This window comes from Lepisma saccharinum, unplaced genomic scaffold (genome assembly GCF_977018435.1).
Source record: "Lepisma saccharinum unplaced genomic scaffold, izLepSacc3.1 HAP1_SCAFFOLD_508, whole genome shotgun sequence".
In the NCBI taxonomy this organism is placed as follows: Eukaryota; Metazoa; Arthropoda; class Insecta; order Zygentoma; family Lepismatidae; genus Lepisma; species Lepisma saccharinum.
The window spans coordinates 96,702-168,790 of NW_028143193.1; the positions used below are offsets into that span (position 1 = coordinate 96,702).

General features: G+C 37.2%; 1 protein-coding gene across 1 annotated transcript; it reads left to right on the forward strand.

The window, feature by feature from the left end:
• The first annotated feature begins 12,674 nt into the window (after positions 1-12,674).
• Positions 12,675-45,633, forward strand: LOC145982974 (uncharacterized). The gene is made up of 3 exons (XM_083116254.1): positions 12,675-12,745; positions 33,830-34,264; positions 43,027-45,633. The coding sequence occupies exons 2-3, from the start codon at positions 33,858-33,860 to the stop codon at positions 44,387-44,389; spliced, it is 1,770 nt and encodes a 589-aa protein (XP_082972380.1). The 5' UTR covers positions 12,675-12,745; positions 33,830-33,857; the 3' UTR covers positions 44,390-45,633.
• Positions 45,634-72,089: the final 26,456 nt, after the last annotated feature.

Genomic DNA, 72,089 nt, shown 5'->3' on the forward strand with positions numbered 1-72,089 from the left:
CAGATTTATGTTCAAGTTTTTCGTGATAGTATTCAATATATACCCCGTTTGGTTGGATTCTTCTTGATATCTAAGAATAGTGCAATGTCATTGTAAACGTATGTAAACTTGTGCGAAACCAGTAATACGTCAGCATGATGAAAGAAAACCTTCGTAAGCACTGCTACACTAAATAAGGTGAAGTGAGCCAGAAGAGTAATAAAATTCCAGCAGCATATTTACAGTTTAAAGATCTTCTTCTTTATGCATGCGATTTTTGTTGGATGTTGCAGTACATGAAATTTCTGTCGCATGTTGTAGTGAGATACTTTGTGGCAATATTCGACAAAAATCGTATGTATCAATGGAACCTATTTGTTTCCATGTTCCTTCAGTTTGCCCAACAAAATGCCTTACTAAGACGTCCGACAACTATCGGACGGCGCCACCCCCATCCATCTGTTGACAAGTCCCCTTACTAGTCCCATACGGACAAGAAAAAATGACAATTCAATGTGCTCTATGGACCTTCATACTCTTATGCTTGGGTGGAAACTCTGACACAGGTCTGGGGCAAACCTGGGAAATTCATATTGAGGCCAACCTCCCCCCTCTCCGCAACATATCCATGCCACATTTTCGAACAGTTTTTTACATTTTGGCTCATTATTCAACTTGTATGGCACCCAGGAACATCAAACATGTTTCAATCTCTTTGGAAACGTCCATTCCTTGAAGAGGATACTAAGGTTTGCGCCATTTCCCCAAAATAGCGGGAGGAGAGGGAGAAAACTCCAGATTTTTATGTTTTTTTCATAGAAATTTGGCCGTCGCACCCCCAAACCCCCCTTCCTCGGTTCGGCGTTCTGAATTGTACAAGGCTGCATGCTATGATGTTTTAGCTGCAAATCAAAACTTATCCGAAGTAGATTGCTCCCATAGTGCACGAGTTATAACAATTTTCCTCCAAAAATGCAAATTACCGATTTTTCGTTAAAAAAAACAAAAAAAACAACACATTTTGGCTTATTATTCAACTTGTATGGCACCCAAGAACATGAAACATGTTTCAATCTCTTGAGAAATGTCCATTTTTTGAAAAGAATACTAAAGTTAGCGACTTCTCCACAAAAGAGCGGGAGAAGAGGGGGCAAACTCCAGATTTTTATGTTTTTTCCCTTGAAATTCGGGGGACGTGCCCTCTCCCCCAAGACCCCCTTCCTCGGTCCGGTCTTCTGAATTGTACACGGTTGCATGCGCTGATGTTTTAGCTGCAAAACAAAAGTTATTCGAAGTAGATTGCTCCTATAGTGCCCGAGTTATAACAATTTTCCTCCAAAGAGTGTTCGAATTTAAAATGCCCGGGCGAGAGAAATTTCTCTCTCTCTCTCTCCTCCTGCGGGGTGTAAGGGGTGACCTTCCACGTAGTACACCCAAATGTCAACCTCACTTCCACGTTAGTGCACCCTGGACTTAAGACTAACGAGGCTCTGGCGACTGGCCCCATGGCCAGTATAATTTTGTTTGTATTGTCCTGTTCTTTTGTCCTTATGTGTGCTGAGTGCCCCTTTACAGCCTCAGCTTTTAACAGAAGTCAGAACATTTTAAATTTTTTAGTTATGCAACGATAGAGTTGTTATTTGTAGAGGTAAGGGGCTGGCCCCCGTATACTGTGACGGGAGCAAAATAGCCTAAGTGCTGACGCTCCCAAAATTTTAAATTCAAATTCTAGTCAAATTCTCTCCTCCTGCCATCACTGGTTTCTGGCGCCGTGGTTGTGTTGGGCATAAAAGGGGCCTAAAAGTTACGAACGAGATTTCCTGTTCCCGTGCAGAGTTCTATAACGATATCTTTAAATAAATAAATAAATAATTAAAAAAAGTCAATGAAAACGATATTCCCTGACATTTCCCTGACTTTTTTGACACCTTAAATTCCCTGACTTTTCCCGGTTTTCCAGGTCTGTCGACACCCTGGAACCACTATGTGACCCCCAGCCCCCCCCTACCCCCTTGGTATAGGGTGTCTTGCTTCTTTGTGTCAGAGTGAGATCTGTAGGTAGTGTGGCCTCTGACCTTGGATTTTCGCAATCGGAAGCAGAAAAGAAATTTCATTTTCAATCCATCTGGTTTTAAGCTAATGTGAACTCGTCCCACTGTTTACGATGCAATTCGAATAATTGTCCGAGCTCCTACAGGGAATCTAATCCGGACACCCTTCATTATAAGTGGACATTTGTTGTTACTACTCTATAGGAAAGGATATTCCAGCAGAAATGGCAAATTCGCGATTATTCTGTGCTTTTCGGAGGGTTTCATACACCTACTGGATGGCGTAGTGGTAACGTCGTTAACTTGTAATAAAGGGGTCCCGAGTTCGATGCACAATTCGTATCCCAGCCCCGATTGGACTATCTGTGCGTGAAATGGACTTTAAACAAACCTTAATAAAAGATCAAAGAAAAACAACTTTCCAGTAACATCCTTGATAAAATAAAAAATCAATTGTTTACAGTTGATATGTAACGAGTATTTTTCACCATGGCGGCAGAGGGCATTAAGCGATCGAGTAACGATCTATCCACCCAAGGTTCCAGATTCGAGCCTCAACTTGGACATCAATTATTCATCCTTATCTTGGGGAGGGGGGAATACACAATAAGATTTCGTATCATTTTCAACCGTTGTTTTTAAAGTTGTTCAAAGGAAAATGTAATCGGGGGTTGTTTCAATGAGGGTTTGCAATTACCACTTCGGTTTTTCCTGTGTTCTTTACTGCTTTCATTTTAAAATATTCAAAATTTCGGGAGAGGTTGTTGCCTCAGACTCCCCTCTGCGAACGCCAGTGTACTGATGTCTCTTTCATGCATACAACATTTTTTGGCATTTAGTGCGACATCTTGTCGGATGAAATCTGGACCTTTTACGCATCCGATAATTGTCGCATTTTGGCGTACCAACTTTCGGTATTTTGTACAAATTCAATAAATGCCAGATACTTGAAAGTTTGCCTAGAAATATGTAATAGATACAAACGTACATCAAACAAATGTAATATTCAGAACATCACTTATATCAATGCTTCTCCATAAATCAGGCAAAATGTACTACCGACTCCGAATTTCCATGCCCTTTCACCAAGGGTGTTCGGGAAAAGAGGAAATAAATAAATTGGTATAATGCAGAAAAGGAGCATAATCTTAGGTGGCACGCTTCACCATTTGAAGGTTAACGGGATCGTTTTCACTTTCATTATGACCCCTTCGAAACGCCAAGAAGGAAAGCATGCTGTGCTAACAGATAATCAATCACCACAGAGGGGTTCAGATGTCCTTCTCAAGATCAAAACACTTTCCGCTTCAAGACTACAGTACTAGCTTTCAAGCGGAATGAGTTTTGACCTTGACAAGGACTGATATGCCTCTGACACACCTGAGATATATTTACATGTAAGAAATTCTGTTTCCGCGATTTCTCAAGAAGGGGAGAGCGGCTCAACACGATACATGTATAGATAGAATAAACATCAATCTACCCAATTTATATTTTTTTCCACAAATTTTCTTCAAAATCACGAATTTTGAACCTACAATCTTTATATCACAGAAAACTTATTCGATAAGCAGACCAATGTTCGCGCCGAGATTTCTCAAGAAGCGGTCAGCGACTCAACACGATACACACACCTATCGACAGAATAAACATCAGTCTACCCAATTCATATTTTCTGTCCACCAATTTGCTTCAATTATGAAGATGAAACATGTATTATGTAATATGTTCTTAAACTGATTAAATGAGAAACTGCTAAGTTTTAATTAAAGGACTATCATTATGCATGGAAGCCAATGATTGGATTAGTATGATGAAACAGACTGATATTGGTATTCATGATGAAAGTTGTGCAAATTACTCACAATTATAATAATAAAATATATTAAAAACTTACGTTTTGCGAGTATCTATACTGCTTCTGCTACGTTTCGGGACGCCACTGCTCCCTTCTTCAGGCTGTTCACTTTTAGGTTATACTCAATTCATAACCTCGTCGACCTTTTATTAGGTATAGGATATGGGATTGGTTAAGTGTGTGTGGTTAAACAGTACATACTTAACACACCCATAATAGGTGTGCGTCAATTTTACCATGCTGTTTTCCTGATTAAAACTGCCCCTTGTAACGTTAAAACTTTAAAACTAAATAGCCACGGCCCGCGTGTTCTGCAATTGCAATACTTCAAGTTTTCCTCGTAGAGCGTGAGGCCGAGCGCCTCCCCTCTCCTTCCCCTCCAGTCTTTCCCCCCTCTCCCCCTCCTTTCCAGTTCACGCAAAGTCAAGTGAGAATTCCTCTTCCATTTGAGCTTGGCGTGCTACTTCCGGGGTTACGTTAAAACCTATTTTTACGTATTCCTTCCCATCCCACTTTTTGAACATTTTCCCCCACATCTCGTCGATATTCCCATCGTCTCTGTTTAATTTATTCTCTCTTCCCTTACAAATATATGACCCTTCATATACATTCCTTCTTAAAGGTTTTTCTTCTTCCCTAAGCACTTTCCGTTTGGTGATAATGTGGCCTTCGTCAAGGATATGTTCGGAGAGCCCCGTTTTGGGAACCCCCTCTCTTATATCTTTGTCATGCTCTCCCCACCATACATTCATGCTTCTTCCTGTTTGACCCACATATTCCTTCCCGCATTGGCAAACTATTCCGTACACCCCCTTCATCCCTCCCTCAGGAATCAGGAAAACAGCATGGTAAAATTGACGCACACCTATTATGGGTGTTAAGTATGTACTGTTTAACCACACACACTTAACCAATCCCATATCCTATACCTAATAAAAGGTCGACGAGGTTATGAATTGAGTATAACCTAAAAGTGAACAGCCTGAAGAAGGGAGCAGTGGCGTCCCGAAACGTAGCAGAAGCAGTATAGATACTCGCAAAACGTAAGTTTTTAATATATTTTATTATTTTGATATTGGTATATCTGTGGGGTACATTTTCAAACTTAATGGTTTTTTGACACTATTTGAAAGAAACAAATTCCTTTGCCCGAGAGGCAGCCATCTCTTCCCTCATTATATTCTCCTGTGAAAGACAGGAGACTGTGTTCTATCTTTCACAGGAGAATATAATGAGGGAAGAGGTGGCTGCCTCTCTGGCAAGGAATTTTTTGCTTTCAAATAATGTCAAAAAAAGCAATAAACTTTGAAAATGTACCCCACAGATATACCAAAATCAGTCTGTTTCATCATACTAGTCCAATCATTGGCTTCCATGCGTAATGATAGATAGTCTCTTAATTAAAACTTAGCACTTTCTCATTTCATGAGTTTAAGAACATATTACATAATACATGTTTCATCTTCATAATTGAAGCAAATTGGTGGACAGAAAATATGAATTGGGTATATTGATGTTTATTCTGTCGATACATGTGTGTATCGTGTTGAGTCGACGTGCGGTTCCTGAGAAATCGCGGCGCGAACAATGGCCTGCTTATCGAAGAAGTATTCTGTGATCTGAAGATTGTGGGTTCAAAAACGTGATTTTGAAGAAAAGTGGTGGACAAAAAATATGAATTGGGTAGATTGATGTTTGTTCTGTCGATATATGTGGGCATCGTGTTAAGTCGCTCTCCGCTTCTTGAGAAATCGCGACGCGAACATTGGCCTGCTTATCGAAGAAGTATTCTGTGATCTGAAGTTTGTGGGTTCAAAAAACGTGATTTTGAAGAAATTTGGTGGACAAAAAATATGAATTGGGTAGATTGGTATTTTTTCTGTCGGTATATGTGGGTATCGTGTTGAGTCGCTTTTTGCTTCTTGAGAAATCATGGCGCGAACATAAGTCTGCTTTTCGAAAAAGTTTTCTGTGATCTGAAGATTGTGGGTTCAAAATACGTGATTCTGAAGCAAATTGGTGGACAAAAAATATGAATTGGGTAAATTGATGTGTATTCTGTCGATATATGTGGGTATCGTGTTGAGTCGCTCTCCGCTTCTTGAGAAATCGCGATTCGAACATTGGCCTGCTTATCGAAGAAGTATTCTGTGATCTGAAGTTTGTGGGTTCAAAAAACGTGATTTTGAAGAAAATTGGTGGACAAAAAATATGAATTGGGTAGATTGCTGTTATTTCTGTCGGTATATGTGGGTATCGTGTTGAGTCGTTTTTCGCTTCTTGAGAAATCGTGGCGCGAACATTAGTCTGCTTTTCAAAAAAGTTTTCTGTGATCTGAAGATTGTGGGTTCAAAATACGTGATTTTGAAGATAATCGGTGAACAAATAATATCAATTGGTTAGATTGATGTGTGTATCGTGTTGAGGCGCTCTCCACTTCTTGAGAAATCGCGGCAAGAGAATTTGGTAAATTTCTCGTATCGGACAAACAGCTTAAATTTCCTAATTTTCTTTATTTCGATATTCGTACTTACGTATTCTGCATTGACGAACATTGCTGAAGGTGACATTTCGCTTATTTAATCGAAAATAGCTATATTTGCGACATATCGAGTAATTTTTCTTGCTTCCCTCTTCTTGCTTCTTCCCTTCCGTAACACGGGAAATGGCCGTCACAGTTTCACCACCGTAGTCAATATGCAATGTTTCCACCCCACGTAGCGTAGAAAGTGCAAGATCGGCACAATTGCTCATTATTTACCGGTGAGGAGGAAAGTCGGAAACGTGTTCGGGAATGTAGTTTTGATCCATTTTAATGCGAATGCATGTTGTTTTCTACTAAAATCTATTTCCGACGAGCTATTGCTGCTGCCGCCATTTGCTTTCTGCAGGAGAGCACAATACACTCTATTGATGCTGCTAGAAGCCGATGTTGTCCGAATGTCGGAAACGTGTTCCGGAATGAAGTTTTGATCCATTTTAATGCGAATGCATGTTGTTTTCTACGAAAATCTATTTCCGAGGAGCTATTGCAGCTGCCGCTATTTGCTTTCTGCACGGGAGCACAATACACGCTATTGCTACTGCTAGAAGCCAATCTTGTCCATATATGCTAAATTGAACGAAAGAAGTGCTAATGGAACCTAACCAAACAGGCCTAACCTAACCTAGTAGGCATACCTCGTCCCCGTGATGGTCCGTGGGTGCTACCCGTGGATGGTTTGTGGGAAATAAGGATCAACAGTAAGTACTCGTTAATGTAAGAAATATACATTATTTTGTATATGCTAAATTGAACGAAAGAAGTGTTAATGGAACCTAACCTAGCAGGCCTAACCTAACCTAGTAGGCATACCTCGTCCCCGTGATGGTCCGTGGGGCTATCGTGAACTTTTGGCCCAAAAATTATGCCTACTAGGTTAGGTTAGGTTCCATTAGCACTTCTTTCGTTCAATTTATCATATACAAAATAATGTATATTTCTTACATTAACGAGTAATTACTGTTGATCCTTATTTCCCAGAAACCATCCACGGGTAGCACCAAAAACCATTGACGTTAGCCCAAAAATTCACGATAGCCCCACGGACCATCACGGGGACGAGGTATGCCTACGAGGTTATGTTAGGCCTGTTAGGTTAGGTTCAATTAGCACTTCTTTCGTTCAATTTAGCATATACGGACAAGATTGGCTTCTAGCAGTAGCAATAGCGTGTATTGTGCTCCCGTGCAGAAAGCAAATAGCGGCAGCTGCAATAGCTCCTTGGAAATAGATTTTCGTAGAAAACAACATGCATTCGCATTAAAATGGATCAAAACTTCATTCCCGAACACGTTTCCGACATTCGGACAACATCGGCTTCTAGCAGCAGCAATAGAGTGTATTGTGCTCTCCTGCAGAAAGCAAATGGCAGCAGCAGCAATAGCTCGTCGGAAATAGATTTTAGTAGAAAACAACATGCATTCGCATTAAAATGGATCAAAACTACATTCCCGAACACGTTTCCGACTTTCCTCCTCACCGGTAAATAATGAGCAATTTTCAACACGTTGATCACGTTCAAATTTAAACGTGTGACCAGTTACATAAACGCATATTTGGAAACACTGGCCCGGATTACGTCATCACGCACAGGCTACATCCACCTGGAAGTAAATGGATGCAAGAGCTCAGGGGGTGTTATTCCGGCTTCCCGCGCTACGGCGGCACGTGAAGGTCTTCTGCTAGAGTGACGTCAAAAAGGGGATCCCTCAGCTGCGGGCCGCTTAATAACATGTAAAATCATACAAGTTTATCGCCTCATAGAGGCGATTGTAACTCTTGGGAAGCAATGTTTATAACATGCAGTTCTTCTTCACTGCTTTCCCGTACCTTCTCAAGTTAACTGAGGATGGCAAACGAACAAATTCATGCTGAATTCAGCAAAAAGGGAATCCATGTCTTTGGTTCTTTAACACTATTTGTCTACACTTCCACACGCAGCAATAAAGCTGGTTGGTTGGTTGATTTGGTGTTTTAAGTCCACTTTATGGACAGTAAGGCTAATCGGGACTGGACCTACAGGTTAAAGTGGAATCCGAACCACCATGTGCCTTCACCGGGTATCGACTCCTTGATTACGAGACACAGCAATGAAGTTAAATTATTATTAGATGAGAGTCTCATCTTGAGACGAGCACAATAGATAGAACACCCGAAAAATCGTAAAGTGAAACAATTTGAAATGCCTGTGTGTGCTGGAGGGGGCTGGGAGTAGAGTCTCGTGCGCATATTTTCATGCAAATAATTTACTAACTTAATTAATTACAGCATGGACATAACTGCAACAGGATCGAGAGAGTAAGATTGAACGGAAAGGGTTAAGTAAGTCCCTCTACATGTATATAACGGGTCTCCATGACAGCATAACGCTTTAGGAAGCCAGAGGCCCCAGTTTGAACCATAGTAAGGCAAAAAGCAATGCTTGTCTCATTCTCCACTCATTAGTTCATCATTCATTTTCATAGTAGCGATCAACCCAGTAGAAATTCGTATTTAAATGAACGACACATACATACATATTGATTTATTATTATTTCGTTTTTCTGCTACTTCTGGCTAATCGTGAAGATGAGGATGAATGGTGATAAGATGAGGCGAATGAAGGGACAATCATAAACATGCAAGGACAACACAATACGAGCCCCACCAAGGATTACAATGGCCACGAGTCCAGACGCCAGAACCTCGCTAGTCACTAGTATGCAAAATGCAGTCCAGGGTGTACTACGTGGAAATTAATACAATTGGGCACTCAGGATATATATATATATATATATATATATATATATATATATATAAGCCTATGTTTAGGCTTTTTTGTAGTCTTTGGGTCCTGTCGAGTTACATCCACGGGAAGCTCCAAAAATTTCGGTGTTGTGTGTGTGTGAGTAAAACTATTATTATTATGAAGTTACAGTTACGCAATAATAAACTTCTAAGCCGTATGAATGCAAATATTGCCATCAGTTTCAATAATACGAATGTCTATAACAGTATCCTTCTTATTTAATTTTTATTTAACACGTAGTGTTTCTTTTTTTTTGATACGGAAGAAACATGCATCAAATTATGTCAATATATTGTACATATATTCAGGTAGTGTTGTATTTTAAAAATTTCCAGCAGTAGAATTTCAGGAACTTCTTTGCAGGGGCGACTTATTGTTGAGAAGAATTAATTGAAGTTACTGCTGCAGCATAACATAATAAGTACGAGTATATTGCAAAATCATAGAGGATATGGAGTGGGTGGAGGACGTCTATGCAAATTATCCTAGTGGGGGAATTTTCTTTAAGAGGATTTTCTTAACTAGAGAGATAGCATTCCAAAACCTTTCCCTCTTTGAGCACTGCTGCCTCTCCTGTGAAAAAATCTTGCGGGCGTCCTTGTCAAATTGCGTCATTACGAGGTAAATATTTTTTCTTATTTTTGGGTTGCTTTCCTGTAACTTTTACCTAATTGGAAGGCGAGGATGAGTAATGAATAGATGAAATAGACGGACACCCGCAAAGGGACACAATGTCCAGGCGGGACTCGAGCCTTAAACCTTCGCTGGGTAGCGAGATCGTAACTTAACCAATTAACGTTCTCATCTATTTCTATTTTGAGGGCCTCCCGATAGCGTAGTGGTGACGTCATCGCTTTATAATCAAGGGATACCGGGTTCGATACCCGGTGGAGGCACATAGTGGCTCGGATCCCACTTTAAACTGTAGGTCCAGTCCCAATTAGCCTCAATGTGCATAAACTGGACTTGAAACGCCAATTTAATCAATGTGTCTTATTATTTCACGTCGCTTTTTGACATATAGAGCGAACTAGGGCAATGAAATGAAAATGAAAGATGAAATAGAGAAGACACACAATTATACACGCCCATGCCTCAACCAAGGTTCGCTTCTGAGTTCATAGATCGTTACGGTAGCGATTCCTCCAGGTAAGGGATATACGATAGACGATTTGACGTACACCGAGGGGGTTCATACCAGCAGTTAGGAACATTCAAATGGAAAGTAATTGCTTCTAGTTTCCGAAAGCGACATGGCTTTCATTGTTCGGTATAAGCCAACTTACAGGCACAGATTTCTCCCAGATGTCAGAAAAATCTGCAGGTCCAGTAGCGATCAGGTATTCGTTTACAGAAGTGCTTGTGCTGTTTGTCTTGAATATTGAAAGCTAGTAATTTTAGGTCGTATTACGTGTATTCGGTGTCTGTACCATGAATAAGCGTGCCAAAGGTAAACATTCTTGTGCTGTTGCAGAGTGTACCAATTAGGGCTTTAAGGAATCTGGCACCACATCTATTTCTATTTTGAGCGCCTCCCCGATGGCGTAGTGGTGACGTCATCGCCTTATAATCGAGGGATTCCGGTTCGGTACCCGGTGGAGGCACGTAGTGGTTCGGATATGGAAAAAGTTATTCAATTTGAGATTGTGTTTGCATCCTTCCATGGGTCAACTGTTTCCAAGCAACATAAAGTTATGGACACTCTAAAGACAGTACTTCAGTCAAAATTTCCTGAAGTTAACGAAAAGATTATTTCCCTGTATGTCAGAACAAGAACTTTTATTAGAATTCGACATTTGAATAAACTAATGAAACTCAAGTCCATGGAAGCAAGTGCAGTCAGAGAAAGACGACAGTGGGTAGCATCGTCTTCAAAATCATAAGTCTCCAGGAAGGTAAGTTGTAATGAATTTTTATTCTTACTGATATTTATTTCCACCTCGGCCTCCACCGTATAGTGATTAACAAATCACATTGCTAAACCAAGACAGAGGCCAGGCCTATTGTTCATGTATTTGTTATTTGACGTCGCTTTTTTACCACTTTTGATTAATCGCGGCGATGAGTGTTGATCACATAAAATTGATGAAAGGGCAGGCACAAAGAACATCAATGCCCACGACGTGACTCCAAGTCGGGAACTTCAGTGATGGGATTCAAAGTCGAACACGCGGTTGACCAGATTCGCCATCGAGCTGGCACGAGTTTCTTTGAATTTATTAAGAGATTACGTTTTCCCACTACACTGCATTTTATCCATTTATTATTTATTTATTAATTTCTAAAAAACATATTTTGATGTTACGGTATTTTAAACACAAATCAGTGTAGGTAGAATATTTATGCAATTTTACCATAGTGTAAAAACTTAAATGTAAGCGAAAGCATGTGCGCATCACTAGTTAAAGATTTTCACATCTACAAAAGAATATATATATATATATCCAAAACCCATTTCCAACTCACTCAAGGATTATGTTAATTCAATTCAAATTTTACGCGGGTTCAGTGCCATGAATCTAACCTTTACTGAACAGAATGAGATTGGTTCATACAATGTATCGCCGAAAATCAATTTCGCTGATATCCCGTTGTCGCTGTTCTATTTTCATTAGATACGAGCTCCAATTACCATTTTAATCCTTCGTTTTAAAAGTTATTCAAACACAAAAATAGTTATCGGGGGTCATTTAATTATTATTTTTTTTACTTCATTACTGTCTTCATTTGATTTTTTTGATTTTCTAAGAATTTCGGCGGGCTGCAGCCCCTTAAGCCCCCCTGCGTACACCAGTGCTTGCCACACTCATCTAGCCTACGCTCCCATCAAATTTATCATTTCATCATTCATTTTTATTGTTGCGGTTACCCTAAAAACGTAGAAAAGCGACGTCATATAACAACAGCGACAGCGACATCCTATGTATACTAGATATATAAAATATAATGAACAAATTATTAATAACAAACATCTGTGAAAATTTGAAGGTATGAAGGATAATAAGTATTGGTGTGGTAGCGAAATATTTAATACGTAAAATTGTATTTATTTACCCATACGCAACTTCAGATTTCAATGTAGCGGTTATATAAGAGGATAGCCGTGATTACTTTTTGTTTGATTTGTATAACGCCATTTATTGTAATTGCGTGCTGTAAACTTCTTCATATTATTGCCTAGGTCTTATTCCTTGCGTTTTGCTTATTATTCTACTGCAAATGGTTGATTGACCCAAGATATGGACAATTAAAAATGAGAATATTTCCCGTAAGCTTCCATTGCTACGCGAGCCTCGTCACTTGACAGATCCCCTTGGTTACGTCAGAGCTCGTTGCGGCTTCTGGCCAATGGGAGAGCTCCGTGTCTCGGAATGCTCTTCCTAAAATACTTCTATATTCCTTGGCAAGAGCTCTCGTGCAACGGTCACACATTTATATCGAAAAAAGATGATTAACCGGCAAAATTCAATGAACGATGCGTGAAAACACTTCCCCGAACTTCCACAAGTATAAAGAAACTGCATTCGGTAAGTACTTTCTCCTGTAAATTTGAAGAAATCCGTTTGTCCGATACGAGAAATTTACCAGAGAATTTATTACACTTAAATATATCCAATGAATACGGAAATACTCTCTCTTCGTGTTAAAAGTTTACTACACATTTACATGCGTATTACAAGCGAATCAATGGCAATGTATCACCCCGGAACATTTTTCAACTTGGGATAACATTTTTTTTTTCAATGAAAAAAGCGTTATTCTTAACATTATAAGTATTTATTGGTCGTTGCTAATTGGTGGGCAAATCTTGACTCACATTGTCTATCGTCAGCTGATATGCATTGTTACTAAACTTATGAACCGATAAATGTCGCACAAACTATTCACGAAAGGTTTTTAAGCGAAAATTGATCCACAAACCATTCACGGAAGGTTAGGTTAGGTTCAGTTAGGTTAGGCAAACATAGAAAATTGAACTGGAAAAAAAACGCTTACACGTCATCTTGTAAAACTACCGCGTAGTTGCTACACTAACACTTATTAACCGAAAAATGATGGTTTTTAGGCTAAAATTGATCCACAAATCATTCACGGAAGGTTAGGTTAGGTTCAGTTAGGTTAGGCAAACATAGAAAATTAAATTGAAAAAAAAAAAAAACGCTCACACGTCATCTTCGTCATCTTGTAAAACTACCGCGTGGTTGCTACACTGACAGGGGGATACATAATCGAACGCACGGAACATTTGATTCACGTAGTCGACGGTAATGATGGCATGAGCTATCGTGCAACGGAGATACATGAATGTCGAAAATTACATTATTTACCGGCCGAATAAGTTGCACGAATGGAAAAACACTATTCCCAGCTTCCAAAAGTCCACTGGAACTCAATTCCGTAAGTACTTTCCCTTCTTTTCTCCTGTAAATTTGAAGAAATGTGTTTTCGCTATATCTGACTGTTACCAATAATAGTAACATTCAAGGCATTTATTTTTAACATGAATACGTGTTATAACTTTAACATTATTCAACTAAAAACAAATGTTTGATTAAAGGAGCGCTCCCCCGCGGGTGTCCTTCGGAAACACAACAGCCAAATTGTGTTTATGTGCTTCTAAAAACAATAAACAGTAAGAGGAATAATTCTACAATGCAAGCAGTATGTACATACAAGAAAAAATATACAGTAAGACCACTTCATTCTCACTATTCAAATGTTTATTACTCAATTCTGGAATACATGCTAATATTACTTACAATTGATAGCTGGCAGTTGAGTATTTTTATGTTCCTGAAGGTAAATCACATGTTTTATTGCAAGCAAATAAATGGAAAATCCCTCCCGCTATCCCTCTCACTGGGTTGCAACACTTCACAGTTGTATCGCTGTCGCGCTTTTCTACTTATTTAATTAGATTAGAGATTGATTGATTGATTTATGCACAGTAAGGCTAATCGGGTGAAATTTGACATCAGAAGGTGAATCATAGCCGCTGTAAATTTGGTAAAACTGTCAAAGCCGGAAATCGGATTTCTTCAAATTTACAGGAGAAAGTACTTACGGAATTGAGTTTCTGTGTAATTTCGGAAGGTCGTAGAAGTGTTTTCAGTACCAGTTTCATAGATCGGAGACACATTAAAATCAGATACTTTGTGTTTTGCATGGTTCGTACTTACCAATTGTGTATTGCGGAACATAGTTCAAGGTGCCATTATGCTTTTTACATTAAAACAAACACTTTTTCTACTGAAAAAACGCATTTATCTAAGTGCTACCGAACTCACGTAACGGTGCGATATCGCTTACTTTGTGAATGATATACTTTGAGAAAATACCTCAACTAACGTTGGGAACCTTGGAGAAACTCATTTCCGTAAGTTGTTTCTTCTGTAAAAATGAAGAAATGTGTCTCGTATGTATGAAACTGTTACCGAAAATAATTTTTGTTTGAAATTTTTGAGTCCAAATTTCCAACGGATTCCTGGCTCCGCCCTTGGGGTAATTGACCTACCGCCCCCAACTGCTAACACGGCTCCGCCTCCCCTCTGCTCCGGCTCCCCAGCTTTATCCCTGTTAGAGACATGTTAGAAATTGGCCGGAGTCACCCTGCCCCCAAATGAGTCCCAAACTCTTAAATTTGAAGAAATCCGTTAAATCACACAAAACACCTTCTAGATGTTAAACAATGCTACAGGAACTTATTGCCGTAAGTAGTTTCTTCTGTAAAAATGAAGAAATCTGTCCGGGGAATATCAGATTAGTACCGTTGTTTTTTTCAACATAAATAACTTTTTTCGAGTCGAAACAGTGTTCATTACTTGAAGAAAGGTTCACATTTTGTGTGACAATGATTTCCAAAATTCTACAATAATTAGTCTTTGTGCTAGATGAAATCATAAAACAACCGATACCGGAAAAACATTTTTCATTGTATTTACGCTATTGGAACCTAACCTAACAGGCCTAACCTAACCTTGTTGGGTGACCTGGGGTAAATATTGGACAAAAATCAAACTTTTACCACAGCTCCCACATTTATTAACTTTTCTAGCTAGTACTTTTTTGGTAATTACTATTTGATATATCTGTCGGGTACCATTGTTGAAATTTATTAATTCCTTCCAGGAGTAGAAACAAAAATAAAACTGTGTCCAAAAATTACCCCACCCTTGGGGTAATTGTTGGACACAGTGGGGTAAATATTGGACCTTAGTTATCAATGTGTTCTGCACTTCTGCACAGTACAGAGATGAGCCATAGGGGGTAAATGCTGGACAACGGTGTGTACTATAGGTGCTGTGTTTGAGGTAATTATTGAACAGCACATGACTTCTGTAAAAAATGTATAACAGTGAAATCTAATAAAAATTAGCAACTTTTTGTTTTCCAGGCAACCTTTTAATAATTTCTAGCATATTGGTTACGTGCGTATTACTCGCTATCTATAAACAAAAATACGTTAAAAGTATTAAATTTCGTCTACTTACATAAGTGAGTATATATTCGTTTTAAACTACGTTTTGGAAGCTTTCCTGCTTCCTTCTTCAGGTGGTCGTATTTTAGGCTCGGAACATCAAGCCACATTGGAGAAGTGTCATATGAGGATACTAGGTATGCGTGGGTAGACAGAATTAAATACTTTTAACGTATTTTTGTTAATAATTTGTGCTTTGTTCAAGTACAAACATTGAACAAATGGTGCTTTTAATCACACAAACTATAACAAGTTAATTTAAGCATATTGAGGTGCTGTCTGTCACCAAACTACAACTAACTAACTAAACTGATTGGTACTAATCTGATATTCCCCGGACAGATTTCTTCATTTTTACAGAAGAAACTACTTATGGTAATAAGTTCCTGTAGCATTGTCTAACATCTGGAAGGTGTTTTGTGTGATGTGGGAATGTTTCATAGCGGAAATTTAACCATTGACGCATAGCCCTACGAACCATATCTGTTAAGGTTAGGTTAGGTAGGGTCACGTATAGGTTACAATAGTTAAAAATTGGTTTAAAAAAAAATAGCCCCACACACCATTCTCGCATAGCCCCACGAACCATTGACACATAACCCCACGAACCATTGACACATAGCCCCACAAACCATTTCAGTTACAAAAACACTTTTTTTAAAAAAAATTGCAACTACTTTCATCAAAAAACGTGAATGCACCTTCAAGAATGTTCCGTGAAGCAGATGGGTAAGTACGAATGTCAAAAATTCACAAAACGAAAAAGTTATAGGTGTCCGGGGACTATAAGATTTTTACCAACTGATTAGAACTAAATACGGTTATACCTAAAAACTAAATACATAACTTTTCAAAACTTCAAACTTTTTAGACAGCTTCTTTGTTCAAGTAGGCCTACAAACATTGCACAAATGTATTTTAATCAAACACACTGCAACAAAGCATATTGAGATGCTATAGGCTTACACTAAGTTGTCACTTTCCACATCATCTTCAATCATTACACGATCAGACTGGGGAGTAGGGAATATTTGAAGACTAAAATTGGTAAACACTGTGAGTGCCACAATAATTCAAACACAGTTTTCCACGTTAAACTGTGAAATGTGCCATGCTTTATAATGTGGTAAACGTGAAATGTGACTGGTAGCCCTCTAAGTAGTTCAAAGGACGTGTAAAGAGGTCACTAGTGTGCACGTTCTTAAGGGCTGATGTGCTGAATGATGCAATTTCCCAACACTTTTACTTTTGACACTTACAATGTTTACCACTTTTAGTTCTCATTTCGTTCCTGAGTCTAGAGATACTTCAATTTTGATTTGGTGTTTTAAGTCAACTTTATGCACAGTAAGACTAATCGTGACTGGACCTACAGTTTAAAGTGGGATCCGAACCACTATGTGTCTCCACCGGCTATCGAACCTGGTACCCCTTGATTAGAAGGCTACCACTGCACCATCGGGGAGGCACTAGAGATACTTTGAAACATTGACCTTACTTCATCATTACAAGTTATTTGAAATGGATTAACTGATACAGTTTGCACAGGACCATAAAACACATACAGTGTTTTCACAATTTCACTCTGTGGTTTGCGCTGACCACCAGTACCTGTTGCAGTCCAATAATCAAGCTGTCCAATAATTACCCCATAGCATGTCCACCAATTACTCGCTGTGTCTAATAATTACCTCATAACTAAACATGCATGTCATACTGTTACTGTTCATCCTACAATGGTGTTTTTCAGCACAAACCACCTTCATACACATATCCAAGACTGGGCATTACAAAATTCAAGATCAAGTAAAATAAAACAAATACAGTAGAGCGTCGATTATCCGAAGTAATTGGGGGACATGGGTGTTCGGAAAACTGGTTTGTTCGGATAATCGAACTGTACATGTTTATTTGCCAAAAAGAAGTACTGTACAGTAAATTTATTCATAAAAACAGGCATCTCTTTAAGTATTACAAAGTAACGTACAAAGGCAACTTTAGTAGGAATATATAGTATGTGGTACAGTTTATTAAACAAAAATATGTACATATTACATACGCATTTTGCATGAACAATACATACACCGACAGAAGTGTGCTGATTGTTGAAACACAGCGACTGGCGGCTTGGCCGGTCAGCAGCGCCTTATGAAGGCCCCATTAGAAGCAATGTTCCGCCAGCGGTGGCTCAGTGCGGCGACTACTGTGGGAAACTTGGTTTGGGAGTGAGGGGGATGATGGACGGTAGGGTGGGAGAGTAACAGGTGCGAGCGAGTACACAGTTCGGTTAAGCGGTCGTTCGGTTGACCGACGTTCGGATAATCGACGCTCTACTGTATATACACAATTTTGTATCATGTGAAAATAAGTTAAAACCATTTTTTTAAAGTACTTTGGGTTATTAATATATTTTTTGAGAAAACGTACTAATATCATCCCAATAATTAATCAGAGCATTGCTGGATATGCAATTAACAAATGTTAATTGGTTAGATGTAATAAATTATGATACAACATGGTTTTTGGTCCCTGTCCATAATTTACCCCGATTTTCTGTGTCCAATAATTACCCCAGGTCACCGTAGGCATTCCTCGTCTGAAATAATAAAAGAAACTGTGCGTAAACCATATGGACGCGAAGGAATGGAGAAATTGGCCGAGAAATGCATTGCTTTTAGTAGCAGGAAAAACATTTTTTATGCGCAAAAATAAAATATAGTATTCGGAAAAATAACACCGGAAAATGGAAGCAGAATGTACGTACTTTCAGGGTATATAACTTTTGTTTGCGTATGTAGAGGAAAAAAGCAGCCCATGTTCTGCAGTGAGACCAAACATTTTCCAGTTACGATAGTTTTCTCTCAAGTAAATTTTTCAAAATGGTATATCCTTTGTTACAATGTATGTATCCCTTTCTACATCAAATCAGGAATGAGCCATACAGATCAGCTAGTTTTGCTATATGTTACGCGGTTAAATTGAGGTTTTGCTGATGTTTTGATTCAAAATGTATTTTTAAAGAAGTGTTGAAGAGGAGTAGCAATTTAACACTTTTATTACAAGAGCATAATAGAGTTAATGTTTAGCATAATCACAAGAAGCTAATGATAGATTTTGAATGAGATTACACCTACTACTGTTCAACTTTTTACAACTACTAGATAACATCCAAAGGGCTTTTTCCTATCCTGACATACATCCTATGTAAGGTTACCAGACATCCGGTTTTTCCCGCATATATCCAACGTATTTAGCCTTATGTCCGGCATCCGGCAGGCATTTGAAAAATATCATAAATGTCCTATATTTTGAACGTCACATAATATTATGTAGGCCACGGTGTCTCAGTCGGTAACGCGTCTGACTACCATGCTCAAAGTCACGGTGTTCGATCCCCGGCCGGTTCAAATCCGGGAACTTTTCTAATGTTGGAAGCGGCCCTGGTGCCCACCCAGCGTCGAATGACACGGGTACCTGGGGGAATCCCTGGGGGGTAAAGGCGGTCAGGGGCATGACGCTTATCACATCACCCCTACTCATGACCTGATCAAGGAAGTGTGGGGCGTTACCCCCACACCTCCTATACACCTTCATGGCATGGTGCTGAGCACAGGGGAACACTACCTTTTTTTTTTACATAATATTAATTAGGAAAATACGTACATGTTTCGTTGAACAATGGGAAATCATGCAAGTTACAAGTCCATTGTCCAAAATGAAAATAAAAGTTTGTCCTGCTAGAGAACACACAAGAAAATGGAAGCAACTAATGAACAAAGTTTTGGGTCTTCATTCTGATGTTACTGTTCAGTGCCTGAGTAGAATTTCTAGCCTTCGGGTTTATACTGATGGAACAAAGTGTTTCCCATTCTTATTCAATATTTTGATTGCAAAGCAGGGGTATAGAGAACAGAGTTATTCAGGGTGTCTACCAGTCAAGAAAGCCATGAAAGTCAAGAAGAAGTAAAGAAATCAACAAGTAGGTCAAGACGTTAATAAAAATCAGGAAATTATACTTGCAGTCAAGAATTTTTACTATCACAATCACTGACTGGTTGATTTACGTAGTTTAATTTACTTCACATTTCTGCCCCTTTGGCTAATTGCGAAGATGAGGATGAATGGTAGTGAGATAAGATGGATGAAGAAATAATCACATACACATAAGGACGACAACACAAGCCCAACATAAGATTATTCTGGCTGTGAATCCAGGTGCCAGAACGTCGCTAGTCTGCCAAATGCAGTCCAGGATGCATTAATAGATAAAGCAAGTCTAATTCTTTTGTAAAATACAGCTTCAGTTTTAATCTTAACAGCCCATTTGGTAGGGGCTTTTCATTAAATATCATAGATATGTATTTTCTTATTTGCTAATTTCCAACTTTTCCTAAGGAGGGATCGAATCAATAAATGTTAACTAAAACAAAAAAAAAAGGGTCGAGAAACGTCCTGGTAAAGACAAGAATTTTAGATTTGATATTTTGGTAGATATCCTGTAATTAAACTAAAAATACCATTTCAAACTATGGTAATTGCTGAATATTTGTTAGCCATTACAGGTCATAATGCAAATGTGAGAGACTACTTTCACTACCATCAGCACAGTGGACTCACGAGAGATTTTTTTCCACATCTGTAAAAAGTTTGGTCTCATCAATATATTTTGACTAAACCTGCAATTTTGAGAAAATTTTCTCTTCTGAGAAGTACCAGTTAAAACATGTAGTAGAAGTACATTGTTTAGTAGGTAAGACTTTACTTTACGTCCTTTTCCTAAGGAATATGTGTCATATCTCGTTGGAAAGCTTATTGTATAAGGAATTCAATAACGTAAATCCCAAAGCGAGGAAAAATTATCTGGAGGAGGAAATCGATAAAAAATGATGTTGTCCGGATATGCATAATTGAACGTACTGAGGAAATTCGATGATGAAGCACATATTTAGGGGTGAAATGAGTGCTAATGGAACCTAACCTAACAGGTCTAACCTAACCTTGTAGGCATACCTCTTCCCCGTGAATGGTTCGTGGGGCTATCTTGAATGGTTTGTGGGGCTACCCATGCATCATTTTTGGAGCTAACGTGAATTGTTTGTGGGGCTACCTGTTCATGGTGTTTGGGGCTAACGTGAATGGTTTGTGGTGCTATCGTGAATGGTTCATGGGGCTATCCGTGAATGGTTTGTGGGGCTACCTGTGAATGTTTAGTGGGGCTATCGTGAACAGAAAGTGTAAAAAAAAAATGTGTACTTACCCGAAGACATGCTGGCTGTCTGCAAGCACGGTTTTGAACGATGCACTAAATTTTTACTGGGGATAAATTTATTTTACACTATCTACAAGTTTTTGGAACCTGTTCTTTTTCATGCACCATACACACACACAACACACTGAGAACGCAAAGAAGCAATCACCACACAGAACGCAAACGAGCAAAGCACACACGTTCACAATGCTTACAGAAAGACGAGCCTGCAGTGTTGTTAACTCTCATCAGTTGCCACCATATGGCAATAAGGACGTAAAGTAGAGTCTAGCCGTTTACTATATTACAGTACCTTTAAGAATTCGTTATGAATTCATTTTTTAAAACTCAAAAAGTGACATTTTTAAATGACTTTTTTATCATGTTCTGTAGAAATATGTTATTTATTGTGAATGTTTTGTGTACTACATTTTGGGACAACATGTTCTACATTTCCCTTATAGCGATCTGGTAACCCTAGTCCTACATGTACAGTTGTGTATCCTAGAACATAGGAAGAAGCCCTGGGATAAAGATTGAAATCTGATTTATTATGTTCAAACAGAGACTCTTGAATTAGGCTATATTGCATATGAGTGCTTATGTGTAGCTGAACGTTCTTTCTTTGTCTTTGATCTTAGCAGAGGTGCACAGTTCTGCTGCATTTTTAAGCCATGTAATATTACCATGCTAACATCAGTCATGTGTTTGGTGTACAGTTATCCCCCATGTGCCTAAACATGTAACAAGAAAAGTATCAATGCGGCGAAAGACAGAGCACACTGCAGTTAGTGAGGAAGTGAGAACACGTAGCTATGTTAGGGTGTACTGATTTTCTCAAGACCGTCCTTTTTTTTTTTTTTGAGGAGCCTGGCCTGTGTTCTACTATGCTACTCCAAAAAACAAATATGTCCTATTTCTAAAAAATATCCTGCAAAACATCCAGACGAATTGTTTACCTCTTTGAAACTGTTAGTGCCTTCTAAATTAATAGTATTGTTAGTTTGCATAGAAATACTTGTAGATTTAAAAATTTTTAAGTTTGCTTCGCTCGCACATTTTGTCTTGCTGTAAAGCTTATATTTATTGCGTAGAAGGGGTCCATCATGGAATCCTCCACCCTCGATTTCGCTAGGGATTTTTTTTTTTTTGGATGATTGTGTGTTGCAAATTGTGAAAAACAAAATTCTCGAGCACGGAAACAAATATTTATGAGTGTACAGCCATTTAAAGTGCAGATACAGCCATTTAAAGTTGCGAGGTGGAAGTCTACTTGTAGCCATGTCAATTTCATACCAGCAACCCGCCAGCCACCCGCACCTGTACCGATGAATATATAACAATCGCTTTGGCTCCATCACTTTTTTCAGAACTAAACAAGAGAATTTCATAAAAATAGCACCCCGATTTCGGGCTCAACCCCTAGGATAATTAACCTACTGTTACCGTGGCCCCGCCTCTGCTATGCTCCGGCTACCTGCCTTTTTCTATAGAGTCCCTTTAAAGACATGTATATTACGTAGGTAAGGAATTTTAACATTACAAAAATGTAAGTTTCGTAGCACGTAGATCTCTAAAAATTTCCTTCCTCACTATTTAAAATCTTCCTTTCTTAGAAGAAACTTTATTTTTGACAAAGAAATGTGCTACAAATGAAGGGTGGAGGATTTCACGACACAGCCCTTAGAAGCAGATATTGCATGCAGTCTGTTCATGATATAACATCAAAGGTACTGAGTGGTGACTAAAAGTATATGCAGGGGCATTTTGAAAGTTGGAAATAGCCCAATATTGGTGATTTGCATGTTTGCATAGATGAGATGATTACTGCAGCTGCGGCAAAAGAAATATATTCTCAGTATTCATTAATATTTTAATATTATTTCACAATGCATGATGTTTTATGGTAACTACTGGCGTTCTTCCATTGCATTGTTTTCTTAAAAGACAATAAACACGCAATATTATTTATTTGTGTAAAACAATACACTGTCCCAGGGGTGCCTATCCCCCCAAGGCCCATGATGCACCCCCCCCCCCCCCCCGTTTATGCCGAATTAATTACTCAATTTTTATTTTTTTTTGAGACAAAATTTGTGGAAAAATGGAATACAAGAGGTGCAACCACGAATTTTGTCTCGTGGGCGCAAGTACCAGGATAGACATACCAATAATAATAATAATAACATTAATAATGGCTTTATTATTATTATTACTGCTACTACCAGTAGTAGTAGTAGTAGTAACAAAGATGTTATTATCCTCATAAATTGTGCAAAGGGGGGTAGAAGTCTGTGCAAAAGCATTTGTTTGGAACAAACGATATGAAACATTTTTCAAAACCGTCAATTTCACATTAGCTAATAATGGAAAACAAGCACAAAAACTGTATTTTTGAATGGCAGAAAATGAATGATAAATGCATTCCGAAGATACATGTCTAACTTTCACGGACAACATGTGCTTTACACATATGCGACATAAAATAGAAAATACATATTCAACAAGCTAACACTAAATTGTGTACGTATTGAAAGTTTATTCAATACAAATATACTACACATATTATTTAAATACATTACATTACAGAAATGAAGCAGAATGCGAGCGAAGTGAGTAAGAAAACTTTTAGATCCAATTTTTTGCAATTGAAAACAATACTGATTTAATTTGGTGCAAATAATTTCACTGGACGCAATGGCATTCTCTCTTTTACAACTATTTTTAGATCAGTCAGCTCCCATGGCCGACTCTCTCCGCTCCTAGCTAAAGCTCTGAACTTGACGAAAACTAGAAAAGTAGATAATGCAAGCGAAGCAAGCAAGAAAATTTTACAAAATGTATTTTTATTTGCGTAGAATTTGAAATCGAAGGGTAATTGCTCCTCTGTGCTCCCCTGCAGATGCCCTTGGCCAGGCACGTATCCAGGAATTCCTTTCGGGGGGGCTCAACACCATTTTTTTAAGGGGTAAAGTAAGAACCTCACAATTGTATGTTCAAGACCAGTGGTGGCAATTGTGTTCCAAAACGATGGGGGGGGGGGGGGAAGGTGTTTCAAGGAAAGTTTACTTTCTCTTGGTAGCCAAGGCTTAACATTAAGAGGCCATAATGTTGAGTGAGGAAAAAAAATAAAAAATGGGGAGCAACTATCCCTTAAATCGTTGCCACTGTAAGGCTATCATTTTAATCAGAACGTGAAATCGGAACATTTTTTACCACTCGACTCCTCTGTTTCCATGCATTAACATTGTGTGCCGGAACCATCTCAGTATGTGTGTTTGTCCATTTCTTCTCATCAGGCATAAAAACATCTATGGTGTCTTTGAGTGTTTTTACGAAGCTGTTACACATGCATGGGATGGACAATCCACTCGACAACGTGAGATTCCAATTGTGGGCTGCGAACTGGACGCAGACAGCTCTCGAATATTTCTCTCTGATTCGAGCCTGAACTCCACTAACGTGTCTTGTCCTCCCATGTTTTCAGCTCTTATAAAAGCCGAAACCCACCAAATTGTGCAGATTCAGACCTTAGCACTCACATGTGTTCAATAATGCCTGTCACAGCTTCCGCTGTCTTGTCATATATCTGCACGAAACAAAGGAAGTCTTCTCGAATACAGGTGGATCACGAAACAATTAATGCACAGTGAAAACCCTTCCGTTCCCAACACATCTAATGTTTCGTCTCCCAGTATGATCAAATGCTTCCTCATTTATCTCCAGTGACGTGCCCAAGGGAGGGTTGGTGAGGTAATAACCCCATCTGACCCAGTATTCCTTTTTTTAAAAAAAAGAAAAAAAAGAGGAACGTCGAAGTCAGGAAAAAAATGGCAAAATCAGGACTGACCACCAAAAATAGTATGCGTAACCCCTCTTCCTTCCGAAAATCCTGGGCACGCCTCTCTTTATCGACACATTTTTTAAAATCAACTCACCAGAAGTTTTTATCATCGTATTGGAGATTGAAGTAAGATGCGTTCTTCCCGCAGGTTTGGATATGATCCTTTAGAATGCTGTCGTCTCCCTGCCTTCACACCTAACCTTAACAAGGCCCTAATTTTCCATCCTTGTGACTTGGATTTTCAAGACTTAAGGTTTCAAACCGAAGGGACACGTGATACATGTCGATTTGAATGGGCCAACCAACAGCAACATTTCACACCATAGCTACACAAAAGGCCGCACAAACCTGATCTTCAGGCGACACAGTGTGAAATCTCCCTTATTAGGCCACTGTCATGGTCACCTCGAAGTAGTAGCTCTTGTTGACCACAGAAAAAAATATCCTCAACCGGTGATAATGCTCCTCAGTTTTCTTCTCTCTCCTATATTTTGTGTGCTTGTTCACTATACAGGCAACACCTTACGATTTGATATACACATGACATGTACTATGTAGACATTTTATCGAAAAATCTGTTGAAGTCAAGGATGGCTCAGTTGGTAGAGCCCTGATTTGGGTCCTGGTAGAGCCTTCAATTTCCACCTAAAATGTCTACATATGCAACATCTTCTTGCTTTCTCTTCTCGTCATTCATAAAATTTTCGGCAGTCTCTTTATGGTAGTTAAGTGTTTGAATGTGTTTTGAACCCAGTAGGCTTAAACAAAAGTATTTTTATACCATGAAATTCTCGGACTGCATATACGAAATTTTGTTCTGGCAAAACTAAATCATCACTCAAAACTTTGATTTTCAGTTGATCTATGCAGTTTATTTCTGTTTTAATAAACCACCCCAATATCCGGTATTGCTGAAATAATCACTTTAGAGAGAGAGAGAGAGAGAGAGAGAGAGGCCTTGATCTCTTCGGCCCTCGAACCGAACTAGCATTACACTGAGGCCCCGGAAGTTCTGCTGTCGTCAATGTCTTCATTTTCGAATCACTATATCTTATAAAGCAACCAGAGGACGCTGACTGATCTGATCACCAATCGACTGTATGAATTGTCACACTTACCTCTGAAATCTCATTAACCGATTCTTTGTACAGATCAACCGAAAAATTGAATCCGGGTATTGATATCCTCATTATATGCTAGAACGTTCCGCAGATAAAACGATTCGTTAATATTGCCATTAGTTGACTCCTTCTCTCATTCAAGAACGTACCCTCTCCCACCTTCCAGAGATTAGAAATTGAATCGCCCTACGTGTGGTGCTATCTTTCTTGTGTAGCTACCAAATGCTGACAAGTCTCTACATAGTGCTCAAGTGCGCTGCGACAACACCGAAAGCGCAAGAAAAGTTTATGTGCAATATTATCAACAACAGGGTTAAGAAAATTCTTCGTCTTGCCTCGATAATTGTCTATCTCCTTAAATCATCGTCACATTATTCAAAAAGCCAAAAACCTAATTTTATCTAGTGTAAAATAAAAAAAAAAATCCTGGGGGGGGCTCGAGCCACCTCAACCCCAGCTTGGATACGTGCTATTAACAATAACAGGGTTATAGAACATTCTCCGTCTTGTCTCGATAATTATTTCTCCCAAATTATCATCACGTTATTCAAGAAGCCAAAATCCTAATTTTATCTAGTGTAAACAGAAAAAAATTCCTGAAGGGGGGCTCGAGCCTTCTGATTCCCACCTTGGATACATGCTATTGACAATAGCAGTGTTATAGAACACTCTCCGTCTTGTCTCGATAATTATTTCTCTCAGATTTATAAATGTATTATCTTCACATTATTCAAGACGCCAAAAATCTAATTTTATCTAGTGTAAATTGAAACATTTCCCGAGGGGGGGGGGCTCGAGGCACCTCATCCCCACCTTAGATACGTGGTATTAACAATAACAAGGGTATAAAACATGCTCCGTCTTGCCTCGATAATTATTTCTCTCCTTACATTATTTTCACATTATTTAAGAAGCCAAAAACCTAATTTTATCTAACGTAAACTGAAAAATTTGCTTGGGAGAGGGTCGAGCCCCCTGTGCCCCATCTTGGATACGTGCTATTATCAATAACAGGGTTACGGAACATTCTCCGTCTTGCCTCGATAATTATTTCTCTCCTTAAATGATTGTAACATTATTTTATTTCACACAAGAAACAAAAAACCTCATTTTATCTAGTGTAAATCTAAAACTTTCGGGGGGGGGGGGCTCGAGCCCCCTAAGCCTCCCCTCTGGATATGTGCCTGCCCTTGGCCGTCAAAGTTTGTCCCCTTGCTACCCTAGAATTGACTTCCGTCGAAGGTTGTGGGGGGGGAATCCCCCTGTTTTTGCAACACGGTGTAATACAGACATATTTAAGCAATATATGTTTACTTTAGATACTTTAGCTTTAGGCTCACTGCCATTGGTAGTCAACCTTATTCTGCACAGTTTGTCTGCTTGACTAACCTTGTATTAATGCGAATACCATGCCCCCCTCCATCCAAACCGATTCTAAAGGCATAAGAGGTAGTGTTTCATTTCAAACCTATCACCGCGTTCATCCACAGGTAGGTAGAAAAACTATACATAATGACCAAAACTAAAAATCAATAACAAGTCAATCAAACAATACGATCCCCCCATTTTTGTGTGAAGATATGTAGAATGGGTATAAAATTTTGTCCCCCCCCAAAAAATTCCATGATGCAGGCGTGTCATGAAACCCCCCTGTGGGCACCCCTGCACTGGCCATTGTTGAGAATAAAAAGAAATTGGCAGCAGAAAGCGTTTTGCTGTACGGCCGTTATATGGCACAGCTTTCGTTGCTTTCATCCCGCACCCTTCCCCACTTAGTCTGGCCCCGCCCACAAGCTTTCCCCTCTGCGCGTTGCTACTCCAGACATTCCAGAAAAGTTGTATAGTATGCCTCTGTGGCCACCACAATAGACCAAAGTGAATGAGAAAATGTAGTATTTACAAGTATTACAGTCCTTACAACTATGCAAAGTTTCATTGAAAATTGGCTGATATTCTGAAAGGTAAAACAAATACATTTTCAATTCTCACTTGTTAATAATAGTGAAAATGGAAGTAGGCGGTGGCGTAAATAACAACCCTCCAACCCCCATGGTGCAAAGGGGGTGGGGGTGCATTAAGAATGATAAATTAAGAAAGTTTTCCTTTTGGAGTTAAGATATATTTTAAAATATTTTTTTGCCCCTAGAAACAGAAACAGAAAATGTTAATTACTAGAAAAGTATAAAGTGAACTATCAGATTAGACGAAATACTTCATTTGCAAGTAGTTTAAATCATGTGGTCATTGCAAGAGGTGCAACAAGTGAAATTTTGACTTTGTGAATCCCAATATTGGTTTGTATTTACAGCTTCAATTTTTATCATCCAAACCAAGTAAAACACAACTACCTTTCTGGAAAGATGGGTGATATTTCACCTCCGATTATTATTACACTGGCACTAAGCCAGACAGAAAATAGAGAGATTTTGTTTATGTTATTCATCTTTATTAGATGCTATTTATTGTGAACCATGCAGGTTGTTTCCTGATAGGTTTGAATGGTGTAACAGCAAAATTAATGATTTGTAAAAATAAACAAAACAAAAAATATATTCTTATAAAAGTTAATATCAAAAATAATCAAACAATCAAAGAACAGGAAATATTCCGAACTGACATCTTGAATGCATTATGTATGATATAGAGCCTGCAAAAATCATAAATATGTAAAATATGTTCTAATAATGTTGCAACAAAGTATGGATAAGAAGTGTAAAACCATTAAAAGAATTTTAGATGTATTAATAACATTATCTACTTGTAATTTGGCTCTGCTGGGACATTGAGAAGTTGTGACAAATGTACAAAGTACTTCTGCAATATTTTCTCAACATCATAGACTTGTTAGCGAGGTACGACTTACTTCTTAAAACTCGTGTAAAGTTTGTCTGTTGTCTTAACCTTTCGTGCCAGTTTTTGCATGGTATACATTCACATTCGAATGTACCTAATACAGATAAACGTAGGTGTGTATTAATATTTTTAAAAAAGTGAGCTTTTTTTTAAATGAATGTAACTGAAGGTAAAGGTGAGGGTGGGGGGCAGAATGTGTTAGTTACGCTCCTGCAAATAGGTAATGTCTAATGAATAGAATATGTAAAATGTTAAAAATGTGTCTGTTGGTCAGAGAAGTATTTCCTGAGTTTAATGTAACAGCATATATTCCATATGGCCCCTGAGTCCTTCTACCAATAATATCACAACTTTAACCAACAAGAAAAATATGCTTGAAAAACTTCAAATTAGGAAAAGGCCATTATCATGCCACTTGGACCAGAAGGAATATATACCAAGATACACTGTACTCAGCCTGTGTAAGTTGTGTTCATCTCGGTTCCAAGTCAGCAAGGCCCTGCCCCTGCACAGCTGAGTTACCTTGCAAATGATGAGGCTCATTTTAGTTACCTGACATTACCCAAACACAACTTGACGCCATTAACAGAATCTAGCATCCATATTATTTCTAATTACAATACATAAACCTTTACAATGATCCAGGCCAAAGGTTGACACATACAGAGTGCCTGAAAATCTTCACCTGTACTTGAATTTCCAAGTACAGTTCATTAAAAATAAATAGCAAGTACAGCATGTGCTTCGTTGTGTTTTCTGCATCATCTGAATTGGAATAGCTGACCTCAAGAGTGTAGTAGTTAGCACATCACGCTACAATGCCAGGGGTCCTCGATTCGAATCCTGGCCTGGGCATGAATGCGAGTGTCCATTCATCAATTCATCATATCATAACTTATCCCCATCTTCACAAATTAGCCAAAAGTAGCATAAAAGCAAAGTGTAATGAAGCAAATCAATCAATCAATTAAATCAAATTCAAAAAGATACCATTATAAAATGTTGCACTGTTGGTAGTCAAATTTTGAAATCTGCAGTGGTAGCATAAAACTATGAGCCCAAAAAATATTAAATTTGGCTGTTTTCGTCCTCTTGATAGGTACTATGAATAAACGAAGAATCTTAAAAATCTGAATCCTAAAGGTTCAAAAATATTTTTTTATTGGTTGATTTGACATGGAATGACCCTTATGTAGTAAACAGATATGCATCATGCTGTTTGATATGAAGTAGGTTGACGCTACACTTTATTGAACAACCCACGTACAAACCCATTTTTTAAAATTTCTTTATAATAGCTATTTACAGGGTACACATTCAGAAGATAGTACTGAATTTGAACCCAAATCTAGATGATTGGAAGGATTACTTCCTTCTAGCAATTTTTATATTCTTTATGTTTGTTTGGAAGATTAAGAATGGTGTCTCAGATCAGAGTTTAATTTCAGATAGTTTTATTTTCCATTATTCTGTGAAATCAGAAGGTACAAATAATATTGAAGTAGACAAGGTGAATTTATTTAAATCAGGTTGATCTATATAACGATTTAAATCACATGATTTTTAAAAAAAAAAATCACTTCAAATACTTTGTAGTAATGTACATAAGGATTTTGTAGATATCAGAATCACTTTTCGCCGTTTCCTACCTCTGGCTGGGTCGGCATAGAAGTCAAGCTTCTCCATTTTTTCCTGGTCTTCCACAACTCCTCTCTTTCCACGGCGTTCCAATCTTGTCCTATTCTTCTAACTCTGTCCGCTATCTGCTCTTTCCACTGACATCTTGGTGTCGCCCTTGGCCTTATTCCCACTCCTTGTACATGGTAAGCTCTTATTGGTCGTCTTTCTGCATCCATCTTCTTCATGTGTCCGAACCATCTCATCTGTGCCTGATCTATCTTGTCCTGAAGCTTCACCACACCCACTGTCTGTGGGATCTCCTCATTCTATCCCTTCTAGTCTTCCCCAAACTCCTTAAAAATTTCCTCTTCACTGCCTGCATCTTTCTTTTGTTTCTCTATTACTTCCTGTATTATTTTCTCTAATATTTTCTCATACACCTTTACTAAGTGGCACTAAGTATTATTTCTCTGTAGTTTATACATTCCTTTCTGTCACCCTTCTTGAATATGAGAACTATTAGTCCCTTTGTCCAATCTCTTGGCATTTCTCTCTCTTGCCACACTGCTTTCAATGCTCTATCCAGCCACTGCACACCAATCACTCCTGCTCCTAGTATCATTTCCACTGGTGCTTGATCTACTCTAGGTGCTCTACCTCTCGTCAGAGCTTCCTCCACTTCTTTTTATGTGAGATTCATTTTTCATTCCGGTTTTCTTTTTCCTTCATGTTTCATTTCCTTTTTTCACGTTCAGCAATTTCTCAAAATGATATGTCCACATTCTCCTTATTTCTTCATCCTTTTCTACAATGTTTCCCTTTTATCCCTTACCCCCCTTTCTCTCGCTAATCCATACAATACTTTCTTGTTCCCATCTGCATCTTCTTCTAGCACTTTGGCCCATTCTTCCATCTACTTTCTGCTTTCCTCCTTTACTACTGTTCTTGCCTCTTTCTTGTCTTCCACGTTCTCTTTTCGTTCATTTTGTGATTTAAATTTAAACCATTTTCTACATGCATCATTTTTGTTTTCCACTACCTCTCTACTTCTTCCATTCCACCATGGTGTTTCTTTCTTCTTTCATTTCTTCTTTCATTTCTTGCTTGTCCTACCACATACCTTTTCAGCTGCCTCTATTAATTCTGGTTTAAATCTTGTACATTGTTTCTACCCCTTTGGGTTCATCTCTTGGCACTTTTGTTCGCAATATTTCTTGATATTTCTCTTTTATCATGTTATCCTTCAATTTCCACACTCTTATCCGTGTCTCTTGTTCCTTCCGTCTATTTTTTTCCATCTCCTCACATCTCCTACTAGTAGTAATCATTTAATGGTGTTTATTAGGCTCTAAAAAAGGAAAAGAATGGAAACAAAATATATGTACTGATGGTGGGAAGCTCATAGAAAAGGAAATGTAAATGCACTTACATTTCTCTTGATTTAAATTTCAATAAATTTTTGAGCAAAAATAGCAAACATTTTCTGTAGAAAAATATACTAATTATGTTAAACTGGAAATACTGTCATTATCATTAAATTGTAAATAAACATGGCAGGTGATATTTTTCAAACTATGATTTAAAAAATGCCCAGATTCAGCTACAAAGACTATAAATACGAGGGTGGCTATTTATATTTTGAGCCTAACAATAAAAAAACAGCAATTTGGCATTGAAAACTGCTTTATTGTTTTTCGAAATATTCTCCTTTATGGTCAATACACTTTTGCATTCGTTCGAACCATTTGTCAAAGCAGTTTTTCCAATCTTCTTGAGACACCTCCATAATATGGTTTTTGAACGCATCAACGGCGTCTTCCGCTGACGAAAATCGTTGTCCACGCAATTTATTCTTGACATTCGGGAACAAGAAGAAGACATTAGGTGCCAAATCAGGACTGTATGGCAGATGACCCATCAATTCGATTTTTTGACTGTTCATAAAGTCGGTTGTTAGACGAGATGTGTGACAGCTGGCATTGTCTTGATGAAGAATGATCCGACAGCATTTTTTTGTTATCTGTATTTGACCGAAGACCTCTGGCAAACAAATTGTTGTGTACCATTCAGAGTTGACCGTTCTACGTTCCTCTAAAGGCACAGTTGCCACATGACCAGTTTTCCCGAAAAAACAGGCGACCATTTGTTTCGATGTGCTTCGAGCGCAAACAACTTTTGTTTGATTGGGTTCATCTTGAAACACCCATACAGTCGACTGCTGTTTACGTTCCAGCTCATATGCATATATCCATGATTCGTCACCTGTTACAATCTTATATACGTCTTTTGAAGCACCACGATCGTATTTATTGAGCATTTGTTTGCACCAATTGACGCGAACGTCTCTTTGAGTTTTTGTCAAATTGTGTGGGATCCAACGAGAACATACCTTTCTCACAGCTAAATGATCATGTAATATTTTATAGGCCTATATGCTGGTGGAACTAATGCCTATGGTTGCCTCAATCTCACAGTATGTCACATGACGATCTTGCAGTATTAGGTTTTGCACAGCATCAATGTTTTCTTGAACAACAACTGATTTTGGACGACCTTCGCGAATCTCGTCGGTGAGGGAATGGCGGCCACGATTAAATTCGTTATACCAGCGTTTCACAGTGGCAAAGGATGGGGCTTCATCGCCAAATGTGGAAGTAAGTTGATCGATGCACTCTTGTCTTGATAATCCACGTCGAAAATCGTAAAAAATCATCGCATGAAAATGTTCACGAGTTAATTCCATTTTATTGTTGTCGCGCAATCTCCAAGGCAACATAAACAATAGAAATCAAGCTATTGACAAAACATTTGAAGTACGTTATGGTCAATAATGCCAGACGATTCCGTGCAAACGTCAAATCACGCCTAACTTCAATCAGTGTTGCCAAGGCTCAAAATATAAATAGTGACCCTCGTATATCTTAAGTTACAATTATAGAGTACATCCAGGATGTTTCACTTTCACTGGAAGAATATTCACTGAATTTATTAGAGTATCATTAACAAACTTAACAAACATTTCCATAGTAGGTTCATATATACAGTATCAGAAACAGAAAAATGTGTATTTACATATATTTTTTTATTGTCTTAATCAAACTGTTTAAATATTTTACAGGGCTGTTTACTAGATAAAGCCTTGCTATATAAAAAACATATATTTTAATGTATGGTGCCACAAGCCATGCAAGCAATTTCAAATGGGGTTTTAAAAAAAAAATGATTTGAATAAAAAAAACAAAGTATTTTTTATATAAAAATAATGATTTTAATCCACCCTCGAAGTAGATGATAAACAGTGAAAGCAATCCATGAATGTGATGCATATTTCTAAAATCCTCAGCTTGATTGCCAGTTGACATCTTCTCTTTCAAAAGTGTGTGTGTTATTGTAATTTGTCTTCACTTTCAACACCATCTGAAGTTTGTGTGTAAAATATCTTTTCAGATTTCAAGTGTCACCCTCATCATCGCAGATGGAGTCTGTCGCTTTGCCCTCACTACTGAAGCTAGATCCTGACCTCATGACGTGTTCAATAAAGAGTGAGTCCCAAGATATTCCTCCTCGTGAAGAGTCAAATGAAAACACTTGGCAGCCATCTTTATCATCAGTTAATAAATCTGAACCAAAAGAGGAACAAATGAAAATTGATGAACCAGGGAATGTTGCTGGTAGCTACTTTCACATATATTTGCACTCTAATGCTGGAATGAGTGAATTTTTGCCAGAGGATAGTAAGGATTTGGATACGAGTGACGATATTGCACATTATGGTGCTGTTGCATTCAAAAGTAATGAGAGTGACAAAGTTAAAGTAGATTCTGAAGATGTGAAGAGTGAATTCCTAGTTGAAGATGACTGTCTAACTGCAGAGACAGAAAGGTGAGTGCATGCAGTATTTTCAAATGAATACCATAATACTTTCATCAGGGGTAGAAAAATACAGGGCACCCAGTTGCCATAGTGTCTGAAAATTTTCACCAGGCACTTGAATTTTCAAATTCAGTTCTAAAAGAAATATATATTTTTACAATATCTTGAGTTCTTATGGAAATTTCCATTACCTTCTCTTTTTTTTTTTAAAAAAAATAACGAGTACAGTGTTCTTTTTTTAATGTTTATATGTTATCTGTATCACATGTAAAATTATATCAGAATAATAAACATGTCATTATAAATTTTGCACTCTTGATTGGGCCATATATCTGAATATATTGCATTGATATTCATGCTGTTCCTCGTAGAATCTTCTTTAGGAAGACCACTCCGGCAAAGGAATTAATTACTTTCAATCCAATATAGTAATAATTAATAAATTAAATGTGTTAAGATTATACCGGGTGGTCCAAAAGTCCCGGAATGGTCATAAATCGTGAGAAATACACATTGAATCGGAAAACGAAAAAATACGTGTTTAATAAGTGAAAGAAAGCTATTCAATGATATCACACTTGATTCCCCACCCCTCCCCCTTGGGGGTGGGGGTGGGGGCATCTGTGAAATTTGAAATGGAAGCCCCCATTTTGTATTGTAGAATCGGATTCTACGTAAGAAAATAACCGGGTTTCTGTACTACATTTTGCGTAACCCAGGAACAACGACGTGGACGTAGTAGTATTTTGTTCCAATCAGGGTGCTTGTTTTAGGTGAGTCCCCTCGCCTCTGTGGTGGCCAGAACTTAATTACCCACTCACCACCACCTTTTCTCCATTCCCAACGTCGAAAAGCATAAACGTTTGAATTGTTCATTGTTTACGTCACGGCCCGATTTGTTTTTCTTCCACGCTCCCATATGGCTGCTCAAAGGTGACTGGTCTACCATCTGGTGACTCTATGCGGGCATGCGATTACCTTGACGTGCGTTGGCAGTTCACTGCATGAGCAGTTCCCAACCAACAATGATACACACACAGTGGGCTTACTCATCGTGCCACCAGGTCGGTTCGGTGTGAGGAGCTGTCTGTAATCTACCACGGTGAAGGTCGCGTGCTTAAGGCGATCATTGTGTAAGAGGTGAGATCTTAGAGAATGTGAAAGTGGGCGGTCAAATTTAGTTTCAGTAACCCTGTGTGCATTCTTTGCAACTCACGAAGGGGGGAATCGTACTGGATTATTAATAGGTCTACGAAAAAATAGAAAATCCATTACTGTTCGTATTCTGTCAACGATGTCATTGTCAGAGAGGGAAAGGATAACAGTTCTCATGATGCGGGGGTTTGGTGATAGGGAACGATCATACGGAGACGTTGCACATTTATTCAACAATATGTTCCCGAATCGTGCACCTATTTCAAAATCTACTGTTTATCGAACCATTGATCACTTCGAAAGAACTGAAGCAGTCAGGGATGAACCACGATGTGGAAGACCTAAAACTGCTACAAACGACGATAAATCTTTGGAAGTTCTAAAGCATTTCCAAGAAAACGCCCATACTTCGAGTCAAAAAGTAGCTCAACAAACCGAAGTAAGTAAAACATCTATCCTTAGAATTGTGAAGTTGCATCGGTATCATCCGTGCAAAATAAAACTAGTGCAAGAACTCATCGGAGACTACTATGATCGTAGACTTGAATACTGAGAGGAAATGATGCTGCGATTCGACAGAAATAATCAATTTCTGTGGTGGACTTGTTTCTCCGATGAAGCTACCTTTGAGTTAAGCGGATCTGTCAACCGGCATAACATGAGGTATCGGGCCACAGAGAATCCCCACTGGATGAGAGAGCATCGCACACAGTACCCGCAAAAAGTTAAAATTTGGGCTGGACTAACTAACTAACTAACTAACTCTCTAGCCTTCTTAAACCCGAAGGTTCATGGCTGCAGCAACACAGGCCTTCCATCTGTCCCTATCTTGAGCAAGATCTATATACTCTTTCCCATCCCTACCGATTTCCTTTAGGTCCATCTCAACGTTGTCCCTCCATCTTCGTCTTGGCCTTCCTACAGGTCTCTTACCATCTGGTTTCCAAACAAGAATCCTGTAAATTCCTCTTTCCTTTCCGATTCGTGCCACATGGCCTGCCCACCTAAGTCTTCTTGATTTAATTATTCTAATAATATCTGGACATGAGTTCAAATTATGTAGTTCTAAATTATGTAACCTTCTCCACTCACCTGTCTCCTCATCCCTTTTAGGTCCAAAGATTTTCCTAAGGATCTTATTTTCAAATACTTTCAATTTATGTTCCTCTTTCAATGTAAGGGAACAAGTTTCACACCCATATAATACTACAGGCAAAATTACTGTTTTGTATATTTTAACTTTTAGTTTCTTAGATATTAAACGAGAAGACAAAAGTTTATGAAGAGAGAAGTAACATGCATTTCCTGAATTAAGCCTACTTTTTATTTCCTCTTTAATAGAATTTTCATTTGTTAATATTACTCCTAAGTATTTGAATTTGGAAACTGGTTCAAATGAGTTGTTATCAATAATTAGATTTTGATTATTACCCAACACTTGGTTTCGGCCTGTAAGCATATATTTAGTTTTCTCTTTGTTAACTTCCAAACCTATCTCTTTAGCAGTTTTGAAAAATATTTTAGCATTATTCTTAATTGTATTCACATCATCCCCCAGTAAGTCTACATCATCTGCATATGCTAACAACTGAGTCACACCATTTAATTTTAGTCCTTCTTTAGTTTCTTTTACCTTCCTAACAGCATATTCTAAGGCAAAATTAAAGAGCAATGGAGATAATGCATCTCCTTGTTTTAACCCATCATGAATTGTAAATTTGTCAGACATATTAATACCCACACGAATTTTACTTTCTGTTTCACTGGTGCATATTTTTATCATACTAACAAGCTTCTTAGGTATTCCAAACTCTACTAATATATTATGTAATTTATCTCTTTCCACCGAATCATATGCTTTTTTGAAATCAATGAATAGCTGATGGACATTTTGATTATATTCCCACTTTTTTTCAAGTGTCTGTCTGATGTGAAAAATTTGATCTGTAGTTGATTAGTTATGTTTAAATCCACATTGATAATCACCTATAATTTCATTAGCATATGGGGTTAGTCTTGTTAAAAGAATGTTAGACAATATTTTGTATGTTGTTGAGAGTAGAGAAATTCCACGGTAATTACTGCAGTTCATTTTATCACCTTTTTTAAACACAGGAACAATTATGGATTCTTTCCACTGTTGAGGGATTTCTTCTTTATTCCATATTAAACAAATTAATTTATGAATTTGACATATTAATGAATTTCCACCATATTTAATTAACTCAGCTGGTATTAAATCAATGCCAGGTGCTTTGTTATTCTTTAGCCTTTTAATAGCATCTTTAACTTCAGTCAAGTTAGGTTCTGGAACTAAAGGTTCTGCTGTGTGGACTTCATTTACTTCTGATTTATCTCCTACATGGACATTTAAAAGGTCATTAAAGTAGTTCTTCCATCTATTTAGAATATCGCTTGGGTCAGCTAGAAAATCACCGTCTTTATTTTTTATCAAGTTTACTTTAGGTTGCCACCCCTTTCTAAATTCATTTATACCTTTATATAAATCTCTGATATTTTTATTTTTGCTGTTTGTTTCAATTTCGTTAATTTTGCTTTTCAAGTAATCTCTTTTTTTTACTTCTAAACGTGCGGTTAACTTCTCGCTTTATTCTATTATAATTGTTTAGATTTGTATCATCAGAGTTATTTAACTACCTAAGTCTAACCTGATTTCTTATTTCTATTAGATTATGACATTCATTATCAAACCATGGCTTACTTTTTTTCGGTTTATGGTATCCTATACTTTCTTTAGCTGCTGATTCTATTGCATTACGTATGTGCTCCCAATTCTTATTTACGTCTGTTTCATTTATATTTTCATCATCATTTAAATCCTGCAAAACATCAAATCTATTTGACAGTTTAATTTGGTAATCTTTCTTAATTATTTCATCAGCAAACTTTCCTGTATCAAATTTTAGAACTTTTAGATTTTGTTGCTTATGATTTATCACAGAGAGTCTTTCTCTTAATTTAGCAATTACTAAATAATGGTCACTGGCACAGTCAGCACCTCTATGTGTACGAACGTCAATTATACTAGTATGCCTTCTCTTATCAATGAGAATATGATCTATCTGATTATGAGTTTTACCATCTGGAGAAGACCAGGTATATTTATGGATATCTTTATGTTTAAAAGTGGTACTTTTCACAATTAAATTCTTTGAGGTTGCAAAAGTAATCAATCTTATACCATTATCATTACTTAATTCATGAAGACTTTCTTTACCAATCGTGGGTTTAAATATCTCTTCTTTGCCAATCTGTGGATTACAGTCACCTAACAGAATTTTCATATCATACTGAGAAAATTTATCAAAGACCTGTTCTAACTCTGCATAAAAATCATCTTTAGTACACTGCTCAAAATAATTAGGGGATCAGGCAGAAATAAGTAGGGGATCAGACCAGATATCAAAACTCATGTAGGCATACTAATACCAGAGCCTTTATTTCATTCTGAGATTAGTTACAGCAAGATATGCTGCCATCATACCTGATGTTAATGACATTAATGACATGTGACTTGATATGACAATTAGAGCATCAGTAGGACAGCACACAAAAAAGCACAAAAACAGACACAAACACTACAGCAACTCTCCTCTAGTATGGTGTATGGTCTCCCCTAACAGCCAATATTGCTGCACACCTGCGTGGCATGGAATCAATGAGCTGTTGGGGGATACGTCGCCACTCTGCCAGAAGGGCAATTTCCAGCTCTGCCCAAGTTGTGGGAGGTGCTGATCGAGCTGCAACTTGTCGGCCTAGTGCTTCCCAGATGTGCTCGATTGAATTTAAGCCTGGAGAGCAAGCTGGCAAGGGCAGATGCTCGATACCCTCCTGGTCCAGCATGTCGTTCCCCAACCCAGCTCGGCATGGACGAGCATTATCATCCATGAAACGGAAAGAATCAACAATGGCACCAGCATAAGGCACGACATAAGGTCGGAGGATCTCGTCTCTATACCTTTGAGTTGTCAAGGTGCCATCGCGGATGATGTGCAGGTCCGAATGTCCACCAATACTGATTCCTGCCCACACCATCAGTACACCGCCACCATATCGGGAGCGTTCATGCACAAAAGCTGGGTTGTTTCGTGTTCCGCGTTCCCTCCAGATGAGAGCACGTCGATTGTCAGGTTCCACACTGAATCGCGACTCATCAGAGAACAGAACGGACCTCCATTCGGCATGTCCCCAACCACGATGTTCCTCCGCCTAGTTTCTACGAGCTGTACGGTGTTGTAACGTTAATGGAACATACTCCATGGGCCTACGTGCATAGAGGCCACCCTCATGAAGACGATTCCGGACAGTTTGCGATGACACTCTGCATCCCGTTGCTGTTTGCCAGGCACATTGCAGTAGCGTTGCATTCTGCCCCCTGTTCCGACGGGCTGTGATTAAGAGATAACGGTCCTCCCTCGATGTTGTTGCTCGTGGACGGCCTTGGCCTTGTCTTCTGCGAACACTTCCTGCTGTTTCAAAACGATTCCATAGTCTGGAAATTACACTTTTCGACACTCCAATGGCGTGTGCTACCTGGGATTCTGACTGCCCAGCTTCAATCCTTCCTATGGCTCTCCAAGCCATAGCTTCCGATAAATCACGTTGGTGTGGCATTGCCATTCTCACCTGAACCTTTGCCTTCCCCAACTGAACAGTATCGCTAACCAGAGACGACTAGCATACAACACCTGCACGCACACACTCCTCCCCTCTACCCTTTGATATCACCATTGCAAAGGTTACATCATGTTTAAGGCACTGGAACCTTCGTTTATGGGGCTTTAGCAGCTGATTGTAGCTCATACAGGCGCTGACAACATATCTGGTCTGATCCCCTACTTATTTTTGCCTGATCCCCTAATTATTTTGAGCAGTGTATTATCATCTTTATCTTCCGTTGGTGCATGTATGTTTATTAAAATAATTTTACACCACCTACCCTGTAAAACTGCATATGATATCCTATCATTAATAAATTCTACTGTTTTAAGAGCCGAGATAATTCTATTATTTATGAAAAAACCTGTTCCAAAATTATGATTTTCAGTACCACCATAGAAAAAAGTATAATTCTTAGTTTTACAATTCCCTTCTCCTGGCCACCTAACTTCCTGGACAGCTACTACATCTAATTTATACTTCACTATCTCATTAACTGTACACTGAGATGCCCCAGGCCGGTAAAGGCTCAGAACATTCCAGGTGCCTAATTTAATATCCTTATTCCTAATGTAGATCTTATCTTTAGTCCAGGGACCTCCCAAAGTAGTCCCCACCCAGAGATCCGAGCGGGGGACTATTTTACCTCTGGAATATTTTACCTTGGGAACATCCATGGCCTTGTATTTCTGTTTCTTGTCATGTCTTTTTACAGTGCAGAGTTGTCAGCTCTACGCCTAACCCCTAATATGAATGGAGGAACTACTACACAAGACAAACACAAACATATTAGACAGCACAATTACTACACAAGACAAACACAAACACATTAGACAGCATAACTACTACACAAGACACACACAAACACATCACAACTATAACACAATATAAACACAAACACACCACAACTACTACATAAGATAAACATGCACCCACACACACACACACATACACACGAGGTATAATTATAGAATAATGGGACTGCCTTTCCTTTCCCAATATATTGTGTAATCGTATTATCAGGCCATACTTCATTGATACTTATTATGTGTTGTATTTTAGATTGTTGTTCTCACATCAGTGACCTTACTGTGGTACGAATTCTGGTGAAGGTGAATAACATGTGTTTAAGGTGCTTGATTGCTGATACTTATTCTATGTTTGTTAAAAGTGTTAGATTTAATTCTGTTAGTATTAGTCTTACTGTGCACAAAGTGGACTTAGAACACCAAATCAATCAATCAATATTGAAATTTGCATGTATTTTTTGGTTTCATGTGTGGACATAAAAGGATATTTTGTTTAAAAGCAATGCGAGAATTCTCTAGAATTCAATGAATGGGCAAATGCCTGTCACATACTATATTTATTTGCAAGAAATTCACCCAACTCTTTCAGTTACACAAGGACATGTAGTTATTGCACGAATATGGAGTATATGTTGAGAAGTGTTCTGAAATATGGAAATAATATGTAAAAATAACTAAAATATATAAAATATGAGCCAGAACCTAATATGTGTATAAATATGGAAAATTGAAACTGAATTTTTCGAGTGTTCATGGCGATCGCTATTTTGGGGAGAAAAATGCCTCATTTGCACCACCCCAGGAACAAATCCTGTGGATATCCATGCTGTAAGAGACAGGTAAACGTCATAAATTACTGTGTAAAACACATCTTGCAGTCAAAAACAAGGGATCAATGGATGGACAATGACAAAGCATTGCTCAGTAGCTACGGTAACAGCATTGATCATTGTTAATACATAAGATCTAACTAGCAAGAAATTATTATTGTTACAAGAATGATAGACATATAGTTTCTGGAATTACAATTATTTTTGTCATAATATTTGTTCATAAATTTAAAAATTGCAATATGTTTAGAACACTCAGGTTTACACATGAGTTTCCTCAATATGATTTATGATATTGTAAAAAGTATGTACAAGTTTTTGACTTTTCTGCAGAAACGATAATTTTCTTGAGTTAATATACAGTTTCAAAATGTATGTATTTCTTCTACATTTTCGTTGCTTTTCTGCAATTTTGCCAATCATGACAATGAGGATGAATGGTTTATTTTGTTATTCTGTTACCTAGAGTCGCTTTTTCCACTTTTGGCTAATTGTGAGAATGAGGAAGAATGGTGAATAATGATGATGATAAGCAGTGTGGGGAATGGAGGATCAGGAGGATCCATCCTCCCAACTAGGCTTCTTTCCTAGTTTTTGTTTTGATTCCACTTTATACACAGATAAGCTAATCAAGACTGAATCCAAATCACTAGTGCCTCTGCCAGGTATCGAACCTTTCATTACAAGGTGACAAAATTTCCATTGTGTCTTCATTGCTCCACCTGTTTCTCATTTAGCTGTACCAAAGAATCACCCCCCCTCCCCTCAGTATCTGCAATGTTAGAGCATACATCTAACGAATTACGGGAATTATGATAAATAACTATATATTTTCCAGTAAGTACCGCTACCATACTAGGAGAGGCTTTTGAATACCCATTTGGTTGTTTCAAGTTTTTTTTCTTATGCAGAAGTAGCATAAAAGTAGGGAGTAGTGCACATGAATAGCATAGTGAGCTACTTTTTGGCAAATGTATCTCTAGCTGTAGCGAAGCTACATTTTTGGATGAGTAGCCAGAGCTGCAGCAAAACACTTTTAAAATGTAGCGTTCTAATCACTGGTACACAGTACTTGAAGTTACTTTTATTGTTTCACAAGGAGTACTATTACTTGTAATTAATGTTTTATTCTTCACTAGTAGCATATCAAACACTAGAGCAAATGCAGTGTAGTTGCTAATTGGTAATATGCTTAGAGAAAACTGTAGTAAATTGTTTAAAGCTGAGTATGTTAAATGTAACTCATTTTTCTGAAATATTTGTGTAAATTTTCTTACACACGTCCATCTTCTTTCAGGTTATCACTGGAATGTCCATCGATTAGAAGTGAATTTCCACAGATAAAAATGGATAATGATAAGGATCCATATCTTAGGGAGACTAACTTTGGTGCAAATAAGAACTCTGGATCCCAATCGCTACCAATTAAATCTCCTATATGCAGCTCAATACTGCCTACAACACTCTGCTCTGGGACAAAGAGTAGTGAAACTAATTTAGAATCTACAAGGGAAACAGAATATATTAAATCTTCAAACTCTACTGTTTGCAAAGATGGCAGCAATTTGTTTGTTCAGAAATGTGAACTTGTGGTTCACATGCGAAAGCACAGTAGTGGAAAATCTTTTGTGTGTTCAACCTGTAAGAAATCATTTGCAAATAAGGAATATTTTAGACGACATTTAGTAACTCATACTGCAGGTAAATCCTATGTGTGTTCAACTTGTAACAAATCATTTCCACGGAAACAAGACCTTAGAGAACATTCAATTATTCATACTGGAAATAAACCCCATGTGTGTTCAATGTGTAACAAAGCATTTGCACAAAAGGTATATCTTAGACGACATTTAGTATCACATACAGCAGATAAATCCTTTGTGTGTTCAACTTGTAACAAATCATTTGCACGGAAACAAGATCTTAGAGATCATTCAATTATTCATACTGAAAGCAAACCCTATGTGTGTTCAACTTGTAACAAATCATTTGCACGTAGAGGAAACCTTAGACAGCATTCAATTATTCATACTGGAAGTAAACCACATCTGTGTTCAACTTGTAGCAAATCATTTGCACGTAGAGGAAACCTTAGACAGCATTCAATTATTCATACTGAAAGCAAACCCTATGTGTGTTCAACGTGTAACAAATCATTTGCAAATAAGGAATATCTTAGACGACATTTAGTAACTCATACTGCAGATAAATCCTTTGTGTGTTCAACTTGTAACAAATCATTTGCACGGAAACAAGACCTTGGAGAACATTTAATTATTCATACTGGAAATAAACCCTATGTGTGTTCAACTTGTAACAAATCATTTTCAAGGAAACAAATCCTTAGAGAACATTTAATTATTCATACTGGAAATAGACCCCATGTGTGTTCAACTTGTAACAAATCATTTGCAAGGAAAGGAATTCTTACACGACATTCAATAATTCATACTGCAGATAAACCCTATGTGTGTTCAACTTGTAACAAATCATTTTCCCGGAAACAAGACCTTAGACAACATTCAATTATTCATACTGGAAATAAACCCCATGTGTGTTCAACTTGTAACAAATCATTTGCATGGAAAGGAATTCTTACACGACATTCAATAATTCATTCTGGAGATAAACCCTATGGACTTTCAACATGTAACAAATAATTTGCACGGAAAGGTGTTCTTTGACAACATTTGAAAATTCATTCTGGAGACAATTGCTTTGTGTGTTCAACATGCAACATTGAAGAACATTAAAAAATTCATAGTGTTGAAATACCTTTCGTATGTTCAACTTGTAACAAATCATTTACACAAAAGAGATATCTGAGACAACATTCTGCAATTTATGCAGGAGAGAGGCCATGTTTGTACTGAGCATGTAACAAATCATTCACAACAAATGCCAATTCTTCCAAGACATTCAAGGAATCATACTACAGATACATTGTGTGTTATAGCATTTACCTGACTTGCAATAAATAAATGTTAATAGAAGGTTTCCTAGTGCAGAGAAGTTGCAGAATTCTTAATAGCTCCTTTACTTTACTTGATTGCCGTGACACACATGACCAATAGGAATTATCTCATTCTAGGCTGCATTCCGATTCTACTCATGCCAGCCCCCGTGGCAGAGAGGTTATCAAATCATGGTACGCTGCCAAAGGTCCCAGGTTTGAATCCTGGCCAGGGCATGAATGTTTGTAAGTGTCCATTCATCCATATCATCACTCATTACCATTTTCGCAAATTATCCAAAAGTCGCACAAAAAGTGAAGTAAAATAAAACAAATCAATCAATCAGATCTGCTCATATCCACTTCTCAAAAACAATCTTATTGCTCTAAAATTTTTTAAGTCCAGAAATCGTTAATGTGGCAACCTAACTCTTTAGCATTAGCTGAGAATTGCAGCTTTACAACATGCCTTGTAGTACAACTACAAACACCGTGCTGAGATATTTTTTTTCTCGAATATATCATGATGTTTAATAACTATAAACCACCATTATAATGCAGAATAAAGAAATCTCTATTTGGAGTAATAACGTTATATTTTTTTTTCTGCACATTCCATGTTTCATCAATGGAATTTGTCATGGGACCATCATGGTTCACCATTTTCCTCACACACAGGTGATGCATTTTGGTAATTTAGGGGAAATTTACTGACTATATAAGTTTTGGATCTAATGAGCATGAATCTTCCTCATATAAGTTAGAAGTGCTTGTGATTAAGTTATATTGTTTTAGAACGCCGTGAGTCAGAGGTCTGGCTTTGTATACCATCTGCCACTTTAATAACCATAAGATAATTATTGAGAAAAATCCCTGAATGAAAAATGTGTGTGAAAGTTTTGTAAATTGGAGAAGAGATTGGGCGAAATCCAGGACTTCATCCACACCTGAGCCCCCTCCCCCTGAGGCCTCACAGCCTCCACCATAGCCATTCTCATTCCAGAATACCCAACACCCACTTTTTACGTACTGCCCAAAATTCACAAAGTAGCCTCGCTGGCAGACCCACCAGCTACAACTACAACTACTAACACCAACCTGGTTGTTAGAATTGTGTAATTATTACCTATTGTAGTGCACGTTCGCAGTACCACCGTTTAGCACCAATAAAATTTAAAATTTGTCAAAACCAGTTTTTCTTAATGACTGCTGATTGAGACCTTATTTTAGCGATACAAGCCCTAGAAAGAAAATATTTCATCCTGTGTGTTCGCAGCCATGGACTGTAAATTTACCTTTGTTGTTGGTACGTATTTTTTCTGCCAGAAAAGGAACTAAATACGGAAAAGGGATCAAGACAACCACTCTAGGGGGTGGCAACTCAGGCATTCACCACTCAGGCTCCAGGGGACACTGCACTAGAGAAAAATATAGTTTGTGCGCATTTTTTATGAGTTTGTAGGATGCTGGTGCTTCCAATTAAGTAACTAATCTGACATAGCTCGCATTCGTATCTTATTTTGACATACTTAAACATATCCAAAATTACTGAAATCATAATTAATGTAGCTATTACATATAGTGTTCCAAATATTTGTATCAAAAATAATTAACATATATTGTTTTTTTTAACACTGGAAATGTTTAAGAAATTTACCAAGGAAAAGAAAAGACAAAGAATGAAATATGATAAATATTATTTCATGGAAAAAGTGCAAATTCACTTCAGTGTCACAATTCAATGAAAAGAAAATATTTACAATTATGTTATTGGTTATGATTAAATATTGCTTACTGGGGCCTCCCCGATGGCGCAGTGGTAGCATCGTCATCTTGTAATCAGGGATCCCAGGTTCGGTATCGGATGGAGGCACATAGTGTTTTGGATCCCACTTTAAACTGTAGGTCCAGTCACGATTAGCCTTACTGTGCATAAAGTGGACTTGAAACACCAAATCAACCAAACAACCAATATTGCTACTTTTTATTTAAAGTAACAATATGATATTGAACATTTCCGATTTTGCAATTAAATATAATGAAAGTCATACTAGGTAGTGGTACATCTTATTGATTGATTTGTTTTAAATTCACTCTATGCCCAGAGAGGCTTATCGGTACTGGACCTACAGTTTAAAGTGAGATCCGAACCACTGTGCCATGCCTCTACCTGGTATCAAACCGGGAACCCCTGGATTATAAGGAAATGACGTACATCAGAATGAAAACAAAATGAAAATGTAATAGTGTTTACATTATGATTTTCTAGAAAACCTGTACTTCAGACTAAGGAACACAAATTGAATAATAATAATAGTAATTATTATTAATCGTTATGTGAATAATTTATGCCTCAGGCCACGTAATGCAAGATTATGCTATGCCATATTCTTAATGACATACAGTATACCTTTCAAGACGTCACTCTAGTGCTGCTATTTTTGTGAAATCAACACTCCCTGTTGCTCATCAATAGTTATGTTTTTCTGCACTCTCAATTCACATTCCATCCATTTTTAAGACATTGAATTTGATTGATTGATTGATTGATTGTTTTGGTGTCTTAAGTCCACTTTATTCACTGTAAGGCTAATTGGAACTGGACCTACAGTTTAAGTGGAATCCGAACCACTGTGTGCCTCCACCAGGTATCAAACCCGGGACCCCTTGATTACAAGGCGACGATGCTACCACTGTGTCATCGGGGAGGCCCTAGGCATTGGATTTGACTTTCTGATATATCATGATATATCATCGCAGCCTCCATTTGCCAACATGCCCTCACCCTTCTTCCCAAAGAGCTTACAACAAAAACAGAAAATCTTATCTTTTCTCTTCGAGTACACACATATAATGTCCAAGTGAAAAGTATCAATTATCACTATTGGTATCGTGATTTATGATGTGAATGGAGCCCTTTTGAATGATTGAATCAAATTCTGAACTTTTTAAAACTGACGGCCACTCACCTGGATCTAACAGCAGAGATGATCTGTCACCTGGGTCAGAAGATGAACATGAAACATACTCCTCCTCGCAATCAGTTTCTATATTTTACACCTGGTTCATAGACGAGCTACATTTAAGGTCACCGCCGCCACTGGTACACACAACTTGGACTATGTCACAAACACACTCCGTGACACCACCGTCAACACTAACTCTACATAGAACCCTTGACGTCAACTGTATCTACATTATTTCCGTTTATCGTGGCAAAATTTTAAATGGAAACCATACGCACTACTATGTCAAACATGAATGACTTGAAATTTGTTGACACTTCGGCACAGTTGTAAAATCTAGAAACGTTCCTTCTCTGGGAGGGTGTGAGAGGTAATATAAATAAAATACTCATATCTCCAGATCTTTCTTGCATTTCATCTGCTGACCCACACCACCTGCCCTGATAGTCATGTTTCTGAAGCCCTTTTTTCGAAATGGATGGAGTTGTAAAGTTTGATGTCAGATGGGGGAAGGCCGCAGAAGGAAAAACAGTACAGCCCTGATTAGATAGTGAAATAATTTTGTGTAATTTTTGTTGTTCTTTATGATTTATTTTTGTAGGATTCTCATTTCATATCTAAGTTTGAGTCTTAAATATTGTCTTTCGTCAAGTACACTAAAACGCAATATTAAAAAACTGATATTGTTTTTACATGTTTCCTTCCGACGAGAAGTTGCGAAAAATGATTGAGAAGGCAAATTCCAAATTTGCTGTTCAATTTTTAACGAGAGTGCTATACAAGCACTATTTACAATGTGAAGTGCTTGGAATATCACCAAATAAAGACTAAAGATTGACACCAATCCTGTGTTGCGAATTGCTTGCCTAAAAAATCGGGAAATTACTATACATGCGCAAAAGCTCAAATGAAAACACAATGAAAATGAAATCTTGTAAACTGAGGTTTGATTAAATACTGCAGTCACATTTCAGTGCATAAAAGTGACAGGCAAATCATTGATTGTGCCATCAATAGGACTGCTCTCAAACTATAGTTATGCTCACTTTTCTTATATATTAGTTAAATCATAATGATAAGCATGAATGAAGCTTATAAAAATTGAAGAAGGGACACTCACAAAGGAACATCCAAGACCACTCCAGGTTTTGAGCGAGTACATTTTTGAGAAATTGATACTTGAATAGTAGAAATTTTAAAAATGGATGATTCGAGTGAAACAAATGAACTGAACTTATCTATAATTTCGAAATTCTTCACAGTATTGCTGCTACAAACAACTCTGTGGAGCAGGAGCCATCTCAGAGACATCTTGCCAATTAACTTTTCTTTGTGTGACCTGTGACGTGGCCATCAAAACCCATCATTGCTATTTTCTGGCTTTCGAGACACGAGTCCGCTATTGCTTCTTTTCAAATGATGCTGGGTTAATACCAAAGTTTTGAGTGTTCGTACACTGTAAAAAGTTACCGTAAAATAAAGGACATGATAATGTAAAAATTCTACAAATTGGCCATTTTCTAAGAAGTTACTAGCCATCTTGTAAATTGAGGATCCGAGAAGTTTTGCGCATGCGCATGGTACTCGCCAAGACCACATGTACTGGACTACACTGTGACTCGTGAATCTGTGGACGCGGACGGACCAAACCATTGTTCGATGTTTGCAATGTTTTGAATGTTATTTTGTGTGGATCTACATAAGAAGAAAATCTTGAAAGGTATGTACAATGTTTCTGTGCAAAATATGTAATATTCAGGTATGGACTTCGATTGCATACGTGAAGCACAGCCAATTACATTCCAACGTACCTAATATAAATTTTCCATGTGGACTTCCATTGTGTATTCGTGTTTTTAAGTCTTACAATGGATTTAGAGCTCATATGCTCAAAACCAATATATCAGGATGTTGAGCAAGCACAATTCAGATGGTTTGGACACCTCAGCAGAATGCCTGAACATCGAATACCTAAACATTTATGGGAAGCAAGAATGGGAGGATTGGATGCAAAGAGACCGAAAGGAAGACCATGTAGGACATGGAATGAGGGAATGAAGGATATCCTGAGCAGGAGGAACATCTCATGGAGTGAAGGAAGGAAGTTTGCAGAAGATCGTGACAGATGGCGAGCTCTCTACAAAACTTCGACACCAATTGGTAGAAGAGGATCAGAATAAGTAAAGTAAAATGCTCAGAGACCATGTGTTCCTATGTAAGGAAAAAAAATTATAATGTACAGTCCGAAGCTGCAAAATGTTTAATGGGTTCGAAGAAATTTGAAAATGTGAAAAGTTTGGCGGTGCACCTAAAATGCCATTTTTGTGCAGGTAGTGTCATCGAGTGCCCATTTATAAGCTGCAAGAAAATATTTGTAAATATAAATACATATGCTTCCCATTTATCACGCAAGCACAGGGGTGAATATTTTAAGATTGTGCAAGGTGGTGAAATAAATACATGTGAGGAACATGATCATTTATACACCACCGTGGAAACATTACAATGCCAGGTGATGAATTGTGTTGCAACGACAGTGAAAATTTGCAGATCTTCGAGCAGCAATACCTAAAAAACTTGTCACTCTTTTATTTAAAACTTCAAGCAAAGTACTTGTTGCCAGGAAATACCATACAGAATATAATCAAGGAGATGAGACAAGTTCACTCATCTGCACAAAGTATCATGTACAGTGCTCTAAGGTTAAAATTAGCCTCACTTGAAGTTTATGAGAATTCCATCAAAGATGCAATATCTTCATTAAGCAACGATGATTTTTTTGCATCCTGTCACGATGGAAAACTCCACAGTTCAGCATCACAAGAAAGGTATTTTGATAAAAAAAAAACATTTGGCTATGTAAGACCAGTACAATTATATTTAGGACATGATGCAAACCTAAAACCATGCTTTGCACAATATATCCCAATTCTTGAATGAATAAAGTCCTTGTTTGAAAATCATATAGAACATTTTTCGATTCGTACACATAACCCACACAACCAATCAGAATTCGAACAAAGTGTATTTTTTATGGATGTTAAAGATGGCAGTGTGTTTAAATGAAACAACTCTTCAGACAAGAAGCATTCCAAATAATTCTGTACCAAGATTCTTTTCCTTGCTGTTTATTTTACCTTGGCTAATTTTGATACATTCAAGCGTTCATCTGTGGACCAATTGCAGCTGGTGTTACTGTGTCGTGAAGCAGATGTTAAGACATTTGGACAGAAGGCAGTTTTTCTAAACTAGTTGATGACATCAAGGAGTTAGAAGAAAGTGGAGTGAGTAACAAGAAGGGTACAGTGCTGTGCATTGTTGGAGACAACTTAGGATCTCATTTTATAGGTGGATTTGTGGAAAGCTTCAACCGTACTTACTGGTGCAGATACTGCCATGTAAAAAGTGAATATTTTCACAATTGTCCTTATGACGTAGCTGCAAAATGTACTCCTGAATCATATGTTACTGATTTGGAATTTCTAAACAGTCATCCTCATGAGAAAGTGTCAAGAGGTATAAAATTTAATTCATGCCTTAATGAATTATTGTATTTTCATGTGTGTAATTCAGGACTACCCCCATGCTTGGTGCATGACCTTTTTGAAGGCATTGTGGCATATGATTTGTGTTTGAACATAAAATATTTCGTCAAAGAAATTAAATGTTTCACATATGATCATTTGAACAAGTTCCAATACAGTAACAATGAAGGAAATCCATGTGATGTGAACCCTTCTTCGGAGAAACTCAATGGCACTGCAACACAGAACTGGGTTCTTTTAAGACTTTTCCCATTTTTTGTTGGGAAATTTATAGTTGACAAGGGGAATGCTGTATGGATGCTCTTCCTAAAATTAAAAATCATTGTAGAGCTAATTTGTTCTCCATGCATTTCATCTGAAGATATTGCATACCTACGTGTGTGTGACAGGAAGACATCTTTCCCTACAACATTTCTATGGCCTAAGCATCATTTCCTGTGCCACTATCCGCAGCTTATTTTGTGCTTTGGCCCCCTTATTAGGTTGTGGACATTGCGATTTGAAAGCAAACGCACATACTTCAAGAGATGTGCACGCCATCTCCAAAATTTCAAGCATTTGTGCAAAACCTTGGCCACTAGACATCAGCTGTTACAAGCGTACTAAAATGCAGGTAGCTTATTTCCTTCTGAAATCCAAGTAAATAATGGTACACCTTTCGAGAGAAACATCTATAGCATTCAGATTCAACAGGCAATTGGAGAAAGTGATTTTGAGAACATGAATGGAGCAACCATAGCAAGTGATCATGTTGTACGTCGAGGAACTCCATACAGAAAAGGACAATATGTCCCAACTAGCAAAACTGTTGATGGCCCTGTACTTGGAAAAATTGTGCTTCTATTGACAGACAACATTAATCTTCACCTTGTTGTGAATTTAGATATGTGGATACATTAGGACCGTACAAGCAATCGATTTCTAATATGCGACATCGTTGCATAAATGTTATGAAATTGGTTGATTATCATTGTACAGATATAATGGGGATTTTATATATCATTACATCACTCGCTAAACTTACTGTGAAATGAATGAAAAGTCTACTTTCTGTGTGATGAAATTCTAGTAGTAGTAATAGTTGTAATTATGTTATTTCACTGTGTTTATGAAAGTTTGGAAGTAAATATAACATGTGTAAATAACCAGTGTGTCAGTAAAATTAAATGATTTATTGTGATAGCATTTGCATCCAGAAGACATTCAGTTCTACATTATTTTAATTATTACATATTTTGATTTATTGCTGTTAAAATATGAGCATTTTGCATAACTCAGGCTATTTGTCCTATCACTTAATGCAGACCTCTGACCAACAAGAAGAGTTGAAAAATGGCTGCCTTTTTAATGAATGTTTTTTTCCCCCAGATACAAATTTGGAAATTTAGTGCAGCTAACCTATTACATTTGCAGTTTGAGTTATGAGATCAGAAGTTTGTAATGCAATATTTTGCAACTAGCTAAATAATTTTACATGGTGTAGCAACCAAAGCAGATATTAGCTATTTGTTCTGGTTATTATTTTTTCCCCCTTATATGTGTGTGCCTGCCCAATGGCACATTGTCTTGTAATCAAGGGAGATCAGGTTCAGTTGGAGACATATTCCATTCCATTAAGATCCCTATGTTATTTTAATGGAGATTAAGATTTAATTTAGTTTATTGAACCCAAAGCTACTTACAATTAATTGCGAGCACTGTTGATGGAAACACAGTGGGTCAGCTCTCCTTTTAACCCATAGGCCCAGATCCAGGTAGCATATCTGAGCATAAGTGGACTTCAAACAAAATTATTTGAGGAGAAATGTAATTTTTTTTTAAAAAGAGCTTCTTTGCCATTTGAACCAATTTATTTGAGTTTGTTCCTCAGTTTAGGGCCACTGTGGATTAGACCAATGTTTGGCAACAGCTGGGGCATGGCATGAATTAAACTGCCCTGCAAGAGGTTCAGTAATTGAGGGGTCTAGTGAGAGAGCGAGCTATGCCACTTTGACAAGAAATGGAAATAAAGTGAGTTTTCTAAAACATTGTGTTGAGTCATAATTTGTATAACAAAGGGTAATTTTTTTTCTGAACATATTGTTAGGTAAATTATTCAAAAGGAAAAATATGAATTTCAATATAAATACCATTTATTATGAACATGTATGGTATAATGTTGTAGTATACCCATGTGGAAAAATCAATCTAGCACATCAAATACTTTGAACAAGGCTTAAATACTTTTGCCTCAGTTTAAATCATGTTCACAGGGTTACATTATGATCTTCAAAAATACAACTTCATATGTCTTCTGGAGGATCTTCACTGTCCATTGTTTCTGTGGATTTTAGTTTTTGGTAAACACCATGAAGATCTGGAGGAATATAAGGCATTATTGCCATGAGATCTTTTAACTTCAGGGCTGAGATTAAATCTAGCACAGGTTACTGCAACACAACCTCTGCCACTCCTATTGCAGACACAATCAGTAAGTGGCATAGCTCCTTCTCTCACTCAAAATGCTGATGAGAAAGTATTCAAGAACTCAGAAAATCTGCTGCATAACAAGTGGGAGCTATGCCACATGGTTGTAGTTCACATGATAGATGACAGATGGTAGGAGAAGACTGAAAATGGCAAAAAATAAAATTTTCAAGATTTGTGGCATAGCTCCCTCTCTCACTAGACCCCTCAATTGTCAACCAATTTAAAATTAATTTCATATTTGTTAATATGCCTAGAAATAATTTAACTGTTTTTTCTGTATGACTATGCCAGAATGAATTCATGCAGTAACCTTTAAAAAGAATGTTTACGAAGCTATGCACTCACTGCATCAGGTGACCAAAATAGATCATGCTCCATGACTTGGTTTAGTGGCAATTAAATCAAAATATAAATAATATATTTGAAGACTACAATGCAAATGCATATGTATACAAGTTTTTGCTGAATGCAAATGTAAATAGGTTTGATAGTAATTTTAAATTTTAGATATAGCTGGAGAAAGAATAGTATCATTGACGGTAACTTCATAATTGTGTTAAAAGGTGTACCAATATTTTATATTTTTTAATTATTTTTTCTGTATGTTTTTATTCAAATGTCAAATTGAAACATTGAAAATTTTATCATGATATTTGATATAAAACTGGAATGCCATGAGAATGTGTGTATTCTATGTAGAAATAAGAAGATATTTAGATCATTCCTAAATTCTTATTTTGTTACAATTACTGCTTATGTCTATATAGCCACCAACTCATCTGAAACCCTGGCGTGGGAGCATTGGCTCTAGTGTATCTAATTAAAGTTATGGGGAAGCCTGTAGTTCGCATATTTTCCGAGGTTTCAGAAAGCTTGGTTGATCTATAGTTATGGATTCTATGTTGAGATTTGTGTTTTAAATTTTGAAATGGGTGTCTTATTACAAGAAAGTGATAAGCAAAAGCTGTGGAATAAGGAAAACGCTGCAAAGTAATGTTTGATTATTATATTTAATAATAATACTATTAATATGGAGAAACTAGTACTCACTTTTATCCGCGAAACTGTTTTTTCATTTTCGATTAATTTTAGTGGCCACTGCCACCATCCTCGTTGGAACTTGCTGTATTGTTGTAGTTACACTCCAGAACTACAATACATCTGATGTGGAAGGTACGCGGACGACACAATAGTCATATACAAAAAGACAGAAGAACTCAACCTTCTAGTGAACAAGCTAAATAGCATCCACCCCAGGCTCAACTTCACCGTAGAACAAGAAAAAAAATGGTAAAATCAACCTCCTGGACATCACCATCAGCTGTGCACTTAACAAATTCACAACCACTGTCTACAGATAACCGGATGCAGGCAACCAGTACATACACTCTCTCTCTAGCCATCCCCCAAGCAAAAAGCCAATGTGTGGCTGAACTTTTATCGAAGAGTCTTCTCCTACTGTTGCAGAGAAGAGGATCTACGAGAGGAGGTAGCCGCCATCACTGAAATAGCCCTGAAACATGGCTACACTGAAGCGCAACTTTCCACTTGGTGCAGTAAAGCGGAAATACGGGTCAGACACCTAACCAACCACAATCAACCCATCCGCAAGCAACCCAGCCACAATCAACCTCCAGCGACCAATATAAATGGTTTGCCTACCCCTACCATCCCACCACTTCCAACCGCATATCCAAAGCCCTTCTCCCATATCGCTTCAAAGTAGCGCACAAACCCAATTCCAAAATAGCTGATAAACTGAACAAACACAAACGGTACTTCCTCTCCCCCCTTGATAACCTAGGTGTATAGGATGCAGAGTGTGAATGCAAGACACATTACATCGGCAGGTCCATCAGATCTGTCAATGAAAGAATCCAACAGCACCTAGCAGATGTGAAAAAAGCTCAACCAATTACTGGTCTAGCTAAACATATCAAATACAATAGCCATAACATTCAAAAAATTCAAGTCAAACACACTGCCCACATGCTCGTAGACACCAAAATCAAGGAAACACATGAGCTAATCATCGATAGCAGGCAAGCACACCATATTTGGATTCCCCTACTACAACAGTTATTGCCCGGAAATAGCAGAGGACACAGTTAACAACAGTGCACCTAGCGGCAGCCAGAGAACTACAAAAAAAAAAGACCCACACCAAGCAACAGTACAGCAAGTTCCAACGAGGATAGTTGCAGTGGCCACTGAAATTAATCAAAAAAGAAAAAAACAGCTTCGTGGATAAAAGTGAGTCCTAGTTTCTCCGTATTTATATACTACAGCGTCTCTCTTTTTCCAATTATGAATACTACAGCCCCTGGCCATATTATTAGATGCACCTCAATTTTTTTTGAAAATAATAGTTTTGAAGGGAAAAATTATACAAAATTCACCATTAGTTATCTGAAAAATTTCCTGTATGTTATTTGAACCCTGGCAAATACGAGCAATACGTACAAATGCACTTTCTTGCACAATATCGATAACAATAATTGTAATAGTAATAATAATACATAGTAATGTATTTCGACACAGTGGACAACTTTAACAGTTCGCTTAATATTCACATTTAAAATGTTGCAATAGGGTTCTTTGTGGCTGAACTTTCATTATTGTAATGAACAATATGAAAAGAGGAGGTATTGTTGTTACAAACAATACCACCAACACCAAATGTCTTTGTTGTTGAACGAACATGCCGCAGTTAAATTCAAGCTGAGTTGAGAGGAGGACGTCTTGCGAATAGTGAATCGTATTTGTGCTAAATTTTGCAGTGATATTGTTGTTGTTCACTGTCAGTATGTTTTTTTAAATTTAATTATTAACATTAGGGAGTCATGGGTAAAAAAAGTGACTTGACACCGAGAAAGATGGCTGAAATTAAGGCACCAATATAGACAAAAATATTCTCTAATCGTGAGATTTCTTGACGATCTGATGTGTCTGAAGCATTGGTGAGGCGAATAAAGAAGAAAATTGAATATGGTGGACAGTGTGAACCACAAAGGAAGGACAGATGTGGACGTAAAACAATTTTTACTCCAAGATTCTTACATTGTTTGAAGAACATTTGCCTCACGAATAGATTTGCGAGTACAAAGGAACTTAAAGATAAACTTGAAAAGAGTGGTGTTCGTGCATCTGAAAGAACAGTAAGGCGTAGGCTCTCTGATATGAACCTGAAGGCACTCAGACCAGCTAAGAAGCCAAAATTAACCCCTGCTATGATTCGTAAACGTTTTTGTTGGGCAAAAGCTCACAAAGAAAAAAAATTGAACTTTTGGAGATCTGTTTGCTTTAGTGATGAGTGCACGTTTGAAATCTTGGGAAATAAATCTCAGTTTGTGAGAAGACGTCCAGGTGAAAAATACATTCCTGATTGTGTTGTGCAGACTGTCAAACATCCGATAAAAGTTATGATTTGGTCAGTCATTAGTGGCAAAGGTAGAGGACGTCTGTATTTGGTTCAAGCAACGATGAGGCAAGAACAGTATAGGGAAGTGCTTAGAAGAAAGTTGCTACCTCAAATAAGAGAATGGTTCCCAAATGGAGAACAGTTCGTATTCATGCAGGATGGAGCCTCATGCCATACCGCAAAATCAATAAAACAGTTTATACAGAGAGAAAATGCCCCTCTTTTGTCCTGGCCGGGAAACTCTCCAGATATGAACCCAATTGAAAATCTTTGCTACCTAGTGAAAAAGAAGTGGCAAAGCAAACAATTACGACGAGAATTGGCCTAATTGAAAAAATAATTCAAGTGTGGAATCACCATCCTCATATGAAAGAGACAGTACAAGCATGCATTGATAGTATGCCAAGATGGATCCAAGCACTGATAAAGACCAAAGGCGGCTCAACCAAATATTAAAATTGACTTCCACTCATATGTACATATTATATTGCTAATATTCAAGACACACTAAGAAATTATATTTGTAACTATTAATGTATCAAGTAATTGTTGTTTTTGTTAAGGTTCGCATGTAATCAATGTAATATTTCATGTAATAAAATATAAATAAGAGAAATAGAGAATAACAAAAAATTAGACAAGATAATAGAATCCTTAAAATTTTGCATAAAATTTGGAGGTGCATCTAATAATTTTGCCAGGGGCTGTATGAACATTTAATTTCAAGAGTCTATATTAGTGTGCACATTGTACCAGTGTGCAAATATTGAAATATATTTGTGAACAAAATTTTTACTAGGGCAGTGACCTGTCAAGAGAAAATTTACTAGGCTGTGATCTTTCCAAATTTGAGAATCACTTCACTAGAGGGGCCAAATGACACAAAGGAGAGCAAGAATGCAAATATTTCTTTGTTGAATGCTCAATGATTTTCAATTTTAGATATAGTTCAAGAAAGCATAGACATATTGAAGGTACATTTAATAAGTGTGTTGAAAGATGGAGCGATATTTTCTATTGTATAATTATTATTTTTTTTTGTTTCATGCTCATATTTGAATGTCAAATTCAAACACAGGATTTTTTCATAGTATTTGATTGGTTTACAAAAAGATATACAAAACTACTCTAGTTGTGTGAATATATGCTATGTATATATATATATATATAAAAGACTATATATGTAATAAGCCTACACTAAAATATGAATATACCACTTGGAAAAAGTCCATGCCAAAAATCTGGGTTTTTGCAGCTACAGCTTGTATCGAGCTCTGAATTCCATGTTGAAATTTGTATTTTCAATTTAGAAAGAGTGTCTTTTCGCACTAGAGAGATTAATTAAAGCTGTGTAATAAGAAAAGTACTGCTAACTCATGTACTTGCATTGATTTGAAAAACACTTTTTTGGGGGGATGAGTCCAACGAAAAAGCAACTTCTTTCAGACTACTTGCTAGTTAACTAGTAAGGTTTATATGTAACAAAAACTAAAATGTCTGATGTCAGGAATTTTAGGAAGATGTGTTGAGCAGCTACTTGTCAACAGTTAAAAGCCAATTGTGTTTAAATCTGCAATCTAAGACTGTTCGTGCACATGGAGGAGCACGTAAAAATCCATGCAACTTTCAGAACATGATGATGAGAATGACATATATAACATGCCAATTTGTGAAGAACTCATGATTGAGTATAAATGTGCCACTTCCAATTTAAAGACATCTTCAAGGTAGAACTCTTTACAGAAGAGGACAATTTATTTTCCTATTGTGAGCCCCATAAGGCTTAAATATTTCAGCATATTAAGTGCATAATGGTCTATTTAAATAATCATCTCCTCCGAGATTACTGTCCAGATTTTGACCATTTCTTAGAAAGTAGCATGTGAAAAAAATTAAGACAATTTGTTACTTGTAAAAAGTTTATTAGTGTAGCAAGTGTTTGTAAATATGTTACTTATGAAACTACCTGTTGCTGAATAACAGAACCAATTGTCATACATTTCTGTGTGTGCAGTACCTAGGGAAGGTATAAAATTGTGCTGGACTGGAAAAAATTAGTCGTTGGTGTGTGATTGAATGTGAATGTACAACTTGACTAAGACCACTTGTAATATATTACATAACTTGAAACTAACACCAGTGACAAAAGCATGAAGATATTTTATATTTCATCTATATTCAACCTGGAGCCACCCAGCCTCAATGGTGGACCTATACATCATCAAATCATGGAAAGTTTTATTGTATTTGTTTCACTCTGAAAGTTGCAATACACATATAGAGCTATAAAAGAAACTTGAATAAGAAAATATTCAACGTGTAGATTCACAATTGGTTATTTAAGACACTTCCAATTTCCTATCGATGCGGTGAATTTAAGAACTTCTAAGAACAATAATATATCAAATATGACATTCTTCCTCATACTTTGAAATTTTCCTTACCATGTGATAAAACTGTATTTTGTTTTGCAGTTATATTTGAACAAATCCAACAAATTTTGCAGATGGAGGTTCTGAAAACAAGAATCAGCAATGTTCTCCCTTCACTGAATGATCTTACATTAGATATGGTGGCTAACAAACTATTGGAATGTGGTTTAGAGGGAGAAGAGGATTTATGCTATGTCCAAGAGTGTGACTTATTGGATATATTAAGACCAATCCAAGTAAGAAAATTACTGGAATCCTGGAAGAAAATAGGTATGTCGTGTACTAAATTTTCTGTGCTTTTGAAAAATGACATTAGGCTTTGTAAAAACATTTTTAAAGAAATTCCAACATTGTCTGTTGAATGTTGCAGAAGTATTAGCATGAAGTTCAGGTTTGACCAGAACTTGAATCTTCTATGCTTATATAGCATTGTTTATGTGCACCGCAGCACCTTCACTCTCATCTAATCATCACTATTCCTGAATTGATCAAGAAGGATAGAAATGCAATATTTTTATACATATATTCAATCGGAAAATGAATAAACTCAATTCAGACAATCTAAAAGAGGGCAGAAACTCTAGAGCAGTGTTTCCCAAACTTTTCGTTTCACGGTGCCCTTAGTGTTTCAAGGTATTTTTACAGCACCGAACTTAGACTATAGGCCTAATTAACACTTGCAATGCCCAGTTAGTGTTAGGTTGCTTGCCTTAAGTTTAAAAATACACCCATATTTCAAATTTAGAGACATTTTACATGTAAAAAGTACTAAAACTATGTGCAGACTAACAAGTATAATTTCAGTGAAAATGCTGGAACATTTCGCAAGGCCCTTGTAAGCCCTTGTAAGTATAAAATGGTCTTTCAGTATTGTATCTGAAACTTTAATTAAATAAATAAATAAATAAAAAGCCAGCCATGATGCCCCAGGGTGCCATAGTGCACACTTTGACAACCACTGCTCTTGAGGATAATTGAAATAGTGTGTTAGTCTTTAAATATTGTAAACCATAGTAAACTACTCTTTCTCAAGGAAAGCAATGCATACTGAGTTGACAATTACTCAGTGATATTTCAAACTTCTGCTATTATGGGGTAGCAGTAATGGTGATCAATACACCATTGATTAAATAATTTCTTAAATGTTATAACTAAAATTCTACTTTATATACTTAACTATTAACATCTGAATTACATGTAAATAATTAATTCTTCTGCATTTAGATGAGTGCTCGTTACAGAGTCTCAAATTCTTATCATGGTAAGTACAGCCTACACGAATACATATTTCTTAGTATGTGCTTATAAATGCATAGAACTCATATTGTGTCGTAAATATTTTAAACTAAATTTTAATATTTTGTAAAATATTTATTTTTAAAAAAAAAATCAAATTGAAAAATTCTGCAACATGTTTTGTTGTTGTTCAACTTGTTTTTCAGTCCAACCTGCATGTCAGATAAACACATGAACCATTTTCTCAGGGTTAGTAAGTCCAGTGCTCATACACTTATTATATGGGGTAGGTGCTTTTTCCTTGAACCTCGGGGCTAGCTGGGAGGTGCTCTTGTGTTTAACACAGTTGGAACAAGACACCTGGGAAGATGCTTTGTGTAAAATTTCTCAGCTTAAATTCACCTACACTTATAGCACTACTATAGATCTGGAAGTCATGGAATATTAAATATGGTTTATACTTGCAGTGATTTTGATATTTTCACATATTTGTGAACCCTAATTTGATGCAACCCATAGTCATAAGTAAAACATTATCCTTAAAAATTTGATGTTGCACGCAAGCCATAGCTTCCATAACAATAACCTATGATGTAACAACCCGTGATGGCCAGTGTCTACCTACCAACTGCTGGCCTCACTCCACCAGAGGTGGTAGATGATATAACCACGTGTGGTCAGCACCACGAACCCCAGTCGTTGTAGGTATTCTGTGACTGGGTTATGCTACTCCTTCTGTATTCTTTGAAAGTTTTGTGCTGGAAGCAAGTTTGTTTCTTTAGCTGTTATTTTCTCATGTTAAGTGAACCAGTTACCCTGTAGAAACTCAGACAATTAGTGAGTTCATGAATTAATTCTCTCAAAAACATTCTACTTGTTGAAATTAAAATAATTATGAATAAGCATATCTGAAGAAAACATATTATACATCAGTATGTAGAGATCTACTACCGGCAGTTGCCAAATATTTGTTAATTTTTGTTCTTTGAAATATTTTTCATATTGACACTGATTCAATTCCTGGTTTGCCATTTTTTGCAGTATGATGTTCATTTCCCCCTTTTTTTGCAGGAGATCAACCTCAGGAATTTTCACCTCCAATACAGGTTCCAACATCTAATAATGCTGTTGATGCCACAGTAACTTCTACCCGACAGCCTCAAAATTCAAATTTTGATGCAGACTGGGCCTATAAATTCCAGGTGCATTGGGATCCCATGCCCAAAGCACTTATGAATGATTTAAAAAAGAATCGAAGACCTAACCCTGCTGCAAGAAGACAGATGGTAAGGATTGTCATAGAGCACATACATAAAATATGCAAAAGACCATTGAAGAAGCAGATAGAAATTATTGCAAGAATCATTACACAAAAATTTCCTGAATGCCTTCTAGATAGGATTGATGGCGTGGTTGTAGGAAGTGGCTGGGATTCTCTGCAGCGTCAGCTATCATTAAGGTCAGAGAATGTCAATCGGAAAGTTGAGCCTGTGAAGAAAAATCAACAAATTCCTACCAAGGAGCTGTAATTTTTCACAGACAGAGATGTCTCATTAATTCTGGGGCCTCTTTATCGGAGATACAGGAGAAGGAACCAGAGCTTCTTGAAGTCCCCAAAGCCATTCTGGACCATTTCCAAGAGCTTGTAAACATTAACATCAAGCAAGCTTTGGGGACTGGATTCAGCAGCAAGAGGCCAAGGCATGTTAAGTTTCTGGTCCACTCAAAGTTGAAACACATGCAGAAGTTGCTCCAGGATTTGGAAGAAATTTAAGATGAAGACCTTAGGTACAGCTCCGCCAATGTCTTGAAGCAAATCCAAGGATATTTCCAAGAAGATGGGGTTTTATTCAGATATGTAGAGGTATTTAAGATTTGTTAACATTTTGTATTATTCTTTCATCTATGAAATCTATATATACAACTATAAATACTCTAAATATTGAAACATTGCACATTGCATTGCATTGCATGTTTACAACTGATGTGAGGATGCATGAAAAAACTTTATTGGAAAGTCAGACTTCCCTCTCTCAGAAAGATTAGTCACCACACAGAAACACTAACATCATTTTCTACACTCAGTTCCTATTCTGAAATAAGTAAAACCACTTGCAAGAAATAAATCTTTTGTGAAACCTTCAACATAGCTCAGCATATCTAGGAAATTTGTTTTCATTGTCTAAAAATATATATTTGTTCCTAAGAAAGAATAAAAATACTCCACAAGAAGTAAGTAGGTACAGTTTAAGTTAGAAGTAGGTTCAAACAAAGAATTAAATCAAGACATATGTTTGGACTACTAAGAACTTAGTGTAATGATATGAAAATGGAATATTGCAATTAATGAATCCATTCATAAGTTACTGATGCACTTGTAATTCTTATGTGTTTTCTTAAAATACGTGAATAGTGTTGTATACATATTTACAAGAAATTATGTTTTTCTGTTTCCAGGAAACAACACTACTCTGTGAAGTTCCCAGAAGTCCTTCCCAAGATGTCCTTCCAACCCTGTCTTGCTGTTTGTGGTAAGTTCATTTGTCTCACGAGATTTCATTTTGTAACATGTCCCCTCTCATATTGCATTTATTTTAACTCTAAGAAACCTGCTACACACAAAATTCCTGCCACACTGCTTACATGTGATTCTTGTTCCAATAGGTCAGTTTCAATCCAGTTTCTGAGACCTTAGATCTTAATCAGAAATTTTCCATTTCAAAATATTAAAAATAAATCTTCAAGTGGGTTAAAAATTGACGTACAAATGTTTACAATCTCAGTGTTGGAAGATTTCATTTTCTTCAGTGTGCTCCTGCTTGTCAACTTTCCAATTTCATCCATTAATGCATTGTACCTTCCCTTCTATTTGTAACCCATTTGATTGATTCATTGAGTTAGTGTTTAAAGTCCACTTTATGCACAGTAAGGCTAATCAGGACTGGGCCTACAGTTGATTGTTGGATCGAAACCATTGCCTTCACCGAGTTCCGAACCCAGGACCCTCTTGATTTCAAGGTGACGACTATCACTGTGCCATTGGGGAGGCCCTATAACCCATTTGAATAGCTACTTTTATTTTTTTTTAAGCTGTGTGGAAGGTCCAGAAAACTGCGAACAAGAGCCACAAGTAAATATATATTTTTATTTTATAAATTTAGAGTAGAATCTGAATCAGTGAAATAAAAGTTGCATCGGAAACTGAAACAGTAAACCATTTTGCTCGGAAATTTGTAATATTACCTACTACATTGTTAGAAGTTGACTTCTGAGATAAATAAAAATGAATTATTGGAATATACATTAAATGTTATTTAAATATTTCAGTGTTGTAGAATACAACTTCTCCACCTATCAATCCATGCACTCACCTCATTTACTTTTCACGTGAGTGAGTGAGGAGGAAGCATGAAATTTAATAATTATGTTAAATATGTCACTAGCACATTCTGTCAATAGTGAAATTAGACACAATGTTGCCACTTACTAATACAAACTTGTGTAAATATTTAATATTCAGACTACAAATTATTTCACAGTAGATGAATTTACATTCTTTGAAGTAGTCTTTCATCTGTACACTGAATTTTATTTTTTTGTATCATGTTCGTACAATGAATATTCTGAATACAATTCCTCATTTTATTGTTATAGGATCATCCTTAATGGATTCTACAAGATTTATGCTTACAATTGAGCAAGAGTTGAGAATCGAGAGGATAGTAGACTTCCTGGAAGCGGTATCAGTGTTATTTGCCTCATTTTATGTATTTAACATGGAGTACCCATTTGAGGCATCCAATACATTGGAATTTGTCCAAATGTATGTTTATTATATTGTGGATAGAGTGCTGCTCAAAATTGGTAGTAAATTGATAGGTAGAGAGCATGTATCTAAAATAATTTTTATATTTTAATATTATTTTAATAAAATATTCATATTATCCTGTCATGGAACTTGTTAAAGCAATTGTTTGCATTAATAGAGAAATGCTTTCAGTGCTGAACCCATAATTGAGATAGCAGACATTCTGAGTTTGAGTCGGGATATTGACATGGATGTTAGCATGTTGCATATCAAAACTTTGATCCTTTCACATGTTGGTACTCATGTCTCATAGAAGATGAAAACAATAACAGTACCAGGTTTCTGACTTAATGCCCTAGGTATGTAGGAGGTGATCTTCATTAAGGCATCCAAAAGTAAACTTCACTCCCCTGTAGTACTCCCTGGTAACCCATTTTTTGCAAACCAATGAGACTCTGGCACCTGAACCTTCAGCCAATATAATCCTCTATAAGGCTGTGTGTTCATATGTGTGCTGAGTGCCCCTTTGCAGCCTCAGCTTTTAACATGGGGTAGGAAATTCTATTCCTCTGAGATGAGTGTTATTTTTTTTTTGTCAAGGGGCTAGACCCTGAATAATGTGATGGGTGCAAAATACCGGGTGTCTACCAGTTAAGAAATTATTATTTTTTGCTATTTTTTACAGTATAGTGAATTTACAATGTTATATACCTGTACCTGGCTTTGGTAAAATTGAATATTTGGAAATCTACAATTGTATTGAGTTGTTAAGATTTCTTCACTTTGTTTCTTGAGAATTACATTTGATTTGAGAAAATATTTTTAAAAAATAATGTGTCTATTCCCCATTTAGAATGAAGTCTGAAGCATTAATTTTTACATGCATTAATAATTATTATAGTTCCTTTGAACTGTGCTGTTTCTTAATATATACAGAATAACTTTTACTATTTATGGAATGAAAATATTTTTTCTGTCCAAAATTAGTCAGTAAAATACACAAAATGCAAGTAATAAAAATTCAACACAAGAATCTTACCTCCTTACCCTGAAGTTAAAACTGTTTGATGTATATCTTACACTATTTAACTGTAGATATATTGCTACGGAAGTTGCAGAAATAATTTTTAAGAGTATAATATTCATACTTAAGGACTGGATAAATGACTATCAAGTTATTGTGTATGCGTTGCCTTCTACTGTCGATGAAGAGAATGCAGATGAACATGCAGAATGCTTCTGTGGTACTTCTAGCAGAAACAAGTCTATCTTGCAGCACTTATGGAAAGCCGATAAGAGGTTGGTCACCAGTGAAAATTTGAAAACAATCATTCCATACCTGATCCATTATATTAGGATTTGCTATTGCTGCATACATTTATATGTGATCGAATGTCCACCACGATATTGAAATGGCTCACTACATCAGGCATATTTTGCATACAACTAGCCTGCAGCCTGTAAGTGATATACTATTGCCAGATAGAGAATATGTGAGACCTTTCACGGAATGGTGGCAATTTTTACCCCTTTTTCACATAAGTACTTAACATTATGAGTTAATTGTGTCCAATGGTAAACCACAAATTATTTTGACAATGTTTTTGTGTTGCTTAAAAATTAATGAAACTTTTAAGTGAAGTTGTGGCATTTGCACTCAGTTTTTAAATTATATACTTTTCTTTCCAGGTGTCTACTTGGCATTAATCCTACTGAGGGTTTCAAGGTGGAGAAAAGGAAGCAGAAGAAAACATACATAATTTCACCAAAGGCGTTAAAGTTGATCAACTCTTTGGCAACATTTGAGTGGGCATCCTGATAATTTCAAAAGCATCAGAGGGGAAACAAAATGTGTATATTAAAATGAAATAAAAATAAATGAAGAGTATATACTTGTTTGATTTTATTAAATGTGTCATTAGTTCATACACTTTAAAACTAACATGAATTCAAACGGTAATGGTAAGACTGCAAGATCACACCAGCAGCAGAGGTGGAAAATTGGCAGTAATGTCAATAAATGTCAGTCTTTTGTTGTCTTGTTATTTGTCATATTTTGGTGTTAAATTTGCAATTTATACATTAATGACTGCAATTTGTGATTGCTTTTATTATTGCATTTCTTTTTTTGTACTGCCACTGAGATGACTATTTTTTTTCAAGTCAGTAAAGGTATATTTTTATCAATTTCCATAAGTTAATAAAATATGTTATTGTACTTACCAGTGCATGCCCATGATTTTCGAAAGGGAGGGCTTATGTACACTTTTTCTGGTAGTCAGCTATCATTTCACCATCTCTTCCTACCTTTGATGTTCTTTTTTTTTTTTAGGAATACTGGACCAATGGGTGGGTTATAACCCCCCTCCTCTTGGGCATGCCAGAGGAGGTACTTACAATGGTACTTACAATGTAGCCCAATTATGGAAGTGTTCTCTGAGTACAAATGCTGAAATATTTCAACATATTGTTTGAGAGCTATGTTTTCTTTCAAAGCTGAAAAACATGGAAAAGTCATGAAAATTGTTGTTCGTGTTTCTATTTTTTTCTTGCCAGGTTTCCAAACATAACTGCCTTTTTCTATTAACATTACATAAAAATGATGAAAAGATTCTCTCGGGCTATCGACCAGGTGAGTTGCGGAAAATATTCTTTTCATCATTCGTCGCCAGGAAAGCTTGAAGACTTACTTCATTGAATAAAAATGTTCATATGTATTTGTCATTTATTTTCTGCAATATTGAAAAATCTTTATTCATTGATTTAGTTTGTAAGTCCACTTTATGCAGAGAAAGGCCAATCAAGATTGGACCTACAGTTTAAAGTAGGATTCGAACCACTATGAGCCTCCACTGAGTATCGAACCCGGGATTCCTTTGTTAAAACTTGATTCATGTGTTTAGCATGCAAAGTTGAAAACTGGACACTTATTTATTAGCATTAGATCACAATCGGGTAGTTTTGAAAGCTGCTCAATATTATCTGCTAAGGTAAGGATATTTGGTTCGGAAAAATGGGAACCCTGTAATCAGTATGTTCTATTACAGTGCATTATTATTATTATTATTGTGTACAAAATATAAAGGTAAGGTCAAACTTATTTTACATCCACTTTATGTTCAGATAGCGTAATCAGGACTGGGCCTACAATTTTATGGTGGAATCTGAACCACTGTGCAATGTGCCTTCACTGGGGATCAAACACAAGACCCCTCAATTAAATTGTGACATTGATACCACCATCATCTTATTAAATCATTGAAAACTGATGGGGGATAAAGTTCCTCATCTTCAAACACCCTCCCCCACAAACTCATGTGTATATTATAGGATATACATATTTGTAATGTTGTTAAAAGAAAATAAATTACTCAATTAAAATATATTATTAATAATATTATTAATTACATAATGGAAATTAATTTGTTACTTTTATACATATCGGATATTGCAAAGAAGCTAATTTGTTTACTAACTGGTTAAAGATATTAAATAAATTATGAAATAGTTCAAGTGGTTTTATTATGTGTAAGTTTTTGTTTAGTTTGTGTTTACGTTAATATAAATCAAATAGATTTCATAGTTGTTATTGTTTTGCATTCTTGTTTTACTTTTATTGTGCGTATTGATTCTCTTGAGAGAGAATTCATTCAATACTCACAACTACACTAATTTGTATGTGTTTTCGATATTATTCTTACTAAAGTATATTTGAAATTAAAGGTAATTGCTTATCTTTTGTTTGTTAGAACAAAAACTCTCCCCTGGAAATTTTTGGTGAGGGGATTTGAGGCGAAGATTGATTGTGGGGGAAAAATCCCCCCAGGATTTCGCACTCTGTGCAAGAGTAAAAACGATATCGTTTCAACACTAATGTGTAGGTAATATACAAAAAGTATTTCATCTAAATACAGCGAATTACTGTTTAAAATAAGGCTGTCTACCGTTTTTTTTAAAAACACTTGTTCAAGTTACGGTATATTACTGTTTAATATACAGGTATCTAAAAAAATTACAGTCACCGTAATTTTTACGGTATCTGGATGGCAGCAAGAATTAACGGCCTTAGACAGTTTTTTCTACTGTCAACTTTTTACAGTGTACTGGGAATCAAAACTGGACGTGCCATTCGCACCAAACTCTAGACAGCTAACCAGTAGGCTTCGTGGGATCCGTCTTCACAGTAATTGGTACGATTAGATGTATTTCTTTAATATAAAATAACTTCCCCGTAATTTCATCTAACCATCATTCATCATCGTCGCCATGAATAGGCCAAAAAACAGAAATGCAATGTTTATCCTTTGGGTGCCTATTTGCTTACTTTATTCACAGATTTTTGCTGACTACAAATCCGCACCCCTACTCATTATTCTCGAAAACAAGAGCCTTACGTGCTTTGCACTAATGGAGTATCAAACACTCAGCGACGGTTTTATCTTACCTTCAAAGACACCCAGCTGCTGTTGTAAACATGAGGAGTTGTATTAAAGAGCCCAGCGCACCTTGAAATCTTCCATGCTGACTCTTGTTTTCGTCTTTTCGCCGAGCGGCATACCCGCAGATTTCCAGACAAATAACCATTTTATGATGGTGAACATTAGGCAGGAAATCAGGGAAAGTTGGAGTCACAAATGAGTCGTTGTTCCTTATCGGCAAAATTTCACTGGTGGCTTGACAAGAAAAAGGACAGTTGTCCGTTACCAGAAATACAGCTTTGTTATGACGCATTTTTTCTATTCACAACAATTATGTTTCTCTTCTATTCAAGTACAATTGCGCTTGCACAAAAAATGATCAAATAATTGATTTGGAAGCACGAGGTCTTGTGTGGTGACATGCATCACACACCCTTACAGGCAGCCCATTTCCCTCTACACCAACATACCTCACTCCCATGACTTCCGCTCCATAGAATCCTTCCTCAACAGCAGACCAAAACCCCACAACCCCAGCAGTAATATCCTGACCCACCTAGTCCCTTATCGTCATGTATAACCACTTCACCTTTGAGGACAAACACTACTTTCAAACCCAAGGCACGGCCAGTCGTGGGCACCAGAATGGTCCCATCCTATGCTAATCTTTCCATGGGCAAACTCGAACAAGTATTTCTGGAGACCACTCCTCTGGCTCCGTTACATGGATCACATCTTCATGCTCTGGACACATGGAGAGACATCCATATTCACCTTCCTAGACCAACCATTTATGCTTCATCAAGTTTACCTGGACCCACTCCACCAACCAAATCACCTTCCAATCCTGGATTTGGATGTGCACATCAAAGAAGATGATTTGGAAAATTTATCCATGTCAAACCTACCAAACATATGCAATACTTGCACTTGTCCAGCTCCTATCTATTCCACACCAACAGAGCTATCCCATTCACCCTGTCCCTCAGAGGTCAACACCTCACCTACCTCCTGACAGAACTACATCCTCCGCCTGCAGCAAGGCTTGGTCAACCGTGGATATCCTTCCACACTGGTCACCAAACAAATATTCCAAGCGGCTTCACTTCCACCAAGAAACCTGCCACCAACCCCTCTGTACTTGTCATCCAATATCACCTCCACCTCAACAAAATCAGACCCACTCTGCGTTCCCTCCTTCTCATCCTCCACAGTGATTCTGACACCAGAAACATCTTTTCTTACAGACCCAGTGTTGTTTTCAAAAGCTCCCCTCCCCCCAACCTCCAAAACATCCTTGTTCACCATACTCCACCAACTTAAATAAACTCCCCTCTTGGCCACAAATGCAAGTGCCCAAGGTGCAAAACCTGCTCCATTTTTGTCACTTCCCACACCCTCCAGATTCACACTTCCACTCGCAAGTTCAACCTCTGCCATAAAGGAACCTGCCACACCTCTAACCTCATTTACATCCTCATCTGCAATATCTGTGGTAATTTCTACCTGAATATCCTCAGCTCTCAATCTCCAAATCAACGAACACTGCCCCTCCACCCAAAACCTGGACTCCACTGTTGCTGTCATGCCAACTACCATAATGTCCCCTTTAATGGCTGCTTCCTGATAGAGACCAACCACCCCTTACCCCAATCCACTAACACCTCAGTACGTAAAGGATGAGAGAGAACCTACATGTCAGCCATGAGTGCAACCACATTCCCTCACTTTCCTTCTTTGGTATCTTGCATTAGGAGTGAAGAAAAAAAGAGGTGTATTACTTTTAGACAACCTCTGTTGGTGTGTGTGTATAAAAGTAAAGTTCCCTGTGCATATAGTACCATGCCTGAAGACATGGTAAATGGTGTAAATGAGTTTAGAAAGGGGTGGCAACCTAAAGTAAACTTGATAAAAGATAAAGACGGTGATTTTCTAGCTGACCCAAGCGATATTCTAAATAGATGGAAGAACTACTTTAATGACCTTTTAAATGTCCATGTAGGAGATAAATCAGAAGTAAATGAAGTCCACACAGCAGAACCTTTAGTTCCAGAACCTAACTTGACTGAAGTTAAAGATGCTATTAAAAGGCTAAAGAATAACAAAGCACCTGGCATTGATTTAATACCAGCTGAGTTAATTAAATATGGTGGAAATTCATTAATATGTCAAATTCATAAGTTAATTTGTTTAATATAGAATAAAGAAGAAATCCCTCAACAGTGGAAAGAATCCATAATTGTTCCTGTGTTTAAAAAAGGTGATAAAATGAACTGCAGTAATTACCATGGAATTTCTCTACTCTCAACAGTAGTGTAATTGATGATACAACCAGGACAACTTACAAGTGTACAAATGATGAGCTCATTTGATTAAACAGCCCGATTTGCCCACACTTAAAATTATGCCAAGATGCCCTTATTCCCCAATTCTTCAAGTGTAATATGCTCTTAATTCTAAGAATTTTGAATCCTAGTGTACAAATGATGAGCCCCCTCAGATTGATTTGCCTACACTTATAAAAGGCACTTCTGTGAGATTGTTGTCCATAAATTTGTTAAAAATATGCCCCTCTTGATATTTTTTTTGCCCACACCTAAAACTAGGCCAAACGTATTAACACACACCCACACCCACACACCCACACCCACACACACACACACACATACACACACACACACACACACAAACACACACATACATATACATATTTACTTCCGGTTTAAGTTCAATTGGGCACCAGGCTCAACTTGTTTATCTACTACTAAAACAATGTAATTCTTCTAGAATTGCTCTGTGACTCTCTCATTTCTTACATCATAAACATATGATTTTTCACCTATGAGAATAACACTACATATAGTGTCATCAGGGAGTGTATCGTGGAATTCACAGATAATTTTAATGTTTGTCCTGTCATTAACCACAACTTGTTTCCTTTTTGAAGTGTTGATGACAAACATGGGTCTCTGTGCTTTGAATTCATCTGGTGTGTAATACATGTCAGTATTGCCAGTAGTGACCCTTTTGTATGCTGTAAATACTTCATATAATTTAAGGAAATCATCCTTGGACATGTCTAAATTATAATTTTCTCTAGGAAATACCTCAT

Coding starts and splice junctions, on each gene's coding strand:
- LOC145982974 (XM_083116254.1), top strand. CDS start 33,858: ATGGAGTCTGTCGCTTTGCCCTCACTACTGAAGCTAGATCCTGACCTC. Junction 34,265..43,026: donor CTAACTGCAGAGACAGAAAG/GTGAGTGCATGC, acceptor ATCTTCTTTCAG/GTTATCACTGGAATGTCCAT.